This window comes from Oxyura jamaicensis, chromosome 1 (genome assembly GCF_011077185.1).
Source record: "Oxyura jamaicensis isolate SHBP4307 breed ruddy duck chromosome 1, BPBGC_Ojam_1.0, whole genome shotgun sequence".
NCBI classification, from domain to species: Eukaryota; Metazoa; Chordata; class Aves; order Anseriformes; family Anatidae; genus Oxyura; species Oxyura jamaicensis.
The window spans coordinates 90,607,856-90,679,116 of record NC_048893.1 but is presented as its reverse complement, the minus strand read 5'-3'; the positions used below and the strand labels follow the sequence as shown (position 1 = coordinate 90,679,116).

The 71,261-nt window shown below is 42.1% G+C and overlaps 2 protein-coding genes across 15 annotated transcripts in view; both read left to right on the top strand.

Moving 5' to 3' along the window:
• The window catches only part of IFT57 (intraflagellar transport 57), a 17,820-nt gene extending 8,136 nt beyond the window's left edge, over positions 1-9,684 (top strand). Inside the window, exons 7-12 of the mRNA XM_035332512.1 lie at positions 307-429; positions 4,421-4,492; positions 5,098-5,229; positions 6,218-6,280; positions 7,920-7,986; positions 9,091-9,684. Of these exons, the coding sequence (XP_035188403.1) occupies positions 307-429; positions 4,421-4,492; positions 5,098-5,229; positions 6,218-6,280; positions 7,920-7,986; positions 9,091-9,269 (636 nt within the window). The 3' untranslated portion in view covers positions 9,270-9,684. The remainder of the gene's footprint in view (positions 1-306; positions 430-4,420; positions 4,493-5,097; positions 5,230-6,217; positions 6,281-7,919; positions 7,987-9,090) is intronic.
• A 16,460-nt stretch (positions 9,685-26,144) lies between these two features.
• CD47 (CD47 molecule) lies at positions 26,145-48,013 on the top strand. Of its 14 annotated transcripts, none has more exons than XR_004747471.1 (12): positions 26,145-26,280; positions 28,019-28,369; positions 29,892-29,939; positions 31,999-32,088; positions 34,808-34,909; positions 36,585-36,677; positions 37,187-37,282; positions 38,865-38,957; positions 40,237-40,268; positions 42,419-42,548; positions 43,136-43,163; positions 45,685-48,013. XR_004747471.1 is itself a non-coding variant. In XM_035315100.1 (12 exons), exons 1-11 carry the CDS (start codon positions 26,226-26,228, stop codon positions 43,159-43,161), a joined length of 1,011 nt encoding a protein of 336 aa, XP_035170991.1. In that variant the 5' UTR covers positions 26,145-26,225; the 3' UTR covers positions 43,162-43,163; positions 45,685-48,013. The 14 variants fall into 14 exon arrangements, 10 of the variants coding, with proteins under 10 accessions (XP_035170991.1, XP_035170992.1, XP_035170994.1 ...); XR_004747472.1 differs by lacking the exon at positions 45,685-48,013 and adding an exon at positions 44,861-45,221; XR_004747473.1 differs by lacking the exon at positions 45,685-48,013 and adding an exon at positions 44,858-45,221.
• The last annotated feature ends 23,248 nt before the right edge of the window (positions 48,014-71,261 follow it).

The window sequence follows — 71,261 nt, the reverse complement described above, 5'->3', positions numbered from 1 at the left end:
AGAGACTTCTAAAAAGCATGGCATTAGTTTTTAAAATATATTTTAATTATTTTTCTATTTTTCTGGAATGCATTATGATTTTTATTAGTTTGAAGTCTAAACGTGATGAGAAAGTATATTTATTTTAATTCCTAATATTTAAGAATTCAATGAATTCTTAAAAATTTAAAAATTCAATTGTATCTTTAGTTCTAGTGGATATATATATTTTTCTGTAACTGTAAGCCATCGTAACATGATTTCTTAACAGTTGGCACTGTGTATAAGGATTACGTTTTGTATATAAACTTTGTGATTTTTATGCAGGACATGAATGACTCTACAAAACAAGAAGAAATATTACAGTCCACGACAGATGCGGCAGAATGGAATCTGGAAGTGGAACGTGTGCTTCCACAGCTGAAAGTTACAGTCAGGACTGACAATAAGGTATGTGAGAGTGGATTGTTGTGTTTACACATGGGGATCAAAGTGTGGTTTGTATCAGTAGTGTTGTTGACTTACCATTTACAATTTTTTGTCATGCCAAGAATTGGGAGTAATGGACTCTCCAATGCTATTTCTGTATATTTATTTAGTGGAAACTTCTTAAATGGTTAAATACTTCTGAAAAATTATACCTTCAGTCTAGCAGCTCTTAAAACATCTTCCTGGAAGACAACCAAGGAGCTTCTTATTTTACAACTGTTCAATTTTTCAGCCACTTAAAAGGTTGATTTCATGGAATTCCTCATGCTGAACTTTAAATTATGATAAAGTAGGTCTGTACCTCTGATTGGTAGCTTTCCTTATGTTTAACAAAACAAATTGAGTACTTTCATTTGATTTTACTTACCTATCCAGATAGCTACCTCGAGATGAAATTCATCATTTCTTCTCTCTGTGAGAAAAAATGTGTATTTCTCTCCATAATCTATTCCAAGGAGTCTAGAATGAGCATCTCAGAAGCAGACATCTGTCTTTGACATATCAACATCCAAGCCTTGGACTTATTCCTGGCATTGCCTCAATCATTCTTTCTAAGAGCTCATATAGCATGCATAGATCAGTGCAGTATTGAAATTGCTCATTTGTAGTGGCCCAACTAGTTGGATTGTTGGGAGCAGTCTGCAGTGATTCAGAATTCAATGCAGGATAACTGTCTTGCCAAAAATAGAGTAAGCTCTCAACGCTCTGTTAAATTGCTTCCCTGTGTTATGCTACCCTGCATTCTTCAATGTGAAGAATTTCCTGGTTTGAGCCACCTTCCTCTAGTCCTTGGCAAGTCCATCTGTTACAGAGAGCAACACTCTTGATTCTCACAGTAAGAAATTAAAGCTTAAGAAAGGTATACATTAAAAAGTAAAGCCACTGTAGGAACTGAGGTTTGCTAGCTTCCAGTTTAATGCACTATTCCTTGGCTTTAAGGAATACACCAAAATGAATATGAAAATAGGATTCGTCTTTTTCTAACTTCTATACTTTCATGCTTTCAGAAATAAAAGAAGTATTTGGTCTTTTTTCATTCTGTAGGAAAAGCATCATGTTATGTTTCGTAAGCTGTGCATATATCCATAGTACTAGGAGAGGTTAATGGTTTAACTGGACAGCAATAGAAACTACAACTTAATTTTGAAGTTCTTGGCAGGAGTGGAAGGTAGGGAGTTGTGTATTTGTTGTTGTTTTTACTTTAATACTGCAAAATTTGGCAAATTGCTAACAGTTGTCGCCAGAGCAGAAAAAAAATCTTGAGTCTGCTGCAAACTTAAACCTCAACAGCCAGTATAAGCATGTTTTGTCTATTAACCTTTGTTTTGTTCCTGAAGAGAACAGTGGGCAGCAAGTGAAGTCAGTAAGTGAACTTCATGGGCTGAACAGCTGTTGGAGATGCTCAGCTGTGCTCATATGAGATGGTGAGACAGAAGCCCCAGTCCTTTGGTAGCTATGTGTAAGGGGAATAGCCCCATTTCAAGTCAGTGGAACTGTCTGTGATTGAAGGATGGCACATTTTTAAGTGTGCAGCTGTTTTAATCCAGGATTTCTTTTGTTCCTGTTATGAGACATTATAAGTGGTAACACCCTTCAGGAGCTCCAGGCCTGGAAATTCCTCTTGCTTGGGTCCTGCAGCCCAGCCCCATGTGCCTGGGGGATCTTGGCGTTCCCATCCAGTCTGGCTGCTGCTTTCCCGTTTGCAGGTTCAGCCAGTAGTGAAGTTAAGTACATATCTCGCACACACCGGAGATGCTGGCATGGCCACCTACACACTACCATAAACAAGGCGCTATCTTCAGCAGCACCTATAGGACTCCCATAAAACATTAAGTAGAGGCAGCCAAGCCCACTTCCTTCTCTTCAGCTAATAAAGGCTGAAGTTCACTAGTGAAAGTACACACCTCCTGCTCTCTGGACATTCATGAATCCCTCACCTATCAGCATGGTCCTTCTCACTGTCTCATACCCCTGCCTGGATCCTGGGCCACTTTGTCTATTTTACTGCCCTCCTTCTTGCTCACTAGTGCATCTTGATGCTTGCTAGCCAACAGCCCCAGTGGCTGAGACCCTCACCTGTTCCAGTGGCTGGCACCTTGACCCAACTTGTGCCAGCTGCAGGCACAGGGACACCTACAGCCCTGACTCCAGTTGCTGGCCCTCTAGGTACTCCTGCTGGTCACCCCTGTAACTGGCAGCCTGAGGCCACAGGGCCCATACAGATGTAACCCCAAGAGCTGTGGCACTCCAGCTCCTGGCACTGGGAGCCCCACTCACACCAGTTGCCAGCACCAGGGGGCCACGGGGTGCCCACGCCCCCTGGGTCTGACTCTAGTTGCTGTCATTGTATCCACACTCACTAGCAGCTGGCACTTGGTCCTTGCAGCACTTGAACCCACATGGGATAGAGAGTGACTTTACACAGAAAGACCATGAAAAAAGAGTTTAGTAAGAATGTAGGACTTATTCCAGGGATCAAGCACAGGGCTCAGTCAGACAAGCGTACTGACCGGCAGTGGTTTACACATGGCCAACCTCCCTATCTCTTCTCTGCTTTGTTCCTCCTCAGTCTCCTTCCCCTACAAACTATGCATTCACCAGTTTGCGTAGTTGCACCAACCCTTGGCCCTAATACCCAGGATTCCTAGGTTTACATTCTTTGCAGTTACAAAGTGCAGTTTTGCCTTCTTTGAAGTGATGCCTGCAGTTTCTTGATAGCTCATTGGTTACTGTGACTGATGAGGTCTGTTTCTTTTATTCCCTTCCCTTTTTCTTTATCATCCCCTTTTGACAAGGTCTTCAATTAGATAATCTTACTGAAATCAGCATTCTCACATTCCTTATTCCCTTACCTATTAGTGTAACTGGCAAGATGTGTGTTTCTTGTAATTCTCTCTGTTATTGTTTGTCAGTCAGGCTTGTGCCTGTTTGATTTGCTTCCACTTTTTTCCTTATCATCCTATTTGACAAGGTCCTTCATCAGGTAATCTTACTGAAGCAGTCATTTTCTGCATACCCATACAGTACCTACTTTCCAAGAAAGTCTCCTAGGATTTGATTCCCAGTGATAAAGATTTGTTAACATCAGTTTTCTTAACACCTAGACCAGTACAGTGCCAAAAAGTTTTAAAAGCTTGAAAAACATTTTTTATTTTTTTTAACATCTTCAGAAATGTCATACTGCAATAGCAATAATTCTGCAGTGCTGCTACTCTGCTTTATTTTCAACCCATAGTCTGCAGCTGCGCTCTGGGTCTGGGAGGCATAAAAATTCTGCGTTGATAAGCATAAATTTGTGATGAATGGTGGGGAGTGGAATTGATTTCTAAGTAAAATATGCCTATATATCTGTCAAGTTAAAATAGTACCATTTCTCATTCTCCATACCTGAGTCCATGTACATTTCCTTTGAGCTACCAGCTGTAAATACTTTTCCCCATTCCAATTTTGTCCCACTATCAAAAACAGGTTCAGGCATTTCTGCCTCTTTCATTTCTTTCTGTTCTTATGAAAGCAGCAAGGGTTGAGTAGGAATAGAAGATCTTATAGTCTGGAACTGGTAATTGTTGGACGTTTGAAGCATGCATGTTCTCTAAGAATAAGCTGACCTAGTACATCTGTAATCAATATTTTCAACATTTGTGCCCATAGTGGTTTCTAGGAGAAATAATTCACTGAAGATCAAATGGACTCTAAAAATATAGCTACTGTGGTATTGTTGAGGATGTCAGTGTTTATGGACCTGAGTGTCACGTTGGGACATTTAGGAGATTGATAAATTGTGTCACATTAAGGTATTGCATCTGGATATGAACATGGCAGTGGTAGAAGAATACATGGCAATAGTAAATATGAGAAGTCACCCTTCCTTGCATAGCAGCATTTGTTTAGGAAGCAGCAGTACATAAAAGCTGTATTTGTCTATGTTTTACTTTATGGCATCTTTTTTTAGGATTGGAGGATCCATGTAGATCAAATGCATCAGCATAAGGATGGAATTGAATCTTCTTTGAAAGAAACTAGGGTATGTCTTTTATATGCAGAATATTTCACCAATCTGTCAGCACTGCTGTTTTCTCTTTCATTTTATATGTTTTTTATTTCTTCATTTTAATTGCGATAAAGTTGTGAAACTGAAAAGGGAAACATGACAATGGTGATTAGAAATAGAGGCACTGGTAAAAGATCTTGTGGGAAATAGAGTTGTATATATGAGGATTAACAGGGATATGAGATTTCATTAACGTATGCATTAGCATAAGTATGTCCTGAGTACAGAGGGAAGAATGGAATAATACAATCTGAAAATAACAGCTAATGAAAAAAAAAAAAAAAAAACACTTTTAAATACTGTTGCTAGAGTAACTTACTAACATTGATATTTGTAGTTAATTTGGGAAAAGATTAAAGGAAGCAGTAAAGCTTGAAATATGTGTTGTAGAGCTGGGAAAAAAAAAAAAAGAAAGAAAAACACATTGGAAATATTTCTTCATTGGCCAGACATAGCATTTCTGTACTATTTTTCTCTCTCACTCATAGACTTCCATATCCTTTCTTAATTACAGCATCATTTTAATACTTTTTGGGTATTTTCTGTATACTGTCAACCCACAGATTATGGTTTTCTAGGGTTACCTGGACAAACTCCATAATGAAATCAGCAGAACATTGGAAAAGATCAATAGCAGGGAAAAGTACATCAACAATCAGTTGGAGCACTTGGTTCAAGAATACCGTTCAGCACAAGCCTTGCTGAGTGAGGTAATGCACTGATCTATTGTTGTTGCCTTCTCTGGTATTAACCGGCTATTAAGTGAGGGAGAAGGCAAACAATTGGAGGAGTTCACTGTGAATTCTGCTTTTGGATATACTGCATGGGAGATGCTGATTGGCTGTCAAATTATATATTTTTAAAGCTAAATTAGCAATTTTTATTCAAGTATTCTGCAAGGGAAAGTAAATGTTTTCTTGCCTGAATATTATGTAAATCTGTTGCCAATTTTGAGCAGCTAGTAAATTGCTAGTTCTGCTTTCCCTGTGAAGTTCAGACATCTGTGATGAGTGGAGAAACTGCAGTTTCGGTCCAGCATTCATCTCTTACGTTGATTACTCATGCTAACTTACATAAAGCACTCTGATTACTTGTTTACTTCATTTAGTTTTTATGCCAATAGTCTACTGTTTGTGAAGATACTTGATTCTTTGGTTAGGAAGCCTGAGTAAGCTGCCATTTGGCTAGCCCTCCTGTTTGTGGTTACAACATTAAAATAAGACTAACAAGATATGACCTCTGTGCTTTCTGTTTATCTCACTGTTGAACTTTAAGAACTTGGAGACTAATTTATTGCTGGGAAATAATTGTTCTGGATTTCAGGATTCAGTTTGGCCTGCATTCTGGCAAATTTTCTTTGTTTCCTCCTTCTTACTGTGTGTATTGGGGCTGTTACTTAAAACGTGTAAAACAGCTTTGCATTTTTGAATGTTGGTTGTTACATAGGATGATGTTTCAAACCTTTCCTTGCATGTATAGCGCTGTAAACATCATGGGAACTCTGTGGGATAAGATCAGGAATTGGGACATATATAAGAAAGTTTGGACATTCTCTCTGTAAAGTTCAGATTTTTTTTTTTTTAATGATTCTGTTATTTAGGTTTGAAAAACCCACTTTGTTTATTAGATGCTAAAGAATCTGGAATGCATGTGTTTCTTCAGCTTTGTCATCGCAGCAAAAAACATGTTTCTTTACAGGCTAAAGAGAAGTACCAGGAGGGAAGTGGAGGAGTAACTGAAAGGATTAGAGTACTTTCTGAGGTAAAACATACCTTCACATTGTTTCATTTGCTTAAAAAATATTCAGAGAGTTGTCATTCAGAGTTTGCAGCTTTATGAAGTGAGTTCTTTCTGATACGTTCTTGGTTTAAAGCTTGATCTGTTTTTAATGGAAGCAAACTAGCTCACTTCCTAAATTTTATACCAATGCTGCCATTGATTTTTAACTTGTTAATTTGGGCAAACTATTCTGAGCTTTCTTTTTTTTGCCAGATAGTAAAAGAGGGGAAATATCCTGTATTTTATAACCTGTCTCCTAGAATTATTGAGGTCATGTCCATAAAGTTTTTGGAAGAAGAAAAAATTAACTCTTATTTTTAGTAAAAATAGACAATAGCAATTTAAAGTTTTCATCTTGCAAGCATTTAAATGCAATATTTGACTAAAAAGTAGCTTTTCAGTACCGATCAAATTATATTAATACCTGAAACTGTATTTTCTTTTTTTAGTCAGTGGTCTGACCAATTTAAAGAAAAAATCCCCAGACTCCTAATTGCCTCAAAACATTATTTCATAGTTTTCATTTAGATTTACTGTCTAACTTCAAAATATTTCCATTCTTTGTCCAATTCAGATTTTTTAAGCAATTCTATTGTTTGAAAATAACTGAAGTGTCTGTAATAGTCACATAAAGTAGATCACATCATAGGAATATGATAGAAATTGTAAAACAGGAGTTGAGATTTTTTTTAAGTAACCACAGCATTTAACAAGGGGTTTCTAGCAAAAAATCCTTAGTGCATGACATCTGCAGAATTAGAACTTCTTTCTGTTTGACTCTCAAGGAAGTTGACTTCAGATTTGTAATATTTTTGTGCTTTGAAAAATATTAGCTGATTATTAAAGTACGCCTTCAAACTATGTAGATGCAGTGATGTATATCTGAGCTAAGCTAGACACATTAGATAGCACTATTGATCTGCTTTCAAGCATGGAACCAAATTTCATCCCACTTGGCAATATCAGTACCATTGCAACTATGCAATGAAAATGTAGCGATATTTCTTTTTCTTAATGAAAAGGCTTACTGAAACCTTAATGAAAGGCCATTTTTATACTGAAGGCAAAAATAGTAGGTAGTTACCTAGACTCTACTTGTGAATCACCTAGTTGCTTTTTCTTTGTCATCTACAAAGGCAAACTAGTTGATAATCTGTGCTGAAATATAATTTTATTCCTCATACATGGATTTTACCTACCTATTGCCAGTGCCAGCAGGCTTGGCTGCTGCATCATCTTTTGCTGCAGAGCTGTTTCTCAGATTTCTGCTGTCACCTGCCAAGAACTACTACTTTTAGAAGAGCATTTCTTGTGGTCATTTGGTGAATCATGGTCTGTGGGGATTACAGTTCTTATTGTCCGTCTATCACGCTGCAACACTTGGATTCTCAGTAATACCATGTTGCTTGATCAACTCGTTGCTTTCTGCCATAATATTTACAACTTTTTTTTAAAAGGCTGATTAAAATTTTAATAACGTTGAAAAAAATGTTCCTCTGTATACAATAATTAAGATAGATTGGTTCTTTTTTTTTAACTGACACATTCAGGAGAGAGGTTTTTTTTGTTTTTTAACTTTTCATTCAACTTTTTTAATTAAGAAAAAAAACTCTAATTTAAGATTACAGAAGTATTAGAGAAAGTAAAGCAGGAAACGGAAGAGAAAGGAAGCAGTATGACTGATGGTGGTAAGTATGCTTCCATCTCAAACCTGTTTTCTCAGTGACAGATACATAGTTGTTCTTCTATTAAAAAAAAAAAAAAAAAACAACACACCACTGTAACCAGAATGAGTGACTAGTCTGAAATACTGATATTAAAATTTTGAAAGGTGTCTAAGAAAACTTAGGCATCTAGCCCTCCTTGAAAAGGTTACATAAGTCTATAGAAGGTAAAAGCCCTTTTGCTCTCAAATCATTACTGGCAGCTCTGTCTAAAGCTGGCTGGAATCAGTGAGAAAATTCATTTTTGTTCTTTGATGTTTGGATTTTTTTAATATTTAAAGCTATGTACCTATGTGAATTAGTATGCCTCAATCTGGGAATTTGGTGATTTGTGATTTTTCCTGATAAATACATTCTGTTGCAAACATATAACATGTATGAAAGTAAAAATTAATGCATGCTCTGGTAGTGCTAAATATGCAAGCTGAATCCATATTTAACTGTAACCCCCTACAGCTAATCCACTAAAGTAAATGCAAGTGTTACTGTATAAGGGAATTTTGTGCACCATTGCTTCACTGTGGAAGAGTTACTCAGCTGCCTCTCAACACCTTAACAGCATTATGGCATAGCCAAAGATCAGGATAAATTCCAGAGCCCAGAATTACAAGGAGTTGTAAGATACAGCAGCAGCATCTATAGGGTGATGTTAGTGGGAAGTGAGGGGATAGAAGTAACGTATGGAGCACAAAACATTTTAATAGCTTTTCTCAGATAAAATGACCTCCTACTGAAGGTGTCTTCAGTTCTCTACCAAACTCCAAGTCAGCTGTGGGGATGAGGCTTTCAGCTGAGCAAAACACATCATTGACAAGCCTATCTTAATGTTTATGCACATCTTTTTACAGATCTTAGTTGTCAAGAAGACAGCAAAATTGTCATCACCATTTCTACCTTTTAAAGTGTCTTGCATGTTAAAAATGATGTATCAGTGCAATCAGGTCTTTAGAGTAGAACACCCTTTTGTTCATTCAACTCTTCAATTTTAAGGAGTGAATTACAGAAAATAATGCTTTTGTGCTAAGACAGCTGACACAAAGTTGCACCATTTATCTTTTTCTTGGACAGCTCCTCTAGTGAAGATTAAACAGGCCTTAACAAAACTGAAGCAAGAAACCATTCAGATGGACATTCAAATTGGTGTAATGGAGCACACGTTACTCCAGTCAAAACTGAAAGAGAAATCCAATATGACTAGAGATATGCATGCGACAATGATTCCAGAACCCACAGTAGGTGCCTATTAAAATTGTTTGGAGCTCAATTGGTTTGCCCAAAATAAAATTTTCTACTGTTTGCTTTTTGGTGAATTTGGTGATTATTCTTTTGTTTGGGGAGAGAGGGGCATTCTTTTTTTTTCTCTCTCTTTTTTCTTTCTTTTTAATAAAATGTTTGTCACACATTTTTTAAAAGTAACATTATAAACACTTTGGACTCAACGTAGAGTCATGTTTAGTTTTGTGCTGTAAAGATTTACTGCAGATCCCTTCCAAATATAATTAGTTCTTATTAACGCACGTGTCTCTGCTTCATTGGAGAATGTTATGTAGTGTGAATATCTATAGAATGTTACTGACAGCCTGTAATCTTGATATTCTACAGTGCTGAAAGAAAATTGCTTGTAAGGGATTTGAAAAGAATTAAAATGTCTGTTCTTGCCATTTACTTACACTTAGTAGAAAGTATTTAATTGTTGACATTGGAGTGAAGATTAGCATGAAGTAGCGCCTATGCATCCATAGCGTGGATTCTGTTCCCAGCCCTGCACGACTTTGGTCTGCTCATGGAGTCGCTTTGTTCCTTAGCTCTGTGGTGGGTGGATACGTAGTATTTCATTCAAGAGCTGCTCTGGTGATATTTCACTGAAATTCTGAGTATTTGTAATTATTTGCAAGTAGAACAAATCAGGATGGTTTCTGCATAGGTGACTAGTTGGATATATGTCCCCAGGTTGCTTTGAACCGAATGAGCCAAGATTCATTTTTACTAGATTCACAGTAAAGATTTGAATTTATTCTGTGACCCTGATTTTAGGATAATGTAAGCAACTTTATTATTCTGTTTCTGTAAATTCAGTGATATAACCCTGATTAACAGAACTGCAAAGCAGGATTTAGTCAACAGTGAAGGCAGGAGGGAGGGCAGCAGCAACAGGCTAACATTGCAATGATTTTGGCATGCTCCTAGGACAGCCCTACACAACTTTGTGAATGGACAGCCACCCTATTCTTATCTTTTTTGGGGGGAGAGGATGGAGGGATCCTCTAAGCAGACTGATAAGGATTGTTTTTGTAGACTAAAATTATTGTTGACTTTCTAATTTTCTTCTATGTATCATCACTGTTTTTCATAGTCACTTTTTTTTTAAAAAACATTTATTGACATTGACTGAAATGCTACTTTCATTTACAGTATGTAGCAGAACTCCATGGGCATCATTTGGATTCTTTTTTATTACTGTTCTTGTGTCAGAGCATCCAATTTAGATCTCTGTTAAGGAAAAATGTTGCCAAATCTGGTTGTGCAATATGGAATGAGAATAAAAATGTACGAGGAAGGGGTTTGAAAAGTACTGGCAACAGTGAGTTTCCTTTGTCTTAGCAAATGTGTAGGTAGGGAGTGATTCTAGAGGTTATAAGTAATGAAGGCATGTGGAGCAAAGAGAGAACCTTATTATAGTACTTGTGCATCCGTCCAATTTCCATTGTTCCTAAGACAGGGACAAAGTCAGTACAATTTCAGTTTTGTTAAATTCCTCTCCTAACGTCTATAGGTAATTCCATTCATTAGACATCCAGTTCTCTCACTTAAAGGAAATCTATCAGGTGAGCAGTATTTTGCAGAAACAGTGGATCTGTGTTGTGCTGAAAGTCAAGACACTCGACACAGGCAATATCCTAAGCCATTTTCTTAACTTTTTTGTGCTTCAGTAGTTCATTTGGCAAAAACAAAAAGCCCTAAAGCCATCAGATTTTAATAAGTAAAAAGTAAATGCCAAATATTATAATTTACCTGTGCAAGCAACTGTTGAAAATCTCTATGAATCACACTGGAAATCGGTTTTCAACTTCTCTTGCTGCCTACCTATATCCTCCCACATTCAGCTTAAATTAGAAAAGTTATTATTCATGTTCCCTTTGTTAGGTGGTGTTGCTACTGAATATTTACTTTAACAGTGTTTTTACTTCAGCTTAAGATAAAGCAATCCCCTTCTGCATTGCATGCAAAGCATACTGATGCTTTTGGGTTCAAACGTTGTGCTGTTTGAATGCTGCTTATGTAAATACTTTCCCCAGAAACTCCTCCTTCATGCTAATACAACAAACAAAATCAATAAAAGAAGCCCTTCCCTTATGTGAATTGAGCCTCTTCCAGTATTAGAAGTGAATCTATTGAGGGATGAATCAGACAAGCAGGGCCAGAAAAACATAATGTGATAGAAAATCTCCAGAAGAAAAGCTAGCTTCCTTTATGCCAAAGTAATTCTAAAATAATGTGCTAATTGTGTGCAATTAATCTACATTATTTTTCATGGTATTGTCTGAAACTGCATTAATCTAAGCAGGACACTTCTGTTGTTGTCTCAGGAGTCATACATGGCCCTTAATTGTCATCTGGCAGAGAATGGCATTTGCCCATTTAGAGAGAAAAATCACTTGACCTTGCTTTGAAAGCACTTGACTGATCCAGCAAGTAGCCACGCCACCTTCCTTAAAAGCATGAGAGCTATGGGCTCTATCATAGGCAGCCTGAAAAGCTGTTCTCAAAAAGCAGCTGTGTGTGTAATCATTCCACTGCTGGATCAATGCAGGAAGCAGAAATCACATTAAAACTAAATCACTTGATTCACATTATTTCATACGTTGCTCATATCTAATGCGATGTCAGAAGTGGAGACCAACTAAATGAAGGTGTCCTTAAGATAGAAGGATACATGTGAAGCTCTGTTGTGCCATAAAAGTGTCTTTCTTCATGTGAAGAATTTGGGGGGGCAGAAGCACTACTCAGAAGAGTTAATTCTTATGTACAGCTCTTTTCTTCCATGGTCCGTAATTGCCTGCATTCCTCTAAATACACCATCATGAAAGCACGACGTCACTGTTAGATGTCATCTAGAAGGCAGACTGAAGCTAGCTGCCGACAGATCTGTAAGTAGTGCAGATGGAGGAGGAACAGGAGTCTCATTTCCTGTATCTGGTCAGAGAAACCATTTTTATCCTTGCCACGAGGACTGCGGTAGTTCAGTCTTGCATGTGGCCCTAGCAAGAGCTGAGACTTGGCTCTCAGAAACGTGTGGCTGAGGAAGGCTCATCTGGAGCCAGCTCACATGCTCCTGCATGTACTCCCTAAAGCTCCAGAAGGAACATCAGCCATGTTTTGCTTCTTAGGCTTTCTGTGGCTCTGAAATCCCTCTGAACCTCTTAGCATGATCTGGTGTCTTCCTCCTTGGCATGCACCATCTCCTGGGCTCTTCTCTTATCTCTAGGCTAGAACGTAACATATGCAAGCGCCCCTTTAGGAACTGGGATTAGCTTTAGTGCTTGTGGCCGTATTAAAGGTGCTGTTTGCAGGCTGCTAGGGATGTTTGAAAGTGATGTCATATAAAGTAGGAAAGTCATGCATTTGATATTCCAATCCCCTTATCTTCTAATGTCAGCGGACAGCATGATGTCCTGAATAATACGTGCTGGACTGGTAAAGAATGCAAAGTAAGGGCTGGATTTTTACCTCTTAATCTGATTCTCACATAGAGAATGAAGCTTCTGTGGCATTAATGATTTAATATTGATGTTGCAAGAGTGTAATAGAGGCTCTTCAACCACATGCCAAAAATTCAGTATTTCAGTAATGACAAAATTAGTCACTTGAACTTGCATCAGTGAGTGCTGTGCAGGAAGGTGAGTCAGAAGTTCACATGAATTTGAGAAACCACTGCCTGGTACAAACAACTCCCAGATCCGGTATCTCTACCTTTTTCTGCTGATAGCATTAGAAGACTTCCCCTCTTTTCCTGTATGAAATAGAGGAACTTCAGGGAAAATTCCTTCTTGAAAATGAAAACAAATATCTACCTACTATTAAACACTAACACTTTTTTGTTCTGGTGCGTAGGTCTGCCGTATGCTATGACATACGAAAAAAGACGAAGTGTATTACTAATTGTGAGTTACAGTAAGAGCAAATAAGTGATCTCTGTGTCACCTATGAAGAGGACTAGGCAAAATCAAGAGCCTGTATGTGAACATTTCCAGTTTCAGAGCTCTTTGAATTTTGCATCCCAATTTTGCAGCCTGGGCTTCTCTCCAGACTTGACAAATGTTAATTAAAAAGAAGAAATTAGCGTGATGCTGTTTCTTTTCATGCTGGCTCTCATCCCACTCCCTGAATGTCAGTGCTGCAGTGTCCCTCCACAGTGCAGCTGCACGTGCATGCGCACATGCGGTGCACGTTCTCCTGCCTGTCATTTTGGGAAAGTAGCAGTAGATTTTGGCAGCAGAAAAACATGACTGTGAATACCCCGTCCCTGTTCCTGCAGCGTCACTGCTTTCCACTTTCACGTTGATGTATTTAGTTTTTTTCAAGTGGATGAATGCTTTCTGACAATGGCTTGAAATAAAACAACATAAAAAATCCTGCCCTATGACATCAGTGCCTGTGCGCTTAAGTAAACAGAGGATAGGAGTGCCAGCTTTCCTAGGTGAATACTGTTCATAGGTGGGGAGTTTCCACAGCAGGCTTTGAGGTTGCAAAAGATACTTTCGAGTGCTACTTCCTCATTTCATGTATTTCTCCCTTCAGCAAACACCATTACCATGGTTATTTTCTAGATACCGGCTGATACTTAACTCCAGAGCTTGGTGTTGCTGGAAATGTCTGACTTTTGGATGCTTAGTAACAGCCCTGCCCTTCTGGAAACAATTGTTTCCAGGCAAGGCTGACAGGAGCAGGGTTGATAGCTTTTCATTGAGAGCAAATAACAATGTGAGTAATGCTAATCTTTCACTTAGAAAACTGGCTACAGTTTTGCTCTGTTCTTTTTCATTCCTGGTCTTAAGTAATTAAGAGTGGTTGTACCTCAGTATTGGGTCCCAGAAACAGCTGAGACATACTAGTCGCTCGTGTCTTAGCTGCCTGTTGCAACAATTGACAAAGGTGAATATTTTGAGGTCAGAAGTGCAGAATGATTATTTTTAGCAATATTTCACTTATGACTCAGTAATTGTAGTTGTTCATTCAAAATATTTTCCTGCTTCTGTAGCTTTCAAAAGATGATAATACTTCAAACAATATCTTAGTGTTACTCAGTAGTAACGTGAAGAATTAAGCTGCAGATTGTAGGTATTCCCTGGATCAAAAATTTCCCATTCTTGCTTTAGCTTTTGGCCTGAAGTTTCTCATTCTATCTTGGAAGGGGTGGGTCTGGTAAGGTTTTTGAGAGTTTTCTCTATCCTTCTGTCAGCATTGCTGGCCCTTGAGCATTTCACCTCCTTTCAAAGAATCCATTTGGGCAAGATAACAAGCCATTAGTCAGAAAGGACAGGACGATTGTGGAATTTTGCAGGAAACTAGTGCCAAAAAATGGCTCAGAAGGTTCCAAGAGGTTTTACAGCATCTGTTGGTCATTGTTTCCTTTGTTATAGGAAGTGCACAAGTTCTCAGTGTGATGGCAAGAGGGATTTCTGCCGAGTCTGACAAATGCTATCAAACAATGGTAAAAACAATGAAAACTCTGTGGTCTTAAGAGTGTCATTTACTAATTTTGCATTAGTTTGTGTAGCAGCCATTTCATTTCAGCTTTCTGTAGAATGCCCTTATTATGTGTTCTAGTAAAACATATTTGGGGTTTTCTGTCATATTCAGCTGTTTAATTTTGGCAATAAAGAATAAAACCTATTGTTCTGAGAAGACCATATGGCAGAAAGGTGTAGTCGGTTTGGAGAGTTTTATTGCAAGAAGTACTTCAGTACTCTGACATTTCTGTTTTAGTAAGAATGTATTTAACACTACATATGAGTTTGTGAGAACTTGATTGAAGAACAGGATTGCACCTAACTGAGTTAGAACAGATAGACGAATGAATACACAATTGCAGGTATACAATTAGATTTTCTCTGGTTATGTACAGAATTGATATACAGGTAACAAATTAAACTAGTAGAATGAAAAAGAAAAAAGAAAAAAGAAAAAAAACCTTCACTTGAAAAACTCTTCTGTATTACCTTAGCTTAAATATAAAAGATATGCCTCCACTTAGTCACATTCCCTTTACTGCTTCTGATTAGTCCTTGAACTCTTATCTCTCTTAGGTGCACTGCTTTTTCTTCTAATGATCATGCTTCCCTTCAAGCACTTAACAATGAAAATTCTGTATTTTGTAGTTAGAATGTCTCCTGCAGTCCTTTAGCGACTGCTCGTATAGGCAAAGGCCAAAAACACAACAGAGGTAAAACAAATTCTCATTAACCTCAAAGAGCCAAAGAGAGCAAGGCAGGACCAGGTTCTGTCCTGTGCCTGTATCAACAAAGGATTGTGTACTTACATCACACTTTTCCAGTTTCACTGAAAATGTATGCTGTTGGTGTTTGTTCTACATTTAAAAGTTGTGCTGACATAGCAGTGTTACAGAGAGGAGTGGGTTTGAACACTGTTTTGCACAGTTGTTCTTGCAAGTCTTTGCTAAGAACTGCTTCCAGTGTAACTCAAATTCTTCAGCTATGTTGGCAGTTTGTCCCAAATTTTGACAGCCACAGCTTCCACGTTTGCAAAGGAAAGTTTGACAGCATGACCTGAATGTAACTGCAGTTAATCTGTCTGAGCTTCTGCTAACCTGAATGGAAAGTACCTGGTACGTCTCTGTAAGTGTCACATGCAAGCGGCCACTGCTGGGAGGCGCATGCTGGCATCGCTTCCTGTGGGTGTCACGAGATGAGAAGCAGGAAGCTGGACCCACCTATCCCGTTGTATACCTTAGCTTCTCTACAGAGTATTTAAGAAAACCCCACTGCTCTCACAGACTGCAGGGCAAACCCAGTGTGATACTACAGCTACAGACAGAAGGCAGGTGAACACCGTGGTGCTTGGCACCCTGCTGCTAAAAGCAGCTAATCAAAGTTCAGTGTCTCATTGACCATTGTAATAAGGGGAAGGAGGAGGTGGCGCTAGAGCCAGGTAGTAGCTTCTGTGCCCAGAACGAATCAAAATGATGAAAATAAAAACCACACAAGCTGCTTACAAGTTCAAGGCATCTGGTAGGCTTGATCTCTTGAATTGTTCTTGGAGGCAGGCTACCCAATCTTCTGAGTCAGGATTACTTTGTCACTTTTTTTAAAACAAAAAAAAACAAACAAACAAAAAACCATCTTTACTGTCTCTCTTTTAATCATCTTTATACCTAAAGCCCTCAGAGCTCTGGATGGACCTACTTGTTTCTTTCTCTGGAGGTGCCATTGCTATGTTGTCACTTTTAAAACCCCTCGTATTTGAACCACCTGTTTCTGTGGAGAAACTTCCTTCCTACCTGCATCTTGACGAGCTGTAGTGATACACAGAGCTTCAAAGCAGGTTAACCTGACCTTTGTAAGGATGAGGTTTGGCTAGGAGGACGGAACTTTTGTTTGTGAAAAAACAACGTTCTGTCCCACCGTGCGAGAAGAAGAGAAATGGAGAAGATAAGGGCCACATGATGAAGCCTTTAGAACAATGTAATATTTCCATTAACCCCTGGACTTTTATCCTACGGCCCTTCAGTAGTGGGGTCTCTCTGAACATCCAATTTTGCCTTTCCTTATTTTATCAGAGTGACCCCAACCTAGAGCTTCAAGACCACAGCAATGAAGAGGACCCACAGCATACAGAATAGCATACTTGCTGTGCACCAGCAGAATAGGTCTGCATCTGAAAAGAAGCATGGCACTTGTGTTTTAGTTACCTGAAATTCAAAATGCTAGTGTATAAGAGTATGACTTATGAGGGACCTTCTGACAAGTAGAAGATGGAACTTTGCTATGACAGCAAAAATGCAACAATCGTAAAGGTGTATCAAGTAATTTTATAGCACTCCATTTTCATATTTCATCCCAGAGAATGATACTTCCTTTTAAGGGTGCTAGCTCCAAAAGTGTCCTTTCTTGTACTTCTGTGATTGAGTATGCTTTACTCCATGCAATAGTTGTTTACAACACACCAGTCTTCTACTGGTTGGAAACACATTTATTCCAGACAATGGTGCCAGTGCTTATCTGTTCGTATTGGCCATTTGAAAACAAAAGGCAGACAAGAAGGCTTCTGTTTTCAGTGGCTGGTCAGGATAGTACTGGAAGTCACTCCTTGGTGCTTTTCACCCTGTGCTAGAGTACAGCTGCCAGCACTCAGGGTCCTCTTTCATTCAGGACTGCCTTCCTGGAAGTAGTGTCCTGGTAGACTCCGTTTGGGGCTAATTCTGGCACTGACCTCCCTCCCTTTCACAAACTGTGCAGTGATGATGTTCCAGGGAGGTTTTCGCAGTGAGTCATTAGAGCCTTACAAATACAGTTAAAACAGACGAACTTGTCAAAATGAGTCATATCTTTCAAGTGGTGATTGCTATTTTGAGGGACTATTTTACATTGCACTCACCAGGACACCCAGGAACCCATGGTGTGTAAACTTCCTCACTAATCTCCATTCCCACCGCGCAACCAGGCAGGGCAGCTGTATTACCCATGTCACTGAACGGCACCTTCCTCTTCCCCAGATTGTGTTACTGGGCGTACACAGCACCAGGCTGGGAGGAAGTGGCTGTGGGTGTCTATGAAACATGGCCTCAGGCAAAGGATGCAAAGGATGTCATTGCTCTCAGTGGCCAGCCCTTAGAAGCAGACTGGACATCCGGTGCCTCTGCCTTGGAAGGAGCTGGAAGTGGGACAGAGAAGGCAAAGGCACCTGAAACTGTGCCAAGTGTGTGGAGGGAAGGAAGGCAGGGTTAAGGACGTGCTGGTCATAGTCACATGGAGGATGGGCTTGGAGGACGGGAGGTGGTCAACACGAGGAACAATTGGACTCGCGCACACAGAGAAAGCAATCTCAGAAAAGAAACGAAAAAGGTGCAGCATGGGAAAAGTCAGCAGTAGCTGTATGAGGCTGCTTTTGTGATCCAAAGGGGCAGAAGGGAGCTGAAATTGTGGAGGAGGAAGTCGGCAAGGAAGCAAAAGCACTGGAGCAAGTATATTTGCTATGAGAGTAAAGAGCAAGAGGGAAGCACAGTTTGTAAGAAAAAGGAACCGTTTTCTTAAAGGAAGAAGGAAAAAGATGCAACAGGGATGGGGAGAAGAGATTGCTATGAAATTACAGTTTGTTACAGCATTGACATAAGTTAACCAAGGTTGTGCATTCCCCCCAGCATTCGTGTGTGCTCCCATCACCACACACACCCCAGACACCGCTTAGTTTACTACAACTACCTTCAGTGCCCCAAGGCCAAAAGAAGAACAAAGGAAATGATAAGAGAAAAAATTGGAGGACATGAAACAGATACACAAGTAAAGGAAATTAGAAACGGAAGGAGAAGAGGAGGGTGGAGGAGGAAGGCAAAGTCTGGTGAGCTGAATATGCTAGAATAATGCTGTTTTTCAAGTAGACCTCATTTGAGAGCAGCTCTTTCAGGTTTTGGTCTCTGAATGGCTGGAGCTGTTCCAGTTGTTATGCAGGGAGATATTACAGTATCTGCTGCAGCCACAAAGAAACAGTTAAGAGCAGTGTAAACTGTTGCAAGACTACAAGCAAGAGTCTGCTTGTGACAGCTACAAACGGATAAAAAATGTCCTTATTTGGCTACTAATTGAGGGGAAAAGGGAAAAAAATCATACTGTAACCCTTTTCAGGGCACTTTTTTTCTCTGTCGTCTTTTTTTTTTTTTTCCTAGTTGGACATTAACTGCATTTCTCTGCAGTTACTCAATAGATAAAGAGGAGGAGTTCATTTCTCAGTGCTGTATGTTCAGCATTTTTACAGGAAATAGTGAAATTGGAAAAAAAAAAAAAAAAAAGCTGTCTTACAGGTTTTGCAGTTCACTTATGATAACTCCAGTGGAGTTTCTGTTGAATACTTTCATTTTTTCAGTGTGCAAGTTCATATCTGGTGTCAAAGGGAAAAACTCATAATTACCACTTCAGGTATGCCAGGTTTAAAGGTAGTTATATTTAAATCAAATTTAGCTGGAGAAACATCCACCTGCTCCTTGAGGAGAGGCATAACCTATATTTAAAGTTGCTGTATGAAATTCGGGAAGTAACTCTGTCCTCATTTCCTTACTGTACCTCCTCCAAACTGAAGACTTGTAATGAGGAGCTGGTTGGTAATACTCCCATGGAACCGAGAGCAATTTGAACAACGCCCACGTGATGCATTTGAAATGCTTCTTTTGAAGCTATAAGTCACAGACTTGGAGCTAGGCTTCAGCTGGAGCCCTGCCCGCCTCCCTGGCACCGTGCCCCAGAACCACAGACCCAACTGTACGCTTGCATGCCCTGGGCCTGGGCCAGGCTGCCCGGACTGCCCTGGGCTCCACAGCTGTGAGGCGGACACACCAAGCTAGGGGTGGCAGCATTTCATCGTCAGCTGCCAGCACCGACTCTGTGGTCCTGGGAGTTCAGCTTTGCTGCTGGCTGCAGCAGATCGAACTGGAAGCTGTGGAGAGATTCAGTTGCCTGGTTTGTTTCCTCAGCGGCACCTTCCTGCCACTGCCTCCACGCACAGCTGGGGATGTGCAGCTTACAGGTCAGGCTGAAAACTAATCCTGTCGGACCCCCTCTGCCCTGCAAGGGCAGTTGGCTCAGCAGTTCTTTGCAAAGAAAGAGAAAGCAAAAGGTAGGATGTTTTGGCTGGCAGACCGCAGTTAGATCTGCTTCAGCTGGTGGTCCAGCTGCAGCCTGCGTGGCCAGCCTGTGACTGTCCATTAGCCACTAGTGGCTCCTGCCAGTACTGAAGAGCTTCACCAAGCAGGCAAGTCCACAGCACATAATATCTAAACTAAAAATAAAATATGCTGCTATTTATTTCAGTACTTGGTGCTTCTTACATTTGAATTTGCTTTGAGAAGCCCTGTCAGGGAAACAATTAAATGATCCAACCTCACAAAAGCTTTTAATTTCAACGGGGAATAGATTCCCCCTGCTCCTATACATGAACTCTCTTGCTATCACTTTGAAAAAAAACCTTCATGGTTAAATGAAATATTGGGCAAGAGAATGGCAGAATGCCAGCCCTCTTTATTTCGTGGTATTATAATAATAATGATCTCATATGATATTATTACCCTGTTTTATACTCATTTTGGCCTTTTCCCTTTTTCCACAGAACATCTCCTTTGTCATTCATTGATTTTATTTTTGTAATAGCATTACCCTGAAACACAGGCTAGACTGAGGCTGATGCACATAACCACCCAAGAAGACAGAGCAATCACATTCACCCACGGTGCTGTTCAGTGTAATATCTGCCGTGTTCACTGAAAGCTGCACCTCCTCTCTCTCTCCGTTGTGGGCTCTAAAATAAGCAGAAAACATGAGCTCGGGGAGTCTGAGCTAAAAGGGACAGGAGGCAGAGGAAGTGAGAAACTGAGAACTACCACACACATTTACCTTCTTCCCTGCCATCCGTATCTGAGCAAGCATTAGGACACCAGGCTAAATCGCTCTTAGAATAGACCCAGTACAGCTGGTTTCATGCAGCGCCTGAATTTGGCTCTGGGAAGTGCTAAGAATTAAAACCTGAATCTCACGTAATTTTTGTCATCGTCTGAAGCCTTAACAAAAAACAGGCCGTCACTAATCATATTGAGCATTCACTGGGGAAACGTTCCTCAACCAGTTCTATTTCCCTGTTCAAGCAACTTTGCTCATGGTGCATAACACTATGTATAAATAGCATACATGACATTATACGCACATAAAAATTGCTCTAAAAAATGAAGCACTTGCTAATCTTGTGTGGACATTGTGCTAAAAGTGGTGTATCCGTCAAAAGGAAACCAAAATCCATTTCATGCAAGCTCATCAAGAAAACATACACAATATGCAACCATTTCACAGCTGCCAAAAGAGATCAGTCTAATTTCTTTTTTTAGCTAGAAGGGGAAATCTAACCAGGCAAAGCTGTTGAGAGCCAAGAAGGCTATAAAAATAAATAAATAAATAAAAATGTAGAAACAATTCAAAGGCAGAAGAGTTTGTCAGAGCAGTGCATGCACTGGGCTAAGTGAAATAGTGTGGCTGCATGTGGGGCGTGCCGACTATGGGTTTGCTGGAGTGTTATTTGTAACCCTGGGAATTAGAGCTATAGAAAACATTTCAGGCACTTCTGTTTCTGGTATTCCTCTGTCCTTTTCTATCTTCCCTCCAGCTCTGTCCCTTTCTCAGCCCTCCCCCACACAACAACTGACTGCCAGCTGGCAATACTTTTCTTTGTCTCTCTGCAAAGACCACTAGCTCCAAGCATGTCTCGATGAATTTGAGGATATCATCTGCTTGCACGTACTGAGTAATGAACAGCTTCCATAGGACAACCACTCTCACGTAGCTTCCGTTCTCTTAAAGGTATCTCAGATATGGCATGAGTTGTTTAAATGTTTTAAATCAGCTCTGAGCGAAGCCTTCCCACTTTTCTCCCCACCTGTCCCCAGCAAGCATGCCATGAGAAACCCCTTCAGCCATAAGAGAGGGCAGATACTGAAATCATTTGGAAAAAAAAATAAAAATAAAATGGATTTGGATGGTGGCCAGGGTGGCTGGGTGACTCTGACCAAGTCACCGGTTCCCCCTCAGCAGCAGGGTCACCAAGCAGAGCGGGCCAGGTGCAGGCTCCTCTAGGGGCACCATGTCAGCTGTCAGACAAAAGATGTGACTCAGGTACACCTAGGAATCGGCATTTTTCCTCTCCAGGAGAGTGCAGTTAATGGCTCTCTCCAGGAAGAAGTGACTTCATCCGGCTTTGGTTCCCAAGGCAAGGCGCCCCAACAGACACTGTGGAGATGTGCTTGCATTTTCATGTTGTCCGCTGTCCAGTCACTCTTGAGGCCCACGTGGCATCCAGCCTGACTCAATTAACCTCTCGAGACCCCCGTCACTGCCTCTGAAAAGGGTGAAGTGTCCCTAGCTAGGTATTCCTCAGATAAAAGGAGTGGTATTATTATAATTACCACAGTGCCATTCTGCTGCGAATGGATTCCTTGTGCTCGGTTACCTACCGCAAATTTAATCTGTGGGCATAACAGGCTTCTCTCCGTGTTTTCACAGCCTGGCTCTTCAAAGTAAAGGCCTTTGTTCCCAGCTAGGAGGATAAATGGGTTTTAGCTTCATTTTCTCAGAGGGAAGCTTATGTGATTGCGCTGTCTGTCATCTGTCTACACCGATAAGTTTTTAACTGCCACAGCCAATTATAATTATTTCCAAAGAAAAACATCGCCAGAGGCAGACATCTCCATGATAATTGTATTTCTATGGATTTTGTGAAAGAAGGCAGCAGACTGGGTCGGGGATGGGGAGGGATAGGACAGAGCACAAGACCACAGTGTCCTGCAAAGGGAATCTGGGAGACCTCAGCTGGCCCCGCGCTGGCCGCAAGCAGCCAGCCTGCAGACCCTGCAGGCACTGCAGTGTTGGGTGACATGAGTGTCCCCCTGAACGTCCCACGGGGAGTGCCACCCGCTGGGCACGCCTTCACAGGGGACGTCCTCTGTGTTGCGCAGGGAGAGCAGGCACAGGCCGTCTTTGTGCTGGCTCTGGTGGAAGGAAAAGATGTGGGTGTTCTGGAGCAGGCACCGGCACTATTTTTGCCCTCGAATTGTACTTGCAGGTGGCAGAACTTGTATGGCAGATGGGGTGGGCTGGCCGGTGCGCCCAGGGAGGACTGGTTTGCTCAGCATGGATGGAATATAATCTGTGCTGTAACTAGCTGAACACGCTTAGTGATGGCATTGCTAATAAAATGCGGTGGGCAATGCGTGTTCTGTGCTCAGAGACCTGCTCATGACAGCCTCTCGTGACAGCCACTAAGGCCAGGTTTGCATATTTAGGTGACAGAGCCATGGTATTTGAAGATCTACAGAGCCTAATTCTCTCAGAAATCAGAAGGGACTATGACTTACACTGCATCAGAAGTCAGGTCTTTAAACAGCTTTAAAGCTGTCAACCTTTCTTCTCTAATACCTTAGAACAACTGACCCTCTCTCTGAGCAAATCCTGACTGAAATGAGAGGTTTCTGGAACTGCCTTTGAGGACAGAGTAGAAAATTATAGTTTTGGCACAACATAACCATTCCCTGGAATCAAACACGTTGTTTCCCCATTACATAATGTTCTTGGATGTGTCACAATGTCTAGGGTGGAAGACCGTGTTCACCACCGAGATACCATAACATGCAATTTCTATCAGCTCGCTGATAATCTGACCCACATCTCCAGGAGCCTCGTTTCAGCAGAGGGCAGCTGCAGATAACCCCACAGACAGTTGCTCTGTTCCCATCAGTCCGCCACAGGTGAAGCTGCTGGCCTGCAAAGGGAACCTCCCGTGCCTTGGGCATGCAGTAAGAAGTACGGGTAAGAGCCAGGGAAGGCGGGGTGTGAAAGAAGCACCGTTTCCCTAAAATTGATCTGAAATGGGTGAAAAATGACTGCATATCAGACAACTGTGAAAGATTTACACTTATTCACAGCATTCCTTTATTTTTGACTAGGTGTGCAGCAACTGTTCCTCAAAGTTAATTCAGGCTTTGGTCTTTGGTAATGCTTAGAAGCCCATTAATATTTATAAATATTGCTTTAATTCCTTTTTTGCCCTCTTGCCCAGGCAGGATCTCTCATAAGAAAAAACTGTTGCCTTTTTTTTTTTTTTTTTTTTTTTTTTTTGACAAGCTATGGTAAGTTCATGGCTGAGTTTGTTCTAAAAATGTCATGTTCTGTAGAGCTGTGATGTATAGCTTTGGTAGCCTGCCTCTGCCCCCAAGATGGTTCTGAGTTAGATCTTAGGCCTGGAGGAAAGGATACGGAGCCTATTCTCAGCCCTGCCACTGGCTGATTATGTGACTTTAGTCAGTTCATTTAACCTCACCATGCTTTGGTTTCCAGATCAAAAAAAAAAGGGGGGGGGGGGGGTTACATGGTCCTTTGTGACTGCTTTGGGGTGCTGAGAGAACAAAGTATCACCTATTGTACTGATTTCCAGATGCAGATGGTTTCTGTGAGCGTTGTGACACAGGGCAGCACGTATGTCGAGCGAGCCCATGAACACAGAGGTCAGGCCACCGCTGTGGGAGACAGCGCTCACAGCCAATTTGACAAATCTATCCACAGATACCCTTTGCTTTAGGCACGCAGGCTTTTATGTCACTCTTCAGAATTTTCCTGCCAGCTAGGGCCGTTGCTGCCTCCTGTGCTCTGGTTTGTGTACGTAGCATGGCTGTAGCAGCTTCAGTTGCTGCACACAGATAACGGGTGATCAATGGCACTCCAAAGAGCTGTAAACCAGTATAAAATGGCAGATCAGTGCCTAGTAATGGCACTGAAATAGCTGCCTAATTTAAAGAGGAAAACTATGCCTCGCAAGTCATAAATGAAGGACTCATGCAGTTTTCAAAATACATGAACTGTTGCTGTAGGAGCACTTGGCCTGCTTTGCAAGTCAGAGATGGGGCTGGGTTTTCACAGCTTTCAAGGTGTTCCTGTGGCAAGCTTAGAGAATGCAGGGCTTGCTTTGCACACCTAGCTTGGAAAGGAGAGCAGAACTGCCTAACATTTCTCTCAGTAGGAATCCAGGGCCTTCGAACTGCTTTGCGCTGCGTAATCCATTTTCCTGAAATTCACAGCACGGAGAGGCATCGCTGACGTTTCTCAGCAGCAGCAAGCAGAGCACACCTAGCTAGACGGCACAGCTCCCTCCAGAAAACCAGGGAAACTGCATGCACAGGGGGATTTGTGAAACCCAACTCAGTTGTATAGGAGGCAGCACCTGCCTCAAAGCAGCACCCTCTCGCGCAAGACTCCTGGCTGCATGAGATTTCCAGCGAGCGCTGTTTTGCTCGGAGGCGAGCGTGGGCACGTTACGCGCTGCCTTAGCAACAGACGCGTGCTGCAGCTGCAGCCTTCTGCTCTCTGCAGCAGGAGGAGAGCATCCCCACAGCTTTCTGACAGGAGACACGCTGCGCGGCTCTCCACAGAGCTGTCGCTGTCCCCAGCGCCTGCCCGCGGCTCGCAGCATCCTGGCACTTGGTCCGGGCACAGATGCGTGAGCTACAGCTCAAAAAGACATGCCTGCTCCGCCAGCTTCCACTCGAGCCTGCTTCTTCTGGCCCCCAGAGAACATCATCTGAGTCAGTTTGGCAGGAGCGGGATCAGCTGCTTCACGCCATCCCCCTCCATCGGTTCTGGAGTCAGATGGCTCCTGCTGCTCAAGGCTTTTTACTAATGTCGAGTGCTGGAGGGTGTCTGAGCACTTTAGGGGATTTCGGGAGAAAACAAACACAGTAGGCAGGGCACGGCTACCCAGTAATCGCTTCAGGAGGGCTGGGGGAACACTTTGAGAGAAGCAGAAAGGGGAAGGAGGGAATCTTCTCTCAGCAAGGGCAGGGCGGAAATCTTCCAAGTCAGCGTTGACGCTGGGGCTAGGGAGATGTTGTATGAGTGTGTGAGACATCAGCGGAAATCCCGTTCCTCACAGATTTTTTTTCTGCCCTGGCTCTCACCGATCCACCCCCTGTGAGCTTTGGGGTTTTAATAGATGCGTGTGTGTGTGTGTGTGTACATATTCGCGCGTGTGCCCTCGACGGGCGGCCCGCCGCCCCGACCATTTTTGTCGCCCCCCCCCGCTTCGTGCAATGCACGCGGGGGCTGGGGGAGGAGCCCCGGCCGCGGCCGCTGACGGAAAGCAGCGCGGGGGCGGCCGCCCCCACCCCCCGCCCACGGGGCTCTGTCCTTCCCCACAGGGGCGGGGAAGCGCCGCCGGCAGGGCGGCGGCCGTTGGCGACCGTTAGGGGCGCGCGGCGGGATCGCAACGGCCGCCCCCGCGCTCCGACAGCCAATCCGCGCCGGCAGGGCGCCCCCCCTCTGCGGAGGGGCGGCCAATCGGCGTCGGCAGAGGGTGTCCCCGCCTCGCGCTTGGCCCCGCCCCCCGGCGGCTGCGGCGGCCAGCAGCGGAGGAAGGCGCAGCTCCGCTCCGCTCCGCTCCCCGCCGCCATGGGGCTGCCGGCCGCCTGCCCGCTGCTGCTGCTGCTCGGCGCCCTGCGCTACGGTGAGTCCTGAGGGGCTGGGGAGCTGGGGAAGAGCTGCAGCTTATAATTGCGTGTTTGTGTAATCCTTGTGGGGGTCTGGGGAGTAGTTTCTGCGCGTTCCCTTGCTGCGGTGTGGGTGCTTTTGGTTTTGTCAGGTGCGGGTTTGAAAGTGCAGCGAGGAGCCCCGGAAGTAAACCTTCCCCCTGCAGAGTGCCCTCGTGCGGGATTCCTGGTTAATAAGTTAATTATAAACCTTGGTGTTCGGTTGTAACCCAGTGATCATATGAAGATAGAACAGCACTGTTTCATAGGAGAAGGGTTTTTAAATTTGATCCAAGGCCGCTGTTTCGAAAAACCTGGGCTCCCCCAGTGACGCAACTCTCTTCTGAGATTTCACTCCCCCGTGTTGAATTTAGCCACCAAACCCATACCCCGTTTCCCACCCGCTCCAGGCGTGACTGTCAGCAGTTCCTCTGAAGTCACGGGCTGCCCAACGCTCCCAAGTGTCGGTGGCGTGGTCTCGTCATACAGCGCCAGCCTTTGCTCACTTTCCATCTTCATCAGGGAAATATGTCAAGCATTCTGAATCACCCGTGCCACCGAGGGTTTTGGGAACGATCACTGCTAGGATTACTGGTCAACTAAACCATCGTTTTGTACAAGCGATGAAAAATAGAGGAAATAAAAGCCTTCATACTTTGCAGTCGAGCTAGTTTAATTGACTTCTTTCTTCCAGATCCTGGTGTGATTTCGGTACTGAAGTTACTGATTGTTGGTGTTCTCAGGAACTGGAAAATGGGGTTTTGTTTTAGATAAAATCTTTAGATCTTCCTTAAGTAGTGGTCAGTAGTATGCTTTTAGAACAGTGCTGCAGTGTTGGAAAAGAGGTTAAAACCAGCAGCAGTAACGTAACATACGATGATTTTTCGTTACTTGCATTGAATACTATTCATGTGTTAAGCACCGTGGTTTACAGTACGGGAAGTGAGTTCATTGCTACAAATTCTCTGTTTTCAATCTCGTTGTTCTATATACTCAAACGCTTAGTAAAAAAGACTGTTTAAATATGTTATTTTGTGCACACTTCCTTCGTTGGGGACGAAGAGAAAAATAAGTGTTCTAAATCTGCAAGCATTTGGCTCCACCTTCAGAGATGAGAAGGAATAAGTGATAAGCTTTTTTTTTTTTTTTTTTTTTTTTTTTTTTTTTTTTTTTAAACTAAGCTGCTCTGCCTCCCTTCTTTCGGAAGTGTAGAGGTAGAAATTTTTCCCTGTGACCTTAACAAGCTGTGACGGATGCTGGTGTGGGGCTGATGGCCCTGTGCTTCTACTCATAGACAGCTGTGTGATCTGCATGAAAAATTTGAACATCAGTGACACTGCTTGTGATCAATGTTAAGCGAGTGCTTTGCAGAAACCAAGCCTTAAGGCAGTATTTCTGTGTGTGGCATTTTAGGGGAAGTGTCCAAATGGCAACCCAAAGCTTTATTACTATTTTTTATTTATGACCGGTCATGGTATCTGTACTTTACATGCATGTGGGAGTGGATAAGCCTGTATAATGGGGCTGTGGTAGAATTATAATAATGCCTTTTTTCTTCTTTTGCTCTTCCCTTAGAGCAGGATGCTTTGTTAAGATTTTGCAGGAGACTTTTTGTTTTCCCAAGTTGTGTGTTATAATTATTTTCTCTTCTGTTTCTTTTTTTTTTTTTTTTAAAGAAATAATTCTGAATGTATCAATTTTCATTTTTTTTTCTAGGTTCTGCCCAGCTGGTGTTTAGTACAGTAGATTTTGTTGAAAGAGATGCCTGTAATACTACTGTTGTTTTACCTTGCCACGTGATTAATCTAAAGGAGCACAATGACAGTAACATGTTTGTTTCGTGGAAAAAACAAGGAAGAGTACTTTTTTCTTTTAATGGAGCAGAACAGCGTATTTACAGGCATGAGATGGTTCCATCAGCTAACTTGCTATCTCAGCAGGATTTATCTAAGGGCATTGCCTCTCTAAAACTTAAAAGTTCGGAAGCAGAAGATGGAAATTACAGTTGTGAAGTAACAGAATTAAACAGAGAAGGAGAAACAAAAGTTGATCTTAGAACCGTCACGGGTGAGTTGTCTGCTTGTCTTAGAACCTCTAGGGAGAGAAAAGCAAGATCTTACGGGAAAGAATAAAATAATGAATATGACAGTATTACTACTGGAAATTGAACGTGCCAGGAGTGCTGGGTCCAGGCCTTCTAACTTGAATGTTACTTTGTGTTAAGGGGCGTGCTTCTGTGGGAAAGATCTGAACACATTTTTTTAATTCTGTACCAATTGCTGAAGGTGGTTTGTCTGATAAGATCAAATCTATGTTTTCTCACATGTTTTAGGTTATGTAGTTGGTGTTATTTTCAGCACCTTCATGTTATTGTGTTACATACTGATGCATATTCTTAGTATCTTTGTACTACTGAGATGTATACAGGCATCACAGGGCAGCAGAGATGTTTTGTTTGACAAATTGTATCTTGCAATCTTTAGCTGTGCTGAAAAAATTATAGATGGAACTAAGAGAAATGTTGTTTAAGAGCTGTGAAACTTGATCTAAAATGCTGTTTTTCAGTGAGGTTGAAAATGCTGCTACTAGGTGATATCTTCTTATGGTTGTGCAGTGTTAAATGTCATCTTTGGACAGACGATGTTAGACTGAAGTAACGGGGACTAAGTGATGAATTTCCTGTCTAGCAAAACATTTTAGCCTATCTTGTCAGACACAGCTCATGTGCTGTAGTGCCTCAGCTGTTGAATAATGGTATGTGCTATACGTGGTCAGTCTGTCTAGTATGCTGCAGAAGCATACTAGACATATGCAGAAGCAGCAGTTTCACTGAACATGTGTGTATTGTTTATCTGTTTGGCACAGAAGACTTGATTCTTGCTTCAGGAAAGTTTCTCAGAGCTGAACACGTTGCATATACGTTGCACGTGGAGTCTCATGGGTCTGCTGGAGAATTGTCCTAAGACATATTTTGCTATTGGTTTTTGCATTTGTCATTAAGCTTTTTCTGAATACCCAGCAGATGTTACTTGTGTCCTGCTGCAAACATCTGGGTAATTCACAGTCTAATTATAGAGTTAATTGTATCCACTGCAAAACAAACACACTCCTGAAATATGCTGAGAGTGTGGGGGTACGGCCACTGAAAGAGTGAGGATGCTACAAAATCATTCAGTTCTTAAAACACTGCAAGAACAGATGACAAAGAATAAACTTTTTTCCTCTGTCATTGCCTTCCCCTTACTCAGCCTTTTTGGGCTGCTTTTGTTATTCAGTGTTGAGCTATAGAAGAGAAAGTAAAGCTTGAGGACCTGAGAACACGGTCCTATTTGTACATATGCTGGGCCAGTGTTAAGGTTTATTGAAGAGTGGGTCTTCTGTTTAGAAGACTTTTTAAAAACCAAGGTTTTTGTCATTTTAAAAAAGGTCAGTAATCTTTAAATGAAACATTGTTGTGATGCAATTTTATTATTGTTTGGTGTGTTTTTTTTTTTTCATTTTTTATCCTTTGTTTGCTTAGAACTTTGAAAGAGTTGTAAAGGCCTACAAAGCAGGAGACTAATGTAAGTTTTCTAATTCTATTTTCTAGTTGGCAGTTGTGGTGAGGAAAATGCCCCAACACCAGACAATGAATGTGGTTGGTAAAGAAATTATTGTTACAAGCTTGCATTAGGTTTGAGAGCATATGCTGAAAAATGCAAAATCTAGTCTTGTGCTTGAGGTTTTATCTGAAGGTAAAACAGTTGCTTGCTCTCATTTTAAGAGCTTTGGCTTAATCTTTTGGTGTTTGTTCTTCAACATTTTAGAGATACTATTGAGAAGGAAGTATAGCAAAGGAGTTTTGAAAAATGTTGGTGAATAACAAAAATCTTGTTGTAGTCTTTGCTCTCATTTCTGAGCGGTGAACTCACACTGCCACTCCTACTATGCTGCAATTGTTTTTAGAGACTGTATTAGAAAAGCCAAATATTCTCCATTTTTCCCTTGGTCAATGCATGCTTTCTCTTTAGAAAGCAGGTAGTATAGTGAAGATTTTCATGCCTGTGCTCTTGTCTTTGGCCACACCTTTTCCTGATCAGGTATCTTCACAGGCAAGTGACCATAACAGTGTGTTGTTTTTGATGTGTGGATTTTATTTTTTCCCTTATGGAAAGTATCTGGAAGTATCTGTCATTAATTTGGAGCTGTCTTGCTTATATTGGCTATCAAACTAATGTTTTTAGCCAGGAGTTTATTTCTATGAAGCACTGGATTAAGGGAAATGTATTAGCAAGAAAATGTGTTCAGCTGTTTCTTGTACTTGCACATACCAACAATATTGCAAGCCTCTCCATACACAAAGTGCTTTCAGACTCTGAGACTCAACCATAGTTGCTTGCTGAAATCCTAGCAGATGTGAGGCTTTGTGGCTGCTTATTTGTGTGCAGAATACCTGGTAACACCACCTGGAAGTGCTGCAGAGGAAGTTATGCTACCTGTCAGTCTCTGTTTGCAGATGCTTTCGAGTCATCGGTAATTCCTTTACATCAAGCACTGTCACTGGGATTTGCCTGCTGGAGTTGGTTTATCCAAAGAATGGCAACTGTGCACTGTGAAAAGGGCTGAAAGCAAGGATTTTGTGTGGAGAAGTGTTTTCTTACCGTGAAAGAATGCTTTTCTTCCTCTTAGGAATTTGTGTCGCTTTACAAACATGAATCTTCATTGATGGTCTTTAATAATAGAACAATTGAACCAAAACAATCAAGTACAGTAGAAGTCTTTAATTTCCACTTTACTTAAACATGGTCTCTGTGGAATTCATGAATTTCAGACTGTCCTCAAGGTATTACTTGGCACTGGAAATTGTGAGGCATTGCTACTTAATTCCATGTTTTTGGAGTCGCAGGTAGAGTTTTGAAATATGGCAAGTGCAAGGAGTATGCATTTATGAAGATCAGAAATTTCTTTGGAAGCAAGTATAATGTAAGAAAAGGCAACTTTGGATTCATCTGTGTGAGTCTAAATGATGTTATGAGCAGAGATACCAGAAACAACTCCATTTTCCAGTTCAGTGGAGAGGTTTTCAGAATTGCATGTTGGAAGGTGGTCTCATGATCTTACAGCACAAGTGACTGAACAGCCTAAGGCATCAAAACTGCAAGTGAAAAAAAAGCTTAAATGGATGATGGTGGGAAGACAAAGGAAAATGTGTGATTTCTAAAATTAACAAAGCGGTGTTTCTGTCAAACTTGGGCTAGCTCCTCAATTCCTTATCACACATCTGGATTTCTTAGGGAATTAAAGCCGTTGGGAGTAGAGTAGGACAGCTGGGGAAGCATCAAATCAGGCCTTTCAGATCTTGCCTAACTTCCCTGGTTAGCCTAATTTCACCATTTTTCTGATCTAACGTGCTGTTTGCAATTCCACAACTTGTGCTGCTAGACAGGAGCATAAACATAACCTCTGCTGTACTGGAGATCAAGACCTGCGGTTTGGAAATGTTACAGTAAGTAGAAATACCTGAAAAAGACAGGTTGTCACACAAGATTGGAGTGAAAATTACATAGGTAGAAGTCATGGCTTTCCTAGAACTAAGAGGTATAACAGGCTAGCTATTAAATGCTAAATGAACAATCTAGGAGATAGCCTAAAAGGAGCAATAAACGCTAGTAATCTCATGTTTTTCTTCCTATGATTTTTCTTTCTTTATTCTGTAGGGCGACAGTTTGACTTCATGGAAAGTGTTGTCATCTCAGTGTTGCTGTTCTTAATTGTTATTATTTATTGGGCTCAGTTAGGTGTTATCGGTAAGTATTGACTGTAATTCTTTGCAACTATTGACTTCTCCTAAAATTGCTTACATAAAAGTATCTGTGCAGGATGAAAGGCTTATGTATGAAAGGATGTGTGGTAGAACTGATTCAGATAACATACAGCAGGGCAGTGTGTCTGCTTTATCTAGCAACTTAGCATTTGGTTTTCTCTGGAGCTCTCACCTGATCATCCACGATGTATTATTATGTTCATTTCTGGGATTGCTTTTGAAATGAACTAACACTGTTAGAGATTTAACTTGGTTGCAGTTCTCAGAAAAGTTCCTAAGCTCTCTTACTTGCAGGCATTGTCAGTAAAAGCACACCAAGTTAAACTTTTGCCCAGCGTAATTTTCAGTTTTGCTTTTCATTGGGTCTAATGCTCTTTCAAGGGCATGTAACACATTTTTGGCATTAAACACAAGACCTGATCAGTAAGATCTGTGTTTTGGGGCTTTAGCATGCCACTTGTTGACAAAACATACATAATGTGGATAGAGGCATTTTGTTGTGGGGTTCTAGCCCTAAGCACTGGGATCTGGGCCAGTCTGCTCTACTTTGCATGGAGGCCAGGGATTGCTTCCTGAGGTTAACATACTTAGCAGCTGTAAGATCACAGAAGGTATGGTGTGTTGCCTAAAAGGCCCATGTTCAGAGCTAGTCTGCTGTATGGTAATGGTTCTGCTCCCAGTTTTGTTGCAAATGATGAGCTTTTTTGCATGTGTAGAAGTTTTGCAGGGTATACTTGATAACATCTACTGTCCTTAATTAAAACCAAGAAGCATTTCTTCACTGTTGGTTCACCATGGCATTAGTGGGTGATGAAAAGCAAAAACATTTTTCATTTTGGCCACAAAATCAACATTAGACAAAGATTGTGCTATCTTTTTCATGTAAAATTCTACATTAGTTTCTTGGTTCTGGCTGAATTGTAATTTAACACTGGCATCAATGATTTTGTTAAATGTTTTCAGAGATGATATATTCACCAGTGTCAGGCATCCTTAGGCATTCTTCATACAATGGTGTCCAACATGTATGCAGCGTAGAGAGTGCTTTGTGTCCTAGTCTTTCAGATAGTTCTCTGTGGTGCAATTTGTTATATCAATCTTTGAGATTTTTCAGCATTTAAAAATTTTTGGACTTAAATAAATTCTGCTTAGAGTCAAGTCCATAAGAAATGGAAGGAAATCTCACTCAGTGATTTATAGTAATCACATATGTATTCGGTCATCTATGGATATAACTTGCTTTCTTAACCTTTTTATGAATCATGAAAGGTTCACCAGTGGTCAGTGGTTGAAAGCTAATACATATATTTTTTTTATGATTTTATTTCCAGAACGTTAGATTCCTGATTTTTTGTTATTATTTATAGTGGTTTAAGGCTCTCTGTTTTATTCTGAAATGTTCTGGAATTGCCATTGCCTTGCATTTGTACCAGAACTTGCATATTTTTAGTATTTTGATAGCAAAGTAATAATTGCCTTGGGATATCCATGGATACATCCATGGAGAAGCACTATCATTTTACAGGAGTAAGTTGAGCCTGCTTGGATTTTATTGAATCTCTGTACATTATTATGAGCTCTATAACTTCTCTGGGGAAAAGTAATCCCGCTACTTCTAACTCATTGCCAGGGGGGAAGGTTGGCTGGTTTGGTTTTTACCAGGATTAATTTTTAGGAATTGAGTATGGTGTAGATCTTGTTCCATTAAGCAATGTGAATGTAGTTAAAGGTAGAGCTCTAATTACAAGAGAGAGCATTCTGTAACCCTTCCATAGATAAGATACTATGAAAGATTTAGTCATGTATACCTTCTAAAGTATTTATCGTATCCTAGTAATGTTGAGGGGTTTTGTGCTAATGCAATACCTGTAAGCAGGGTGGTATTTCTGTGCATGCTCCTTGTTATTCCTTTTGAAGTTAGTTACAGTATTTGCTCTCTGCTAGTGATTACCAACTTTGACGTATACCAAGATTGTTGATATATGAATTTTCAGGCTTGGAGCGTTGCCTTTTTTGTGTCTTTTCTTTAGCAGTGCATAAGGCAGAAACAAAACAAACACGGATGTTTATTGTGATTATATATTTGTACTGTTCAATCTTTTCCAAAACCCTTCAAGTGCTGCTGGTTTGAAACCCTCCAGTGGAATTAACTATTGCTGAGATAGCTATTTTAACAGTGCAGTTTTACTGAAAATTAGTCTTTCCTTACGGCATCTAAACATCTGTAGATCATTCCTATCTACTTATCCTCAAAGCATTGCAGTGAGACAGGAGAATTGCCCTGTTGCACATCTAACACTGCACAGTGTCACTAGGAAGAGGGTTTCTAAGTTCATATCTGACATTCACCTTAGTAACAACATTGCTATAGTATAACTTAAATATCAGGAATGCATCTCCTTGAATTACCCTGTACTATGTCCCAAGGTTATTTTGACAGCATTGAACCTGAATTGTAATAGAAGGTGAAATTAAGAGTTTAACTAGAAGACCAATGGCAGGTTTCACTTAACTGAGTAAGCCATATTGACCATATCAAACAATGAAAGCAAATGAACTCTTGGTGCTTAAAACTGTAAATCTTAAGAGTTTGTTTCTTTGTCTAGGACAGTAGTCCTAGTTACATCTGTTTGTTTTTTTTTGTGAGAGAATCTGTGTGTCTGATCGGTTTCCTCTCTGTTTCTCTTGGTTTCATTTTTAAGCATTAAAATGTGAAACTGTACATAAGAATAAGACGTACGTTGCTGTAGGATGTGCCATCTTCACAGTTCTTGCTGTTATAGCTGTTGTTCTTTTTGTCCAAGGTAAGTGAAATAAAATTGCCTTCCTAGTTTAAGGGAATGAGAGCACAGGTTAATCTCTTTGATATTGTCATATGAAGTTAGTACCACCTATTAATTGCCACCTACTAATTTCAAAATGAATAAAACTATAGAGCAAAACAGACACGGCACTGTGAATGTCACAGAATCATGGAGTGGTTGAAGTTGGAAGGGACCCCTGGAGGTCATCTAGTCTGACCCCCGCTCAAGCAAGGTCACCTACAGCACATTGTACAGCATCATGTCCAGGTGGGTTTTGAATTTCACCATAGAAGGAGACTCCAAAGCCTCTCTGGGCAACCTGTTCCAGTGCTCTGTCACCCTCACGGTAAAGAAGATTTTCTTAATATTCAGATGGAACTTCCTGTGTTAATGTTAGTGCCTGTTGTCACTTGTTCTATCAGTGGGCACCACTCAAAAGAGTCTGGCCCCATCATCTTGACACCATCTCGTAGGATATTTATATAGCTTGATAAGATCCTGTGTTGGTTTTACCTTGCTGGGCAGCTGAACTCTACCACAACTGCACTCTCGCTCACCCTCCTCAAAGAGAAATGGGGAGAAAATATGATGAAAAGGGCTCAAGGGTTGAGAGGAGGACAGGGAGATGACCCAACAATTATTGGCATGGGCAAAACAGACTCAGCATAGGGAGATTAATGAAATTTATTACCTATTGCTGACAAGCTAGAGCAGGGAGAAACTAAAAATACATCCCCCCCCCCCCCCCATCCACCTCCTCCCCCTGAGAGGTGCATGGGAATGGGGGTGTGGGTGATATGGTCAGTCCCTGTTGTTTTGTCTCTGCCGCTCCCTCATGGTCACTCTCTGCCCCTGTTCCCCGTGGGGTCCCTCCCACGGGATGCTGGTCTTCCTGAACTGAGCCTGTGGCAGGCAGCAGCTCTTCAGGAACTGCTCCCACACGGCTCCGTACCACGGGGTCCATCCCCCAGGAGCAAACTGCTCCAGCACAGGTCCCCCATGGGCGGCAGCTCCCGCAAGACCCCCTGCTCCTGCGTGGGCTCCTCTCCACGGGCTGCAGCTCCGGCCTGGGGCCTGCTCCTGTGGGGGCTCTCCATGGGCCTTCTGCACTGACCCTGGGGGCTGCTGGACTGCTTCTCGCTCGTCTGCTGATTTTGTGCAGCAGTTCTTTCCCTTCCTTGACTCTGTTCTCCCAGAGGCCCAACTAGCATTGCTTACTGGCTCGGCTCTGGCCAGCGGCGGGTACCTTTGGAACTGGCTGGAGCTGGCTCTGGTCTGACGTGGAGAAGCTTCTGAACTCTTCTCATAGAGGCCACCTCTGCAGTTCCCCTTCTACCAAGACCTTGCCACATGAACCCAGTATAAATCCCCTCTCAGCCTTCTTTTCTCCAGGCTAAACAGGCTCACCTCTCTCAGCCTTTCCTCATAAGAGAGATGTTTAAGTCCCCTAATGATCTTTATAGCTATCAGATGGTCATAGAGAGATACAGACTCCAAATTTATTTTCTGTGCTGCTGCCTTGCATGATTGCTAAAGGCTAGGGAAGGAATTTTAACTTCAGTGGATTTTGGGGGACCCTGAAAATTTGATGATGCTCATGTTTTACTCTTATTGCTTTGTGCTTTCTTCCAACCAAAGATTTCTGTTTGACTAATTTCCATGCAACTGTTTGCAGGTGGCAATATTACTATCAGTAAAGTTGGTCTTGGTTTTGTTGTACTGCCTGCTGTGATATTGATGGTGCTTCAGTACTATATATTTAAAATCGGTGAGTATTTCTTTATTCGCCAGCTCAAGAACATAGTGTTAGAAAAACTTAGGACCTCCTCCCCCAATTTATATAATCTACATACTTTGCCTTTTTTTAATAAATACATTTTACAATAGCATGCTGGCTTCCTGACCTTCCTAGTTTCTCAAAGCAAATTAACCTTTATTTGTCTGATTTGCTTCAGGGAAGATGTATAAATTGAGAAAAGAGATTTGGTTTAGGACATTTGAATGATTCCTGCTCTTCCTTCGTTGGTCTTGAGATTGGGATGAATGTCTAACTCTCAGAATGTATGTTTTATTTCTTCTGCTTAAGGTTTATTTATAATTTTTTGCTATGCACGCACAAAATAGTTTCCTGAGTGACTTGCATAGTTTTTGTTATAATGCTGTCTGAGTCTGGAATTTAGGATATCCTGAATGTTCCTTGTGTGAATGATCTACCTTTCATATCTCTGTAGCTGATACTTCAAAATTACAATTTTCTTTTTTTTCTCTCTTTTCCAGTTCTCGTTGATGTAACACGTAAAGGATATGTTCTGATAGGTCTTCAGTTTTTTGGTTTTATAATTGCTCTTGTTGGTTTTGCACTGTGCATCTCAGGTAAGCAACATATCTTCTGTAGAAGTGTCTATTTACCTTCTAACACAAAAACACTGTGAAAATAGCTTTACATTAAGTGTTAGTGAGTAACTCGTGTAAGTAGGAGTACTGTGTTAATGTTCTTTTATCTGGAGAAAGAAGAATAGCCCAAAGGCACTATTATATCAGTTCTATAAGTGTGACTGTATCCATCATGGCTGCATTCTATGAGCTTTAAAAATTAACTTCTAAAATTGTTTTCATTTTTGCAACAGTTGGTTGCACCCTGTAGAGTCACCTCAAACAAACACTGACCTTTATTACTGGTATTCTTAGGGAGGCCTAAAGTATATAGAAACAAAATAAATTCCAAATAGAGCTGTAATTGTTTTCTAGTGTTCAATGAAAAAATCAGAAATTCCTTGTTAATCTCAGCTTGTATGCAAATGATAGCTGAATTGCTGGGAGTTGGATGTTATTGAAACAGCCTAAGAAGGCAAATCTGGACGTAGTAACAGAGATAAAGGTGAATTTAGGAGTAGCCATCCTTGGCAGTGTTGCATACATATGTAGCACACATATTGGGGTTCATCTAAGCATTTGGACATCCGATTTATGGTTTCTTAAAGACATTTCCATTTTATTAATTTATTTGATTTGGGATTTAAGGAAATGTTTCTCCTTGCAACAGTTTCTGAAGGTTTCTCTGCTTTGAGTGAAATGATGGACCTTTCAGTGGAGCCCTGATTTCAGTATTTGTAAGGGGCACCTAAGTGTTGTCAAGTAGTACGTGATGGTGAAATATGCAAGATTTCTGGTGAAGTGTTATCTTCTAATCTGATCCAAAATGGAGGATGTTTTTATTATGTTCTCAAATAGAAAATCACCCTCTCTTTTCAGGGAGACTTTTTTTTTTTACAGCTTATAGGAGGTAGATGTTAGCGCTATCTCTGGAATTTTAGCTCAGGGACCCTTAAGTATCAGTAGCTCATCCTAGGGTCAGCTCACAGGGAGTTGTAATGACTTCAAGGCCCTGGAAAAATGGATGGTTAACAAGGATCAGAGAACAAGGGAGTTTCTGGAATGGACTCCAGGTAGCTTGTAATAGCCAGTATCTGCTCTGTAAACTTGGGAGCATTCCTGTTATTTGTAGTGGACTTGAATCAGAGCTATCCTTATATTCTTCTCCCTTGTAAAGGGAAAAAATGGAGGGGGGCGTGTGTGGAAACATAGACCCTTTTTTTCTTTTTTTACCATGTTCTATTAATAACACTATTGTATTTTGTAATCCAATGCTATTGTTGGGAAAAAAAATGGGATCAAAGATATAAGTTAAATATAAAATGTAAATAATGTCATTAATCACAGTGGACGTCAGTAGAATACTACAGCTGAAATGTTACCAGGATAAATTAATAAATGCCTTAGTATCATTGAAGAACATAGACCAAAAAAAAAGAAAGATTCAAAAAGTAGCTTTGGGAGAGGCTTGAAAGAAAATAATCACTTCTGGTTTTATCAGGCTTATTTATTTTAGTATTTATATCTGAAAAATTTGTGCTTTTACTTGTGTCATATGATACAATATCTTGTTTCTTAACAGCCTGTCCTCCAGAACTTCTGTCTGTTGTAATTGCTGGCTTAGCTGTTATGGCTGTTGAGGATCTGCTTGCTCTGTTGTATATGTATACTAGTTGTAAGTAGTATCTAATATTCTGCATTGATTTTATTTATTTTAGATTTCACAATTACATAGTTAAAAAATAATTACTGAGAAATTGTATATATTGACATTTTTCATAGACTGGAGAATCTGTAGTAAAAAAAAGTTTTAGCTTATAATAAACAGACCTGGGGTTCCCAAGTAAAAGTGTTTCAGCTGTAAGATAAATATTGTTGTTTTAAGATCTGAGTTTAGACAGTTGCCAAGCTGAAGGTTAGGACAAAAAGAGCAAACAGATTTCAAGGACTCTGGAGTGAGGTATAGGATGGTGCAGACAACAGCGTGTAGTAGGATGTGCTCAGAATATGAATTTGAAGAAGCAAAATCTGCCTAATGATTTCCATGGGTTAGATGAAGGCTAAAATAAGAGCAATTTGAATGAGGACCTCTTGTTTTAATCAGTCCTGTTTTTTCTTATACTTAATTTTAAAAGCCAGGAGCTAAGGATAGCAATGCTTTGTTTCAGAAACTGGTCTGTTCACCAGATCTCAAAATGATTTAAAGGTGTAAAATCTGGTCAGGCCTGCTAGGTCAGCAAAAAGCACACCAACACTGTGGGATGGAATGTGGTGCAGATGTCTCTAAGCTGGCACACCGCAGCATAACACTATGTGGACTTTATAACTTGTATGTAAGAGAGCAGGGTAGCTTTATTTGCTTCAAGCTGTGCATGAAGGCTCTTCAAACAGCTTGTTAATTTGGATGTGGAACCATACAATTGAAGATATATTGCTTAGAGACTTGAGCTGACTTGAGTCAGCTCACTCCATAGTCTGCACTGAAGCATACAGTCTTTCCATTTCAGTATGTGCACACCGTGTGTAGGGATGGTCAGAAATAACAGACCCCGAGACAGACAGGAATTCCATTAAAGAAGAAAAGGCAGAAGGCCCAGTATCTGAGATTACAATAAGTCAAAATGTGACAGAGGTTAAGTGAGACTTTTAACAATAATAAAATATTTTTTGTTGATGTCAGGCTACTTACAAAGCTTGTACGAAACAAGCACCAAGAATAGTGTGTAACGTAACTTATTTTTAGAGCCCGAGTGGAATATTTTGGATCACACATATTTAATTCCTAAACAGGAGTGCTTAGAGGCTTTTAGAATTTGGAGATCATATTAAGCAAGTTTGGTTAGAGGAAGCTGCAATTTTGTGTGTTGCTACTGTTTTCCAAATTTTATCAGTAGATGTTTTTATTTGGCTGATCATTTGTTCATTCTTGCTTTTTTTTTGGTAATTGTTTTTAGGTTCCAGAATGAAAGATCATCAAACTCCAAGGGTAAGCTTAAAATTAATAAATTTGGGGTGACTAGATGGCTCAGGGGATTGTAGTGAGATACTGAGCCTTTCTTCACTAGTTCGAATTCAGACCAGGTTGGTAGCAAGCAAAAGTTATGGCTGTGTAACAGATGTCTAATGTTGAGTGAGTTGGTGGTCTTCATTGTCCCTATTGAGTGCGTCTATAGTACTGTAATTGCCACCCTTACCAAGTGTTGTGCTCAAATAGAGTTTTTAAAGGGCTGTCACAAAAAGGTGGTGGATGTGAACGGAAGTTTGGTGTCTTTAAGTGCACTCTTAGCCTTTAATTTACAAAGACCATTGGTTAATGTTTTTTTCATTAAGGTGAGTGCAGAATACTGTTTTTGTTTGTTTTTTATATAGGTGGCTTATAACAAAGACTTAGGATTGGGTTGATTTTTCTGTGGCCTTCTGAACCAGAACCCTTTAATATTTTCTGGAATCCCCAGCTATGCAAATACTGTAGCCTTGACCTTTTCCTATTTTCTTACCTTCCTGTAATGTTGTTTAATTTGTCGAGACCATCTGAAAGCACAGTGTCTGTCTTTGAGGCACACAGAAGAAATGGAAAAGCACTTTATTTCTTTAAGAAGCTTTTTCATGCATTTTTCTTAATTCCAGAGTAGTTATTCCCAAAACCGAGTTTTTCATAGACTTAAGCAGTTCTTTCTGGTGCTCCATGAATGCGAACTGCCTGATTTCTGGAATTTTGCAGAAGCGAGTAAGAAGGCGCACATGTAAAACATCAGTAGAACTTTGTTGTAGCAGGGGAGCACAGCAAATACTGTCATCCCATTTTCATGAATGTCATCATTTGAGACACATTCCTAGGTCTCCTTTTCAGACTTCAGCCTCAGATCTAGCTGTTGAAAAAGGCCAGTTTCTAACAGAGGGGCTTGACAACAGATTTTTTTCTTCTTTGCTTTTTCTCCATTTCCAATGTAAGGAATAGTATTTCAGAGGTTTGATTCCTTACTTTGGGAAGGCACATAAGTACATGGACCTTGAAGAAGAAAAAAAAAAAAGAGGCAGTTCACAAAGCTCACTATTAATGAGTTGAGAAGTGTGTTACAGTTATACATTGCTCAAAATGCAATCCTGCCTGTATGCTCATGTTTTTTTGTAGAATGGAAGCAAAAAAGGCAACAGGAGGTGTTTCTTTTCTTATATATATATATTTTTTTTTCTGTAAATGAGCTTAGATATACAAACCAATATGTTAAATAACATCCTTTGTGGAACTCCTTTCTCTTTATAAGCAATTCTCCTCACGAGGTGGTTTTCACACTGCAGCAAGGATTTGACAGATAAAGAAATGGCCGTAATTTTTTATGTATTTGAGAACTTCATGTTACCCTGAATTGGAGACAGGAATAAAATCCAAAGAATTTTACAGAATTTAGGTTGTTAGAAAGCTCAGCCACTAAAAACATGTTTCTTGCAGTTAGTGGAGTGTCTGAGGGACTTGGATGACAATAAATCTGTGCATGTGAACTTACGGAAGTCACAGATAGGCCTTGGTGGAAAATCGAGTGTGTTTATATGTTGCTTGTTTCCATCAAGGGCTGTTCAGCATATATTGCTGTACTTTGAGGCATTAAACAGATGTGAAATCATTTTGAAAATAGTTCTATTCTATGTAAACTAAAGACTAAGGAGTACTTCCTGTCGATGGAGGGCTTCATTTTGACAGTGGGGCACACTAACAAAATGATGCTTGGTGCCTTCTTGAGGCTGAGGGGGAAAAGGTGCGTATTTTGAAATCTACCTACCGCTCTTAATCAATTACTAACTTGCGTGTGTTGTTTCTGCTGGTTGTCTACCAGACTAAATGCACAGCTGTAGTGTATTTCCTTCTGAGAAGATTACACCTGACTGCGCTTCACTAATTTTTTTTAGTCGTGCTGTTTTATTCCTAACCATTGATCAATTTAGAGAAAATAATCTCCCAGGTTCTAGAAGTTAAAAGTAGTATCTGCATACCTTTTGCTGCCACCTAGAGGTATATCATCTGAGGAAAAAAATTACAGAGGGGAAGAATAATCTGGAGAGTGCAGTTATTGATTTTAATTTGGGGGGGAAGTTCTAGTCATTAATTTTATTAATGCTCAGCTTTCTTGATTTTTGTAGAATCACTACTTACTGTATATGTCAATTAGAGTAATTTAACTGTGGCGAGCCAGAAGTAAACACGAAGGCATTTTATACATATATATATTTTTAAATGTTTTGCAGAAAGCTGTAGAAGAACCACTAAATGGTAGGTGATATTCAAGACTTATTTTCTAATTAAGAGATTAATTATGGAAATAATTAAGAAATAATAGTAGTTTTCAGTGCAACAGCACTGAGGTGGCAGAGATGTATGTCAATTCATGTGGCTCTGTGAGAATCTAAGAGTATGATCGCACTGAAATAATGTCTGCAGCTCCAGACCCCCCTGTTCTAAACTACTGTGCGTGCTAGCCAGTAGCCTCGTTTGCCTGTTTGAGGACAAAAATAATACCTTGGGATATTTATCCATCATTTTTGCTTTGCTTCCTCTTAAAAAGTGGTGTTAATTCTTCTTCATAAGCATTTATTTTAGTGGAAAACTTGTGATTATTAGCAAAATCTATCCCTGTTGCTCTATTCTTTTACTATTTCTTTGGGTTGGGAAACTGATAGCACTTACAACTGGGGAAATTTACAGTGAGAAATGGTAACTGAAATACTCTTCCTGCTGTTCTGCTCACTGACTGGCATGCTGAGTGAACTTCTAAAGTGAATTTTAGAATTAATTTGAATATTAATTAAGAAGCATTTCTTGTTTGCCTTGTTACTAATCCATTTCCTTGGCTTTTAAAGATGCAAAAGGAGTGATGTTAGAATGATGGTGAGTCAAAATACGTCTCCAGCTATTTACTTTAACATTTAATTGGGAATTTTGATGTTTAGAGTTAGCCAGTGTTAATATGATGAAGCTTGGAGGGCACATTTCAGTGAAGGTGCTGGGTTTAGTCAAATTATATTTAATTGATAAGAAATGATGCAGAAAATATTTATTCTACCTAAGGGGAAAAAAATGTATATTTGTAAACAGTGAAAAGGACGGGTTAACGAGAAACAGCCATTAAATAGTATGCTTTTGATCAAATGTGGAAAGTCAAATAGTTTATATGCTTCCTTTGTGCTACTGTAGTATGTAAGATGCATGGACTGTTTTGTGGATGGTAGGTTGTATTTGTGTTGTGTTTTTTTTATTGTTTTGTTTTTGTTGGCTCTTCTCTTCCTCTTGAATTGATCGCCTATGGAAGTTCACAGGAGATTGGCTTAAAAGTAGTAGTCTTGCATGCTGTATTTCCCCCCCACACACACTTTTTCCACACCTTTAGATGTTCTTTAAATTCTCTAGGTTTTGTTAGGTTGGTTACATTTCAGTCACATTTCACTTAATTTATATTTGTGTTAGATAGTAATGATTTAAAAACAAACATAACTGGAACACATTTTCAATAAAATTTAAAAGCTGCTTAAATAACCTCAATATATTTTTGACAAAACAGAATTCAAAACTCCCAAGATCAAAAGATGGAGTATTGTTTCTGCTCATTTGTTATGCTTGATATTTAATGATCTAATAGGTATCAAAGATAAGTTAGGCCAGGACACAACAATATAAGATTTCTTCCAACTTGATATGTCCTCAATGCTGGGATTAGTCCTTTTTGATTTTATAACAGCTTGTAAGATTGCAACACAAACGGTATGTAAATAGACTACTCCAAATTGATAGTAAGACATGAAATGAGCAGGGCTGCATTAACTTCACCCAAAATTCTCAAGCTGGTGCATAAAGTAGGTAGCGTAGTTTGTGAAAATGCTCTGTTCCTGCATCTCATATCCATCAGAAAAACAAGAAGAGTTTGTCTGGCATTGTTAAACATCAGATTGGTCTTTTTTTAAGAGCCTACACTATAGATCAGATGCTTGGGTTTGAAAATGAAAACAGTTGTTTATTCATGCTTTTCTGTACCTCATTTTCACGGGAGTTGGATAGATAAAGAGCACTTGCTGATGCTGTTGGAAATTCAGTTTCTTGCTGGAAACTGAGTGAGCTTGTCATGAGGTATTATTAAACCTTTAACTGAGCACTCCTGCATTGAAATACAACAATTTGCTAGTCAGGACAAAGAGTAGAGCCACGTTAAGCCTTGTAATTTATTTGAAATATAAATATATTGTGTCTAGAAGGCATGAAGTGACAATATGACAGTAAAGGAGGCAGTAAATAGAGCCCTACCTAGCAAAAAAAAAAAAAAAAAAAAAGTACGGCAGTTGATTTTTATAAACAGGCTTCTAGATGTTACTTCTGGCTGCTTATGACAAGTATATGATTCATCCAAATATGCCATAGGATTATTTTCTAAATCAATAGAAAAATACAAGTATTTTTGCAGTACAGAGGATGACTGTGTTGGTGTATCCTAAATGTGTTGAAGAAAATGTGTACCAGTTAGTATAAACTGAAGTAGGCAGGAGGAGTGGAAGGTAGGTCATGATGCAGAAGTGACAATTACATGTTCTCAGCAGTGGTTTGATGTCAGGGAACAGATAGTTTGCCAGTCCATTGCATTCTTTTTTCAAACCTTTCAAGAAGTGAGGTGAGGATGGAATCAATATAGTTACCATTCACTGCTGAAGACAAAAGTAGAATTTTGCTTGGAGAACCAATTTTAAGAAAGTCAACTGCTGCTTCTTGGGTCTCCTTTAGGCTTACAAAAGCCTGCCTTTGCTTTTATTGTTGAGGCAAAGCTTCCAAAGACACCAAAATTGCTAATTATCAAGTTAATTTTGATTTATTTTTTTTTTTTTTTAGGATAGGGTTAGATGCCTGACCGCTTTGTCTGCTTTGAAATGTGGATGGCTCCTAAAAATAACAGGTTTCACAGATTGAAGGCAAGGGCTCTAACTTGCAAGCTGGAGGCAAGAACCTTTTAAGCTTTACTTGCTTTCTACCTATCTGTCCCTTGCAAGTTCACTCATACGTGCAGGGGTAAGTCAGATGCTGAAGCACGCTAGCATACAACATGTCATGTGAAAGTAAACCAGCCTTAGGAATAAAAACAGGACAGGTCAGACAGATTCAGTTGGGAGCCACTACAGCTTGTTCCTGTGTGTAAGCTGGAGCTCCAAGATACAGTGTCCATTTCTGTGTTACAGAGAGGCTGAGACAGCAGTTACCACTGCAAACAAGCTTAGCACTCAAATAATGGGAAAGTTTGAAATAAGAATTAAAAAAAGTATATATTTTTTTTAAGCTGTTACTTAGGTAGGCAGCACAAAATGTTGCTGTTTAAATAATCGTGTTTCTGAATAATCATATATACATATCTTCTGTTTCTTTTAATTTTCAGCAATAAAGACAGAGACTGAATCTACTGCAGAGATGAGTGATGGGTGACAAGTACATTGTTTATACGCCGTGGCCTTGAAGATGCACTACTCAAAGAGAAGAAATTCAGGAAACTAGTTGTTTTGCATGTGTGGCAAAAGTGCTTTTGATATAAATGATGTAATTTTATAGTCACAGCAGCTGTAGCGAGGAACATGTGTGTTTGCCTGTGTGATCTTCATTTCTTTTATATGGTATATATGGTGTGGTTGAGGGTGAGAATATAAAGAGCACTGTTTGCCCACTAAAGCGTCTCCCTGCAGTATACTTAGTGGTATTACTTTTAAAAATTATCACCAGTCACTGCTTTGATAATGGGCCTGCTCAGCCCGAAGATTGCAATACCATTTTAGACTACTGTTTTCTTTACTTATGTGCATGATCAAGGTATGGTCATAATGTCTGTGATACGAACAGGAAGCAGGGATCACAAAATACTTCTTTTTCAACATTCAGGAAAGTTTTTATTTAAAAAAACAAAAAGCTTATACAAAAAGTTACATAAATATAAACTTTACTCCCAGTTCTCCTTAAATGATTAACCAAGTTACCCTAATTCCACAGAATGATGATATTCCTATCTATGCGCAGCAGTCACATGCTGTGGCGACCAGTATTTTAGTCCAGTGAGAGCTCTCTGTGCCTCGTAAGTATTCTTTGACAAGATACTGCTCAGCTCTAATTCCTCTAATTGGCTCTAGGAGCCAAAATCAGCACTGGAATTGTGGAGCATAGCACCTAGTCATTTTCATGCTGAAATGTTTGTTTGTTCATGTTGTGCAGCATGTGGTACTGGAACCAATTTCAGGTTCTCTTAACTGACTGCATTTGTAAAACTCTTGATGCTTCAGAAAAATAGGATTTGTCCTATTAGCATATTGTTAACAGTTTTAAAATCGGTTTTCTTGAATGAAAATTGCAGTTATTTCATTTCTGACTCAAGTTTGTGATGCTGCCATTACATCACAAATGCATAGAATAGAATATATGTAGAAGGAGCTGATGCGAAGTGAGGAGGCTTCATTGCTTTGTATATGGAAGTGGTACAGATTAAAAAAAAATCCATGTAGAATCAATTCTACAGGACTTGCACATTCCATGAGACTTTACAATGTTTTACAGCTGCATTTGTTCCAGTATAGTTGGATTCTTTTGAATTTCATTTACACTTTGTGGAAATCTTTACACTGGCTCCAATTTGTACTAATAAAATTGTAATAAAATCCACTTTTTTAAAAAAGATTCTGAGTAATGCGATAAGTCCCAGATCTGGAAGTTATAAACTAGGGTTCATATCCGTGTTCTGGGTGTGTGTTGCAGAGATCCACATGAGATCCTCCAAGTCTCAGTGCAGACACCTTGTATGAGGAGTTCAACAAAATAAAATTGAGATATCTGATTTTACAATATTCATTATTGCAAGGGCTGCAGGACTCAGCCACTAGAGCAACCCTTGGTCCAGCCCTTGCTAAAATCAGTGAAATTGGCCACAGTGGAAAGGATTATTCTTGTGATAAAATGTTTAAGAAGCAAATATGGTGTACATTTAGTTGCGTAACTTAAAGTTTGTCAGTGGGAGTATTCATATAAGATTTGAGCTTCCAAATATGAATCTCTTTGATGCAGGCTTTTTCATGATCATAGCAATCCACCTAGAGGTGGGAGACACTTCTCTGTTACCAATTCTGTGTAAGGGTTTACCTGATCAGGTACCACGCAGAGCTCCTCGTCTGTATGTAGTGATTCCCTGTGGCAAGTTGAAAGTTGAGCAGTTGAAGAAGAAAAAAAAGAAGCACTGGAATTCTTTTTGAGGTATCCTGCCTTATTAAAAACCATAATGTATAATAGCTTTATGTTAACTACTGCAAAGCAAATTGCAGTGGAACCTGTTGTGTGTCTCTGTGGTGATGAGGCCAGCCTGTCACTAGGGCACTGCTGAAAAATGTAGAACTCGGTGACTGTGTACAGACTGCAGAATCAATTGCCCCAAAAAGGAGAGAAACCTCGCATGCTGTTGCTAAGGGCTCTGCTCCGGGTTTCTTGTAGGTACAAATTTAAACATGAGAGTTTAAAAAGTCATTGATACGCCCAGCCTTTTCCCACCAGTAAAACCAAAGTTCATAACTGTTTGATGCCATTCATGTGTGTATGTATGCGTGTATATATATAAATGCATAGACATTTTAAATATCTATAGTCTTTACTCAAGAAAATGTTTTTATTTATGAAACATGAAAGAATTTTGTAAATATTGTGTTAATGTACTTTAATTAAAGTCATTTTAAGTTGTTTTGGTGAGAGATTTTCTTGTTGCTGTCACAATGAACTTCTGTAACTGCTTCTGAAAGTTCATAGGTCTTCTTGATCTTTAGACCCTGTCTCCCAGCTGACTTTTTGGATATACAGGAATGTTCTGGATGTTACTTAAATTGCTGCAGGTGGTTTTGGCTGAGAGAGCTTTTGTTTCTCCTTCAAAAGCTCATCCCTTTGGGGAAGGAAGTTAGTAGCTTGCCCTCTTAACTTCCATTTGAGCTGACCAACATCAATCATCAACTGTCAGCAGAATCTGCTGCGGGAAGAAATACAGGCTCCCAGTACAACTTTAAAAACACAGCAGAGCAGTGCATACTTCTTGTCTTCTTAACACTGAACTAACTTTTCTGGGATAAAACTTTCTTTGTGTTACTGCTAAAATAGTAACCCATAAATTCTACATCTTCTGAAGTTATTTCTGATGTTCTTCAGCGAGGAGCAACGAGAGAAGGGTCTAAGTCCTCTCTAGAAGCATTTACGCTTACATCCACGTCAGTGAAGCTGAGCTGCTATGAGCAGTTCCAATTATTAGCCATTCTCTGCTTGTTCAAGGCAGATTTAAACCATGGCTGTTCAAGACCTCTTCTGAAATCTGTTGTGATTCCTCGCTACCTTCACTTTCCTCTCAAAACAAGCCAGGAGCTGTAGTTCTGAGATAGGAGACTTAAAAATTTTAGAACTTTGCTGTATATGGGCCCGCTGAGTGACCCTGGTCCTAAATCTCAGAAAATCTGCATGCTTGAACCTGCAGGAGGGGGGAAAAAATACTTGAATGCTTCTCCTTGTAGCTAGGCTATGGTATAATGGGAAAGAGTCGTCATAACGTATGAGAGGGAGAGAACCAAACTGTACTTCAGTGGACTGATGAATTAGCAAGGAACTTGCTAATAATACACAAATGTAAATAATTAGCACAAAGACAAGGCTCATCTGTTTTGGGGGAGGAGAACTGCAGCACTGAAACAATTTTTAGTGTCCTCCTGTTCTGCTTGCTTGCTTGTTTTTAAAGGCTGTAAAAAGGAGGATTTTGAAAAGATTGGGCTGGAGAGTGGGTGCAACTGAAGAGAAGAGAGACTTGGTCATGAATACGCATTTGACGCGAAGTATTTTAAAGAGCTTAGGAGCTGCAGATTTCCTGGAAGAGCATGAGCAACTTCTCCAACCCAGCTCTAACAGCAGTGCGTTTATACCCTTTGGGAGTTGGAAGGCTCCATAGTGCTAGCTTCTGTGTCTAACAGCCCAATCAGGTAGATGTACTTAGGAACAACTTGCTGTCATAGGAAGTCGGCACGCTACCTCAGTGGTACCTCAGTTACGCAGAGTAAGGTCTGCAAAGCCTTTGGCTTGAACTAGAAACGTCCTGTTTAAGGAAGTACCAAAGCTTATCTGGCATTCACGCTTCATGTGCTTGCAGATAATGAAAGGTTTTGAAACTGGTTGCTCTAGCTAGTTAGTAAATGTTTTTTCCTTTAATATTGCACAAAAGGTAGGTGCAGGTTAAACTTGGAATGGCAAACAGAGATGAAAAACGAAGGAGACAGTATTTGTCAGAACCTCTCCGTCAGGGTCAATTTTATGGTACTTTTATTTGGTCAGAGTTTTAAGGTTAAATTTCTATCTGTTACATTAATTTAACTTCCTTTTTTTTCTTCCATAAATGCAGCCAGAATTGCTGTCAGAGCCAGAGCATTTGGTTGTATTTTGGGTGTTTGTTTTTTTTTTTTTTTAAGTAGTGTTTTCTTTCTGTGTAAGGAAGCCATACTTTCTAATAAATTAAGCATACAGGGTAGGGGGGCGGGCAGAAATTCACTCTGTGATTCCCCAGAATGTTCACCCAAGCATTGTGTTATTAGCAAACAGTGAAGAGTTCAAAGATGACAGTAACAAGAATAGGGGGCTGTGAGATCCATCCATTACATTTAATTGTATTTAACCTTGAGCATAACCAGTCAGGATGGTTTCACTTGAAGCAAAAGATGATTTATGTTTCTCTGACAAGTGCTACAGCTTGAGCTCCATGGAAAAGAGAAAGCAATGCGGTAAACATGAAAATAAATGTCCTGTAAGGTGTACAGACCTTTATGGTGGGAAGGTACCTAGGAACTGGGCTATGCAGAACTTGATAAAGGAGTGAGAAAGCCAAACAATGCCAGAATATTGCTATTTATCATAACAATGTTAAGTAATTTGGATAAAAAAAAGGTTTAGAGGAGAAAGAAGGCAGAAAATCTCTGTTGTCCAGGAAGGGACTTGCTTTTTCCCTACAGTACACCTGACCTGCCCATTCCTCTGATACTGCCTCAAAGCAGGGAAGGGAGGAGCCCCAGCCTGGCTTTGAGGAAGAGGATGAGGATGAGTATGGGTGGATGTGTGGTGCAGCCGGTTATCTGGAGCGGGATGGAAGGTGTACATTGTACACGTAACACCTCACTGCAGGTACAACCATGTCTAAGAATGCTGATGTCTTCTTACTACTGTAGCCCCTTTACATTGCCCTTCATGCTGCCCTCTTTTCTGTATATCAAATAGCAGTTGATATCAGGAAATAAAACATAACCGAGTAATTCTGGACTACGAGACTGCCTTTGGCATTTGCAATGAAAGTACGCTAGAGCATAATCAGCTCTAAATGTCATGCTGAGCATGACATGAAGCTGGTTACAACATCAGTGAGGAAGTACAATTAAAGCCATAGTGCATGTCATGACTGCACCAGTCACAATAAAGGTTACGGGGGAGAAGGTGGTTCCCGTCCCCCAGGGCTGGCTGAATTAACAGCAAGTACTTGTGTAACTACTTCATTGGAGATCCTGTGAGTTCTTGACAGGCTCAGCAAGTGAAATAATAGCATGATGCATGCAGGAGCGCCAGGAGGAAAAAGATGCACAAACAAAACACGCTCCACAAGAAAAAAGCCCCACACCAAAAGGTACAAGACTACTCTTTTATCTACCAACTTCCTCTTTATTTGCCAACACACCCTCTTACCCACAGTCACTTGAATCAGTGTGTGTGAATGCCTGAAACTGCTCTTAATCCAGTTTGCAGCCTTACACTGGGAAAGCAAAGTAACCTACTCTGTAAATAGTAGGATCTGCTAGTCCAAAATCTGGTTCCAAGTCAGCAGCAGAGATCAAAGTGGGTGCTCACAAAGCTGGATGAAAAAAGCAAGTGATGGCAAAGAGGAGGATGGGGGGAAGGGCTTCAACTGTAGGGTATGTCTTCCCCATGTAGAGCTGGGGGGTTCTGGGAAGGGGGTTCACATGAGCATGGAGCAGCTGCAACTGGTGGAAGCTTACCAACACATGGGCCAGGCCTCCCCTTGCCTTTAGTACGGTTCTGTGCTGCTGTAACAGCTGCAACAGGTGGGAGAAACCCCCATCTGACTTGATGCTTACTCTAGTTGTCTGCGATCACCTGTTGAGCCCAGCAAGGTTTCAGCCCTCCCAGAGGCTAGGAATGAGACCGTCTGCTTTGTTAGAAAGCTCTGAAGTCACATCTCGGTATAAAACAATCCTTCATTTGAAAAATCTCCCGCCCCAGGGAGTGAAACTGCAAGTGAAATGCAGTCCATTACAAGACCTCTGCTTCACCTGAATTCCCAGAAACGTTAAACCTTCAGGAAGAAAAGGAGAATGTCCAAACTTCAAGACCTGAAAGGTTCATTTGAGATGGCTGTTCACACTAATGTGAAGACTTGGGAATCTTTTGCTGTAGGATTTCCTGATGGCAAGAGGTCTGGTTCCTACAAGGGGCCGGTATGCACTTGGCTTTGATGGGAACTTAGCGATCCACAAAACAAACAGGAAGGGAGTTATTTTCTGGACCTTTAGGTAACTTTACTGGACCAGTCACTCTGTGACAGTTTCATTTTTTTAATAAAGCAAATTTATGTGCATGTAGTTGTAGGCATGGCATTAGCTTTCCATTCCTGAACATGGCCATCTCATGCATCTGGAAAGGAACCTGGTAAAAGAGTAGCTTTGCCGATGGAAAGAGGAGAGGATAATCTATTTTGTGATACATACGCAGACTTTATTTTTAAAACTGTACATATGTAATGGGTTGACCTTACTTAGCTGGGCACACAGTGCCCACCACGACGCTCTCTCACTCCCCCTCCTCAGCAAGACGGTGAGACAATGTGATGAAACAGCTCATGGGTTGCGATAACGACGGGGAGATTGCTCATCGGTTGCTATAAGAGGAAAAACAGACTCAGCTAGGGGAAGATTAATTCAATTTATTGCCATTTAATAACAGAGTAGGATAGTGAGAACTAAAAACAAAGATAAAAACATCTTGCCCCCTCCCCATGCCCCCACGCCCCCCTTGCCTTTTCCAGGATCAACTTTACTCCTGGTCCTTTGACTTCCTCCCCCTTAGCAGCACAGGGCAAGGGCAATGTGGACAATCCACAAAACTTTATCTGAGGTGCTCATTCATCCTCATGTTTTCCTCCCATGAAGGAGTGCTTCCTGCATGGGTCGCCATCCTTCCTGAACTGATCCTGTGGGGGCTGCCCACAGCCAGCAGCTCTTCAGGAACTGCTCCCACACGTCTCCATACCATGGGGTCCATCCCCCAGGAGCAAACTGCTCCAGCACAGGTCCCCCATGGGCGGCCGCTCCCCCCAGCCCCCTGCTCCTGCGTGGGCTCCTCTCCACGGGCTGCAGCTCCGGCCCGGGGCCTGCTCCTGCGGGGGCTCTCCATGGGCCGCAGCCTCCTCCGGGCCACATCCACCTGCTCCACGTGGGCTCCAGCGTGGAGATCTGCTCCGTGTGGGACCCATGGGCTGCAGGGGGACAGCCTGCTCCACCAGGGGCCTCTCCACAGGCCGCAGGGGAACTGCTGCTGCCTGCCTGGAGCACCTCCTGCCCTCCTGCTGCACTGACCTGAGGGCCTGCAGGGCTGCTTCTCTCATTTTCTCAATCCTTTCTCCCACTTGCTGTTTCACAGCAGTTTTCTTCCCCTTCCTTATATCCACTCTCCCAGAGGCCCACCCAGCACTGCTCCCTGGCTCGCTCTGGCCAGTGGCCGGGCCCTTTCGGAGCCGGCTGGAGCTGGCTCTGCCCTGACATGTGGCAGCTTCTGGACTCTACTCACAGCAGCCACCTCTGCTGCCCTCGTGCTACCAAAATATTGCCACGTAAACCCAATACAACATCTAGGCAAAATTTGTATCTTATTGGAGTCTGAACTTTAATGCTTAAGTTGTGTCAAAGAGCAGATGACATCTGAAAGCTCTGGAGGTTACATACCTTTCAGTAGCTGAAAGTCTGGAGACATCATCTCTGAGACAACCTCTTAACCGGCCAGATTCCTGAAGGTGTTCTGGTGACCCCAAAGGAAGCAAGAAGCCATTTTGCCAGTGAATGAAGGTGAGAGTTGGCTGAGTGCTTTCACCAAGGTGGCGCAAAGTGGGCGGTGCGTGGCAGTGAGCAGAGCTTTGCTTCCATCACCCATATCATGGAGATTGCTCAATCTCCTCATACCTCACACAACAGTGATCTTAGAGAAGTATATTGGTGGCCTACATAAATGGTTTGTCTGATTGTTTACTACACCATTAACAGTCTGCCTGTTTTATGGGCCTGTGCCTCCCATGGTCTGATTATGCCAAAGCAACCTTCTTGCCTCTCTAGTACATAACCAGGGCACCCAAATACAGAAACAAAACCAGTGGGGGAATAAGACAGCTCCTTTAAAGACACTGCTGCCATACCATGTCCACGGTAAGACACCAGTGCTTGTTCCCAGGCACCTCAGTCTGGAAACCTAGGCTGAGTGCTCCAAGCACTGTGCCGTGTGAAAGACACACGTAAAAATGGCTCAAGCGGGTATGTTTTTATTACTTCCTTTGGAAGCTCATGCATAAGGCCAAAAGTCTTTGAATGGTGGCTGGCAGATCAGGTTCCTTTTTTAGATTTTGTCCCATTATTTTTAACCTTCGCCCAGCACAGCTCCTGCTGGAGCCCTCAGGTCCACACAGGCTGCTCACGTGGCACTAGCTGCCAGCACTGATCCTCTTCTCATTACTCAGCCAAGCTGACCAGATTCTGTGAAGCATATTCTTCCAAAATACTGATTAAAGCAACCCAGCTTTAAAACAACACTGCACAAGTACCAGATTTCATTTGCTTTTGATTTAATAGCATGTCTTTCGCCTTTAGTAACACTTCTGGCAACACATGAATAAACTGAAGCAGTCTATTAAAAATTGCCTATGCAAACAAAAGCGGAAGATTACTTTCATTTTTGTGTAAAGGCAAATAAATCAAAAAACATAAATGCTTTTAGGCTTGAGCATGGCAGATGTTTGATGGCTATGGTAGGAAATAGTCAATTTAAGTTTTCAGCCTGGGGACCTGTCGTCTTTTCCAGTGCTCTAGGCACAACCTATTCCCATTTGCAAAACAGAGGACTCAAAGCAATGGCAAAAATGAGGCGATGATACGTCTTTATTTCTTATTTCCTCTGCAGCCCTTTGCAAGGTTAATGAAGCAGCATCTCCAGGAAGTAAAATTTTAAAGAATTGTCCAACTTTATAATATTAACCTGTCTGATTTGGGAAGTGGGTGTTTTCTGAAGAGTCAGCGAGGAGACTGGCGGATATCCATGCTGCTTATCCTCCTGTCAGACACACCAAGGACGTGCTGATTCCGTGGTGGCATGGAATCGCAGTTGTGCTCCTTCCAGAGCAGCGGTATCAGACAATCTGCAGCCACAGCTACCAGGGCTGTGAAAATTGAATGCTGCAAAATTTACAAAATTAAATAACCTGCACTTTTTTTTTTTTTTTTTTGGGGGGGGGGGGGGGGCGGGGGGGTGTCTGCCTTTTTATATTATTTTTATTTTTTAATTCAAATCTGAGATGTTTTTGGAAACTCGAGGTTTGTGGTACTGAGGATTACACTCTTTTTGTATTTCCTCTAGCTTACTTCTGCTTCTTCTTTGGAAAATGAATACTGGTTGTCAAGACTGAGTGTAGTGCAAGTGTTTAACCTCTTCCTAAGTTGTAGCCATGCTTAGTGTCTAACTATTCCTGATGTCACACAGCCTGTGTGATGCCTGGAGTGATCTGCACCCTCCTTTCACAGAGGACAGTTCTTTCCCTTCCTCCAGATTACATCAGGTGGAGACAGAGAGGACTTCCTTACTTGTTCCACATTGCTCACCTAGCAGCTGAACATCCGAGCGTCAGACAGTCACCTGGGCGCTCTCAATGGCCAAAAAAAAAAAAAAAAAAAAAAAGAGAGAGAGAGGAAGATAAAAAGCATGCCCATGAGGAAAGATGTTTTAAGATGGAAATGAGTTGCCCTTAGGCAAGTTTGTCTCTGATGTTCATAGCTAAGACTTAAATTAGTACCTTTGGTTACGACAAGGCCAGGCCAGGTGATCGCCACCCCCAGGACAGCCACCAGCTGAGTGTCCCAAAAGAGGAATGGCCACACTTAATTGAAGCATGAGTCTTTTTTGTTGGCAGTGCTTTTCTTAAAGGCTCGTCCGTTCTGATAGGAGCAGGCAAGACCATTCCCGTGAAGAGCAACTGTACCCTACTATTGCTTTGGTTTGCAGCAGCTCCTTTTTGGGAGCACACTGTGGGACTTGCAAGAACAGAACCAAAACGCTGCCATTCCCTGGCAATACCTCTGGAAACGTGTGTATATCCTGCGTCAAAAAACACACAGCCATCCGACTGCAAGGAGATGTGTGGACAACATTACATTTTAATGACCAGCCCATGTGTTTCTATTTCTGAGAGCGAGGCCTGTTTTGCCTCCAGATGCTGTTTGTCTGTGAGGATAATCCTCTTCAAACTGGCATTACATCTGCTCAAACAGAGCTAAAAGAGAGCAACTGGGGAAATAAGTCATGATTATTCACAAAGGCCAATTAAAAAAAATGTTTTTAGTGGCATAATTCTCCCCAAGTGAGTGTGGTTCTTGGATCCATGCTTTGTTTTGATTCATACAGTATCTGCAGCTGTGTGAATCACTTCAACTGAAGCCCCGAGCTTTTGAAATACCAACTTTTCTTTAAGGAAGCAGAAAAATAGAGCAGGAATTTAAATGTAGCTGATTTACATAAGCTGTTAAAAAACTGCTTAAAGCAACTCATGTATTTTAACCTCTCAACTTGCAATTAAAAGAACTGGCTTTTGGACAGGCTATTTCACTAAATACACAGGTCTTTAAAATGAAACCTTATAGCATTGCCAAACGTGCACTTTGAGGCTGGGATGGGAAGGTTAGCACAAGGAAATTTCTATTTTTCTCGAAATATATCCTTTGTTTTTTTTTACACAAAAGTAAAAATGACATTGCAGCCTTATAGGTGCTGCATAGGCCCAGGTACGCACACACCAGGCAAGAACAAGCAGCCTACAGAGGAAAACCTCAGTCTTCATTCCCTGGTATAGGGGTGCTGGTAGCACTTTCCCTGCTGTTGTGATACTGACAAATTAAAAAGTAATTAATATTATTATAAGATTATTTCCCCCCTATGCAGCACTGTAACAAACACAGTGAAATAAGCCCCGTTTACTCCCTGGGGAGCTGAGGTGCGTGAATTGCAGTGCCATCTGTTTTCATCCCTTAGGAAACGCCATTGCTAGGATAAAACAGAAGGAAAAAAACAGCCTGGGGGCCTGTTAATGTTGCCTCCTAGCCCTCTCCCCATGCCAAGGTTTTCATGATGCTCGGAGCAGCAATAAACAGCTTACGGAAGGGGAAGCCACGCTGGGTAGGACAGACGGGATGCTGGCACTGCTGTGGGGCTGCCGCGGCACCACCACCAGCGCTGGTGGGACCAGAGGCTGCCTTTCTGCTTTGTTCTCCTTTAAGTGCACGTTGGTGTTGCTGTGGCCCCTACGGCAGCTGTGGTTGCATGGATATAAGGGGCCCAGAACTCATTCCTGCTTATCCATATGGTGATCGGCAGTTACCCCAGTGCAAGGATATACAGAGGGGCGTCTGCCACAGTGGCGTGGTGTTAAGGTAAGTTATTACACACATGTACATACGGACAGCCATAAAGACGTATACAGACGTGTGTTACAGCATATAGGCGTGGTGAGCACACTATACAGAGTGACTACAGGCAAGGGCAGCCTTATTTTGTAACCAGCAATGGTACTTCAGCTTGGAAAATGAATAAAGAGGTAATTAATCAGACCTTTGCTTTTTTCACAGAATGTTTGCTTTACTCCAATAGTTGGCAGGCTTTATTAATAGGCTTTATTAAAAGCCCAGTCCTTCCATGCCTTCAATTAAAAACTGAGAAGCCCCTTAGGCAGCAAAGGGAAACCTTCAGCAGAAACTGAGAAAACAAGCTCCACAGCCCAAGCAGCTATTTCAAGGGCCAAAACCACATTTTCTAAGAGGTGTGAAAGCATGAAGTTTCAGTAGGAAGGAGCAGGGTGGCAGGTATTTGTAAGCATGGACAGAGGAGAGGAGTAAACACGAGCCCTAGCTGGCCAGTAGCCAGAAACAACAAAGGGAAAGAACTTGTAAAGGTAGAAACAGAGAACTGGGGCACACCAGGCTTGGTATCTGGCAGAGGAAGACATGTTCTGCCTGCCACTCACCCTGCAGCAGCTGTGGTGACAGTGGCTTGCCAAAAGTTGAGGTATATGCAGAATCAAAACTGTATGCTTTGTTTCCTTCCTTTTTAACATCATATTTGGATAACTGGCTATATTCTTTCCAAATTAAGCTGTTGCAGTGTCAGAAGCCTGCTGTATTCAAAAATAATTAACTCCCCATAGTGTAATTTCCCCCAGAAAGAAAAAAAATGGTATTGCCAAATAAGTGTCTGAAAGCAAAGAGCTGAAGGTATAAAAGCATTTATGCAAACCCCTGTTTTTTTTTTTTTTTTTTTTTTTTTTTTTTTTTTTTATCCTGTGCTCTGGGAGCTTGTAAATAGTGTAAGTCCATCCACACACAGTGGGTAACAAATCAGTTCCTGAAGCATCTCCCATCCATGCACACACACACACCACTGAGCCACTGCTGGACACGGGAGGAGCAGTGGGACAGGTAAGTCTTTGTAAAGGAAACCTCTTTTTTCCTCCATTTTTCCTAGACAGGCTCATCACTGTGGTGTGTCATCTTTCTCTAAATGGCAAACCACGGTTGATTTTCAGCTAGATTGTAGCAGGGGGAGTATTTTATCTGAGTCACCCAAGCCATCTGTTTCAGACAAATATTTTAGTGAATGATTTCTCTTCTTATCGTTAGACAATTTCTTTATGCTCATGTTTAAGGATGAATTATGTGACAAAAAGGAAGGGTGATCCCTGACCAGCTCACTCACCCTCCTTCCATGAGCATTAACCCCTGTACCTCATCTGCCCTGAAGAACTCAAAATATTAAAGTGATCAGCTTTTCAAGCTGGGCTAGAAGTACAGTTTAAAGTTCAAAAATAAACATTTTTGGTTTCCTGAGCAGTTGCAAATATTTTCTCCTCAGTTCCCTGCAGATCATTCTGGATATAAGAAAACCATTTGGGAGTGAGGTTTCCGCAAAGCATTGCCCCCTGCCTGCTGCATGTGGCACTCGGCCATTGTTCAACATCCACAACCGTCACAGCAAGTTCCTCCCTTCCTTTTGAGGGGTGCTTCTGGTGTCTCCCACTTTCCCCTGTGCACCTCAGGGTTATGAAATTCAGGTGGCTCCACGTGGAGACCATCTTGCTTGGTCAAGCTGTGTACACCCAGGCTGGCTGCTTGGGGGTTTCTAGCCCCAGGGAATGGCCTGTTGGCCCTCACTGATGCCAGTGTTGTGGCTGTAATAAAAGGACATTGGAGAATTTACATATCCATGTAGAGCCAGAGGTTCCAGCGTCTGCAGCCCAGACATGTAGTGGGAGGACCACAGGCAGGGCTGGAGGGTTCCTGCGGCAGCCAGCCTCGCTGGGCAAGTTGTACTGGCAGCAGTGTTTCTAGTGCTCCCATTAGGGTCTGACTGTGTTTGAGGCATGCCAGGTTATTACACTCCAGAAGAAAATGAGCATACATGCACCACTGTTGCTCCCCATGCCAAACCTACAGTAGTAGAGGGCGGATCACCACCACCGTTCATCCCAAATTTGCTAAACAACTAGAATTAATAGAAAGCTAGAAGTTGGGTTGCATATTTTTTAACTGAAACCATGACTCTGCATTGATTTTAGCCTGGTGAGGGAAATCCCCAGCAGCACACTCCTGTCCCATTCATTTTGAGGCATTTCCAGCAGCATCAGAGCCGATATTCAGTGCTGCTTCCCGAGTTAGGACCCTGAAATCTTGACCACAGTTTCTAAACACCAGTGGATGCACCAGGTGAGCTGAAGAGCTAGGCCTCTTTACACCCGGCTGATGCCTCAAGTACATGACTTCGCAAAGGCTCCACACATGCCGAAGCGTCTTTTAGGAGTGCAGCTCCCTCCATAGGTCAGTTGGTAGTTGCATTACCATCAGGTGCTGCAGCTAAATTATGCCTTTACCAGCCAACCAAAAAGGCCTTTCTGTGTTCAGGCAGTGGTTCAGGTTATTAATAGTAAAAAGAAAAGGGGAGGATGTCTCAAAATCAGATAGGAAACATTTTGCTGGGCAGAGAGGAGCCATCAAAGCTGAGCATTTGGGGGAACAGGAGTTGACTGCAGAGCTCGAGACAGGAGCCAAGGGCAAATCTCTACAACAATGTACACCCACAAGCAGGTGTTTCTTGTTTTCCTCTCCCTCTCTTTCTCCTTCTCTTTTTCCCTTTCCCTTCACTTTTTCCCCATGGCATTGAAGTGCAAATATTCCCACCCATGTTGTAGGGGAGGCCAAGCTCTCTGCTTGCCCAGAACCTGCGATTTTTTTGAGCTTTCATCACCATAGGGATTCCTCTCTTTATCTCTTTCTCTCTCTCCCCCTCTCTCTCCAAGTTTTAACTTTTAAACATCAGGAGGGAGTTGTGGCAGTGCTGGTGGGGCAGCTGCTTACTGCCAGTGTTCACACATCTGCACACTCCCTGCTTATTTAGGAAAAATACTCAAGTTGAGAGCTTTTTTTTTGAAATGCCAGAAGGATAAGCATGCCAAATTTCCATTAAAATCAACAGGAACCAGACATCCAGCCAACTGGGAAAAATAAAAGAAAAAGGGCATTAAATACCTGGCTAAAGCTGTTAATGAATCGACTGTATTGCAGCCTCCAAATGATGAATGAAGTATACCGTTAAACCTTTCTAGCAACTACAGTTGACCGTAAGGGTCAGTGTATTAGGAATACATCACTTTATTTATTTTTTTTTCTTCAGCACCATGCAAAACAAAGGAATATTTTTTATATACATAAATACATATGATGATTTTGCATTATCCTTTAATAGGCTTGGTTTTAAAGAGTTCTTTGTTGGCTATCACACAATTATCCAAATAATCCAAGGATTTAAAAAGATATACATAAACCAAACTCAGGGCCAGTTTCTCATGTAGAGACAAAGCTCTACCTGAAACTGGATTTAGCGCAGAGCAGTAGAAGCACCCCTCCCACAAACAAAAGGAGTGAGAAAGCACTGGAAGAACTAAATCCCCTCTGAGTGCTTCCTTCGTGCTGTGTGGTAAGAGCTGTTAAATGTCTAGAAGGTTCACTTCTAGGCATTGTCTAGAGCTATTCTAGATTTCGAAACTGTTTCTAGATCTTATTCTAGAATTTATTCTAGAGGGATTAGATTGTATGAAGCTTGCAGTTGGTGATGACACGGTTGAGAGAAAAGCAAATAAAGGAGATGTTGTTGTGGGTCTCCTCTATAAACCACCCAGCCAGGATGATCACATGGATGAACTATTCTATAAAGAATTAAGGGATATCTCTAGATCAGTTACTCTTGTCCTAAGTGACTTTAGCTTCCCAGATGTTAACTGAGAATACCATACAGCTGATAGAAACAGGTCCAGGAAATTCCTGAGGCACATGGAAGATAAATTCTTGGTACAGATACTATGGGAGCCAACTGGGAAAGGGGCCCTCCGAGATTTTATGTTTGTAAATACACAGAATGCCAGTCTTGATAGATTAGAGGTTTGGGCAATCACCAACCGCATGAAGTTTAAGAAGAGTAAGTGCCAGATTCTGCACCTGGGATGGGGAAACCCTGGCTAAACGTACAGACTGGGGGACAAGAGGCTCAAGAGCAGCCCCAGAGAAAGGGATCTGGGGGGGTCTGCCTGACAACAAGCTGAACATGAGCCAGCAACGTGCCCTGTCAGCCAGGAGGGCCAGCACTACCCTGGGATGCATCAGGCACAGCACTGCTGGTTGAGGGAAGGGACTGTCCTGTTCTGGGCACCGCAATTTAAGAAGGCCATAAAACTATGAGAGAGTGTCCAAAGGAGGGCTACAAAGATGGTCAAAGGTCTAGAGGGGAAGACATCTGAGGAGCGGCTGGGGTCCCTTGGTTTGATCATCCTGGAGAAGAGGAGGCTGAGGAGAGGCCTCATGGCGGCCCGCAGCTCCCTCACGAGGGGAGCAGAGGGGCAGGTGCTGAGCTCTGCTCTCTGGGGACAGCGACAGGACCCGAGGGAACGGCATGGAGCTGGGACAGGGGAGGGTCAGGCTGGGGGTTAGGGAAAGGTTCGGGCTCCAGAGTATGGTCAGGCACTGGGACAGGCTCCCCAGGGCAGTAATCGTAGCATTGAGCCTGAGGGAGTTCAAGAAGGCTTTTGACAGTGCTCTCAGACACATGGTCTGGTTTTTGGGTGGTTTTGTGTGGAGCCAGGAGTTGGACTCAGTGATACTTGTGGGTCCCTTCCAAGCTGAGATATTCTATGATTCTTACTACATGAAATCAACCTATTATTGCCATTATCATTGTCTGTTATGAAGACCTAATGGCTAATGAAGCAATGAGCAATGCACCGATGGACAACAACATGTATAGGCAATAGATAGGGGGCTTGTTGGCACAGGTCAGCATTTCTGTAGTTCTGATTTCACACACAGCCCCTGAAAGTAATGCCACTTTAATGGAGTCATTCTGTATTTATGGCAGCTTAAATTCTACCTTTGCGCCTTAATTTTAGTGCTATTCATTATTAACACCAAGAAGGTGAGCTGTAGGAAGAAATAGGGCTTGTGCCCTGTGAAGGAAAGACCTGTGCTGGACATTTTCTACTTGACCTGCTCTCCTTCCAGGAAGGACACTGAGTACTCCAAGCTCCCATTTGGAGCAGCAGCAGCCCCAGTGAAAACCCAGCCTGCCCAGGGCCACAGCACATCCCCTGCTGTTTGCCAGCGGGGTTTAGGGGAGAGGCAGAGGCAGGAAGCCCAGCTGTGACACTCCTGACATGGCCCCATCCATCTCCACCCAGGGGAGGCAAGAAACCATTTGGGGGCTCCAGACGATGAGCAGGCTTGGAAAGGACAGAGCTCTAGGACGTTTATAGAATGGCCATGTTTTAAAATGTCTAGACTCTTTTAAAGCCCAGCAAGAGGAAGAGGCTTTCTTTAAAACCAGACAGAAGAAGTAAAACATACGAGCTGGGTCTGAAGGGTGCAGAAACGGTCTGCTGTGCGTCTGCGCATTATGTGCCCCTTCATAAAAAGTATGCACAGCTCAATCTCCCTTCATAACTAAAGACAGCACAAGCACAGCACATGTGCAGAGCCCTCCACACCTTCTGCTGCACCAAGAAAGACCCTCAGGTCTGCAGAAGGGAAGAAAGGACAAAATATCAAAAATAGCAAAATAGCAAAACTAGCTGGAAGTTTTACATTTCCTCCTCAAGATCACCCAACCAAAAAGCTTGGGGTCAAAGCTTCAGAATCAAACAGTAGCTCCTGATCTGGAGGAGACTTAGCAGCAGAGCATCCTCTCTAAGCTGGTGTGGACAGGGGATCAAGGAAGATCTGGTCTTAGTGTCTTTTAGTTAGAGCTGGAAAAATTAGAAATTTCCCACACAAAGAGATTGCTGGTATTTAGAGTATTTGCATTTGTTTTTCCCTTCCCTGATTACATCTGAATAAAAAGGAATTTCTGCAAGGTTTGTTAAGTGTCCCTGATATTCAGTTGGACTGCAACCCCCCTCCTACTGCCATGGCACTTCAAACCACCAGGGTGGGCCAAATTGGAGTGGCTGAAGTTCTCACCGCCTGCTCTCATCTTGCCTGCTCTGGTGAGAAAAACCTCCACCTGTGGGCAGTTAGAACTGCTGCCCCTTGGTGTATTGACAAAGGGATTTGGGGGATCTTTCAGCTATTAAATTGCACGGTGTGCCACCAGGAGAAAAGCACACTAGGTATCAACCACCTGTAGCAAAGAAAACTCAAAAAAAAGTTTTAGGAATGAAGCATTTCAGTGGCAAAAATCATTTTTTATCTAGCTAAAGAGAAATAAAAGTAGGAAAGGCGGAACACTCTGTGGTTAAGGTTTTACATCCATGAGCTCTGCTGCCACTTAGGATTCTTCACTGTACCTTGCAGTATCAGGCTTCTAATTAAAAGCACAGGTCCCTTAGACAAGCAATTAAGTGCTAGACCAAGCATGCCCTCAGACCTGTCTAGATGAACAGGAAGCTGATGAGCTTCAGTAAGGAGGAGGAGGAGGATTTCTACTCTAAATGGCAAATGGCTTGCACTGCTTAGCTTTATTATTATTATTTCTTTAATGTAATTTTAAAATCCGAGGCTATCAAAGCCACTAGGTGAGCACAACCAGAGCTTCCCTTCAGCTCTCAAAATACCAGCAAGCTGATTGCTTTGCCCAGGACAAATCCAACACAACACAGCAGCTGCACACCACGTGTAAATGTTAGCGAGCTTGTTCAAAATTGCTGGTGGTGCTGGGGCAGCTGTTGGGGGCTGCGCTGCAGGGCATGCAGCTCCTTGTAACACCTGCCTGCAGTATGGGCTTACATCCCAGCAGCATCTGCTTCCACAGCCATCAAAGTGGCAGCAAACAAGCTCCTGCTGTCAGCACCGATCTTTCGCCAGCAAGGGAATGTGCACCATCAATCATAAATATGCCATAATAAGTGATTTTACAAAGGAAAAAAATACATAAAGTAAAGGCACATACATATAACCTACACTTCATAGCCGAAGCCTTATTCCAGCACTCACTACCTGCTGAATATGGTTACTGCAGGCTGTTGTAGCCCCACTCACAGCTACCAGCCTTGCTGCTGCCTACATTACCAGACTTTTTTTTTTTTTTTTTTTTTTCTAGGTGGGATGAGCAAGCATCCAAGACACCTGAGGATGTAGGACCAGTGTTTAGGGGCTTATACGCCAAGGGAGAAGTGTTATTGCTCAGGAATGGAAAACAGTTTTTATTCCTGTTTTCCTCACCACAGTGCAGCAAGTGCAGCAAGATGAAGCCAGGCATCTTCAGAGTGTGATTTTCTTGTTCATCTTCTCTGTAGAAAACAAAACAAATTGAATAATTTTCTATATACTTTTGTTAACAGGAAAAGACAATTTTATTTTATTTTATTTTATTTTCCAGCAGGAGGTGAGAGGCTGGTAGAGGACCAGGAGGCTTGTGTAGCTTAAAGGGTCACATTGCATTCCCTCTTCTAGCTAGGAAAGTGCAGCTGGAAAATGAGCAGAAAATTATTTTTGTCTGTCTGAGCAGGGCTGCCAAGCAGAGGCGCAGCAGCACCCACAAGTGATGCTTTTATTCTCAGCTAAGGGGCTATCACCCTCTCGGTCTCTCTTGAAGGCCAAGGGGCGCACATGGGAGGCTGCTGCCACCAGGCTGGGCTCAGGCCTGTCCTCAAGAGCACCTTGAGGCACAGGGAACTGGAGCCATGATCAGACCAATTCTGTGCCACCATTTCAACTTCTGCTTTGTGGCAGAATGGGGCAAAATAAACACTTTTTTTTTTCTTTTTCCTTTTTTTTTTTTTTTTTTTCTCCCCAGACTCCAAAGCCATTTGTCTATTATGAGATTTTGTAAGGAGCAGCTCTGCCCTCTGACACCCCTTCTCCAAGCAGCCTTGGTCATGACAGCCATGTCCTGGACTGTCTATTTTGGGGAACGAAATACCTGAAATGCAGCAATAATGCCACAGGTGACAGGAGGGAGAGGAGCTGCAGAACCGTGTGCAGGAACCAGGCAGTGCCCAGCCAGGGCTCCCACCCCATCTGGCCCAGCCAGATTGAAACCATGAGGCTGGTGTATGTGCAGATCTCTGTCCCTCAGGGTCAAATATCCACCACTGCCAGCACAGGGCTTGGAGGGGGCCAGCAGCTGCCACCAGCAGCACCAGTACTGCCACCACGGCCCACCCCAAAGGAGTGAAAAGGGCTGCTGCATGAAATTAGGACTCAGGCCTGTGTGCTCTCCCCATGCCCTTAGAGATGGTTAGGAAGCAAGGCTACGGGGCTGCTGGAGGCCACAGCCGTCCCCTCATAGTGCTCCTCCCTTCCTCTTTCAGCAGGAAGTGCTGGGCTCATGGCCGGGGTGTTGCCTTGCCTCCCTCTTGCCAAAAACTCCTGTCAGAGGGGTGGCAATGGCGGAGAGCTCTGCTCTGCATGGGGCGGCCCCAGCTCCACCTTCGGGCCCTCTGCTGACATTGATTCCCCTCAGGGATAATCAAGAAGCACACCGCATGGCTTCAAAACATACAATATACTTTATTGCCTGCTAGATAATCAAAGTGAGGAGTAAACACCATAGCTGGAAAAAGCAGGAAAGGACCAGGAGGAGGGAAAGAATATCCAGTCACCAAACAAGTTATCAGGCAATAAACCATACACAATATAAATAATCTGTTTCCCAAACAACTAAATCTTTATTTTGCTAATGGCCATTATATGGTTAATTATCAGTAGTAAAATCTCTGGATTTCATTTTCTACACAGCATTAGTAGTAAGAAATATATAAGGGACTCTGCAGAAAGCAATACAAAGGAGTTATATACACAGGCACCTTCTGTGGAGCGAGAACAGAACCTCATCTAGGAAGGAAGGGCTATCTACAAAACAGAAGACCATAGTAATACAATATTAGCTCAGACTTAGTTCAGCTGCAGCCTTTCCATAAGGTAGGCTAGCCAACTTATGTATACATATATATTTTAATATAGATATATATAGAGATTTATTATTTTAAAAATAATGTGAACTACCTGTAGTTCCTAGACTAATTTTAAAGAGGCAGTGTACCTTTCTGAAGCTTCATTTCAGGAAGTATATTAAAAATGGTATATAAAAGACTAGCAGACCCAAGCTCGCATATCAGCTTCTGGTATCTTCCCTTGGAATTTTCTTCTAATGCTGTAGCTGCCATCCACACTGACAGCAATGCCTTTAGTCGTCTGGATTGTTATTTATGTTGCTGTAATTGCTACCACTAAGTTTGCTTGATTATAGTGTTAGTAGTCGTCGATTATAAATAGCAATAATGCTGCAATACGCTGTCAAAGCCAGACCACATTATGAAGACCTAGTCTGTATGCACATGCAGTTTTGTTGTTTAACCTAAAAGAAGATTTCTCTTAGAAAGTGCTTCCCCTGCCACCCCCCCATTCCTCAAACTGCACCAAAAGGGACACATCCATCCACCTGAAGAAGATGCAATGCCTCACCCACACAGACCTTGCAGCACTTGCCCTGTTCTGTTGTAGGGCATAACCCTTCCCTCTGCCACAGCCACTGCTCTGAGGGCTGCTAACAATACGGGGCTCTGAATAATTACAGCCTGCTTTCTCTTTGGGGAGATGCTTTCAGCATGTTTTGGGCTGTGCCTTCAGCTGGGCTCTTTCAGCTCCTGACACTAGGCAGGCAGTGGCACCGTTAGGGCCCGGTAAGACGAAGGGCACTGCTCATGCCACCTGGCTCTGCTCCGCTCTGCTCGCCTTTCAGATGCTGGGGTCCACACCCAGAAGTGGCATACGCCACTCACTCGACACACTCCTTGCCCTAAGTGTTTATAGAGGCCTCTCCCGAAATCAGCGGTAGCAGCCAGGTACACAGTTGCCCTACCTCACCCACCACTCTGGTGGTGAGGAGCTGGCCTTGAACAAAGTATGTCAGTAAAAGTGTGGCAACAGATAAACTGTTTCCCACAGTAAGCCTGGCATCTGGGTAGGGGAGCTTAACCGTGCCTGTTTTTAAAGAAGGATGTCCGGATGGAACAGTACATATTTGTGGTATTACAAAACGAAGGATGGACTGTATTTAAAAACATACCTGTTGTTAAAATTAGCATTGTGCCAGGCAATAATATCCTTGCTGAATTCAGCATTAGCCTTGGCATCAGGTTACAAAACAGCAGAGCTAGAAAATCCCTGACTGCTATTTCCTCGTGCCTTCAGAAGCAATCTTGGCTATGAACGCAGTAAGAGGTGCACACTAAAGGGAGGTGCCGACCTGTACAGTGCATGATTTAAGTTCTTCTGCCTATGCAGGCAAAGCCACTGTGAGGGGACCCTGCTGAAAACTCAGTTACCCCAGTTCCTGCATCACCACAGATCATGACTGCTTCTTATTCACACCTCCGGACCTTCCTCTACGCTTGGTGTAAGGCAGATAGATGTGCCAGCACAAGGGAAGGGAGATGACCCACATTTGGTACCTCAGTAAAGATCTGTGCCCACAGTGGCTGCAGGATTGGTGCTGGCTGTGGGTGCTGTAACTCCTATTCAGCTCTTTGGGACTGATAGGCAGCAGCAGGGAAAATGCGAGATGCACCCCACTGTGCTGGAAAGGGAAAAATAGGCAGATTTTGAGAGAGAAGCTCTTATACTGGATGTAAAATCATCTGAAGCTTCACCTTCACTAGCTGTTGCTGTTGTTCTTTGACCACTGGGGAGAAGGGTGTACCCTGGAGTTGTGCCCAAGTTGATCCGCAGCAATCTGCAGCCTTGTCTGTCACTTCTGGCTCTGCTGCACCCCGGTTTTGTTTACCCTGGTGGGGTTGCAAGGCAGGGTGAGGAAACCAGTGGGAGGATGAGGGATTAGGATACCGTTTGGGGGAAAATAGGAGGGAAACAATTTTCCTTCTCCAGGCAGCACGAAGGATTGTATTGATGGTGAGAGCCAGACAATGCTGAACAGGGGGCTTAATTTGCAACTAAAACAAAGCTTGATAGACACCCACTATATTTAATAGTTTGCATGTGAAATTGGGAGCCAAAGATTCCCAGCACACCACCATCCCTGCCAGGGCTGAGAAAATCAGCTAGTTCCTTCCACACACCTCAATCCCCCCTTTATAATGCCATTCCTCTGGCTCACAAGGCTGTTGAGGAAATCATGTTTTATGAAGGGCTCCGATGCACCTGCTTTCCTTTTAGCGGATAAATTCTTTCCCACTTAATGCTCTGAACTGTCAGCTACTGCGGAGGGGTGTGAGGAAATACTGCCCTTCAAATGTCAGCCTTCATCCAGTGGGCAGTCTCACTTGTTTTTTTTTTTTTTTTTTTTTTTTTTTTTTTTTTCTAAAAGGCTCTTACTGGAGCTGACCAGCCTTGGGTCCCTCAACCCCTGTTCTCCTTGCAACACCCATGCCTGTAACGGGGCTAGATAGCGTCTGTAACAAGTGAGCAAGGAGCCCGGTGTTTCTGTGGCCTGTGCCTTGCCCACAGCTTCACTTAATTTATCCCTACAAGGCAGCCTGCAGTCCCTGATTTTCTCCCTTCCTTCTCCCTGGATATCAGTGCCCAGGTCTTTGCCGCCACACACAGCAGCTTGGCGGGGGCCGCGGGGCTGCACCCAATGGCACTTCATGCCTCCAGCAGGATCTGCCCCTTGCTGCCATTTCTTCTGGGGTTGGCCGGGCCGAGGACAGCGATGGATGGCAGCGTGGGGCCCTGCCTTCCCTCACTCTGGGCTGTGCAGAGGAAACGAGGGGACTGGGCCCCGTGCGGAGCAAGAAGCAGGCTGCCTGCTAGTGTGACCTTCGCCTGGCCACCGCTTGGGGTGGAAGCGGCTTTGCTGACTTGTTTTCCTGAAGCCTGCGACTTCTGCTGTCAGCAGCGAAAAGCTGGGCCTGTCCCCCCGTGACTCCTTGGCACACCACGACAACTCCCAGTCAATTCACAGCTCCGACTGCCAGGCAAGTGCGTGGGTCTTGTAAACAGGCCGGGCTTGCTCCAACATCCCCTCAGCATTTCAGTGCTGCACCACCAGCCCTGGTTCTGGGACGGGGGCGAGCACGGCTGGCACCACCCTGGGTCCCTGGGCCAAAGCAAAAAGCAGCTATGGTAGAGATCCACAGACACCATCATGGTGGCTTTTCCACGTGTTCCAGGGAGAGGCCAGGTCGGACACCCGGCCAGGGCCTTGCTGGATGTCCCTGCAGTAGCCCAGGTCATGCTGCACCTTTTGGGGCACAGCCAGCAAAGCGCCCATTGCCCAGCCTGGCAGTGGCTGAGAGGACAGCAAGAAGGCACAGGCAGCGTCTCGGCGTGACTGGCCGCAAGCACTGCCTCGTGAGATGGATGCTTTCCTCGTTTGGGTTTGTAGTATGGCTTTAATGATTGACTCGTAGCATCTGCAGAAGGGTACTGAGGAAAAAGCTGGCAGGGTTTTTGTTGTTTGTTGTTGTTTTTTTACTGGCAGACCTCTGTAAAAAAAATTGAAGGCAACTGCTAGATAGAAAACACAGCGCTAGGAAAGAAGTTGCTTTGAACCTCTGTGGTATGGCTATTAACTGTCAACCTGACAAAACATTCAGAGGAAGAGAGTTTTGAAGGCATGGGGGAGTCCCGTGGCTAGTGGTACAGTTGGGCTGGTACTCTGTGAAAAATCTCACCTCAGATTTTATCTAATCAGTATTTTTAAAGTTGTGTTTACAAAAATAACGTACTTGTCTAACATCTTTTGAGGATAAGGTCTTTTTTCCCTGTATGCTCACATTTAGTACTTGAACACTGGGAGAATAAGGACAGGTTCAACAACCATCTGTCAGGTATCTGGTTAGTACAGCTTAACCCACCCTGGGACAGAGAAGCACTCTAGCTGATGCCTCCAAATCCTTTCAACCCCACGACTCCATGCCACGTAAATACTACCAAAATCCTAATTCAACCTAGGATGTGTTGAACATCTCGCCTGGCTGCTTGGTTTTCTGCCTTGGCTTGCTGTTCATCCAGTAATGCACACAAGTTCTTTGCACGTCTTATTTAAAGTCAGTTTGTCTTCCTCACAAACCATCACAAACCTCTCTTCTTTCATAGGCCCAAAAAACCCCTTGGGGAGCACACCAAGATGAGCGCAGAGGTAATACCACTATACAATTCCAAAAGCTGCCATAAAGAGCTTTCATTCAACATTTTGTGGTCTTGAAAAATGTTCACCAAACTGCAGGAAAGTTGATAATACGAAAAAGAAAACCCAACACTGAGAAGAATCACTGAATCCTTAAAATAGTTTCAGTTGGTTCTTGCTTGGGAGGGTTTGGCATTCCAAAAGCAGCTGGTTTTAAACATCTGCTAGAAGCAGCCCTAAGAGTTACCTGATCTACAGAAAACATGACTGATATAGAAAAAGAAGAGAAGAGAAGAGAAGAGAAGAGAAGAGAGGAGAAGAGAAGAGAAGAGAAGAGAAGAGAAGAGAAGAGAAGAGAAGAGAAAAGTCAAACTAGGACCCTGGGATATTGTAAACAGGCACTCAGAAACACCAAGGTGAGACACCATTAGGAAATATCAGCATTATTATGAAGACAATTTGTGAAATTTCATTTTACATAATACAGTTCCCCAGAGCTGACCTCACATAAACGAGTTCCTCTCAGCTGGTGATGGAGAGGAATTAATACAATGACACCAATAGCAATCAACTGCCAAAGAGGGAAAGAAAACGAATAAACAGCAACAGCAGTGGCACCAGGCTGCTGCTCACCTACGACTGGCCGTGGGAATCCATCTGTTTACCACTTCTGAAGTGAACAGCTATTTTAACAGCTTGCTAACCTGCCTTCACCATAGAAACGCAAGTGGCATACACAGAATCTGATTTATTGAAATGCTGGCCTTTCCTATAGGTTTGTCTGCATGCTAACTTCTTTTTTTTTTCCGATTTATAAGTTTCATGTGGGTGAAAAAATATCATCTAGTGACACATTTAACTATGAAAGTCTGTGACATCCTTCCTGATTTAATGTTTCTTGATTAAATCAATGACAGTAACAATAATATGAGAATAAAAATGTCTTTGCATCAGCAGTAACTCCACACGCCCAAGGCCTCAAGACTATAACAACACCAGCAGTACTTCAGGGATGGACCTGGAGTCTTACACCTGCAA

Excerpts from the sequence above, each read along its gene's own strand:
- CD47 (XM_035315098.1), top strand. The coding sequence starts at position 26,226 with ATGGGGCTGCCGGCCGCCTGCCCGCTGCTGCTGCTGCTCGGCGCCCTG. Across the intron at positions 28,370-29,891 it reads TGATCTTAGAACCGTCACGG|TTGGCAGTTGTGGTGAGGAA; the intron begins GTGAGTTGTCTG and ends TCTATTTTCTAG. Across the intron at positions 37,283-38,864 it reads TTTTGCACTGTGCATCTCAG|CCTGTCCTCCAGAACTTCTG; the intron begins GTAAGCAACATA and ends GTTTCTTAACAG.